We start from the raw sequence: 70579 nt of genomic DNA, 5'->3' as shown, positions 1-70579 counted from the left end.
CACATGTCGATGTGAACTATGGGTGTTAATCACATGGTGATGTGAACTATTGCTGTTAAATCACATGGCGATGTGAACTAGATTATTGACTCTAGTGCAAGTGGGAGACTGAAGGAAATATGCCCTAGAGGCAATAATAAAGTTATTATTTATTTCCTTATAATCATGATAAATGTTTATTATTCATGCTAGAATTGTATTAACCGGAAACATAATACATGTGTGAATACATAGACAAACAAAGTGTCACTAGTATGCCTCTACTTGACTAGCTCGTTAATCAAAGATGGTTATGTTTCCTAACCATGAACAAAGAGTTGTTATTTGATTAACGGGATCACATCATTAGTTGAATGATCTGATTGACATGACCCATTCCATTAGCTTAGCACCCGATCGTTTAGTATGTTGCTATTGCTTTCTTCATGACTTATACATGTTCCTATAACTATGAGATTAGGCAACTCCCGTTTGCCGGAGGAACACTTTGGGTGCTACCAAACGTCACAATGTAACTGGGTGATTATAAAGCAGCATTACAGGTGTCTCCAAAGGTAGATGTTGGGTTGGCGTATTTCGAGATTAGGTTTTGTCACTCCGATTGTCGGAGAGGTATCTCTGGGCCCTCTAGGTAATGCACATCACTTAAGCCTTGCAAGCATTACAACTAAATGGGTTAGTTGCGGGATGATGTATTACAGAACGAGTAAAGAGACTTGTCGGTAACGAGATTGAACTAGGTATTGGATACCGACGGTCGAATCTAGGGCAAGTAACATACCGATGACAAAGGGAACAACGTATGTTGTTATGCGGTCTGACCGATAAAGATCTTCGTAGAATATGTAGGAGCCAATATGGGCATCCAGGTCCCGCTATTGGTTATTGACCGGAGACGTGTCTCGGTCATGTCTACATTGTTCTCGAACCCGTAGGGTCCGCACGCTTAAGGTTACGATGATAGTTATATTATGAGTTTATGCATTTTTGATGCACCGAAGATTGCTCGGAGTCCCGGATGTGATCATGGACATGACGAGGAGTCTTGAAATGGTCGAGACGTAAAGATTGATATATTGGAAGCCTATGTTTGGATATCGGAAGTGTTCCGGGTGAAATCGGGATTTTACCGGAGTACCGGGAGGTTACCGGAACCCCCCGGGAGCCATATGGGCCTTAATGGGCTTTAGTGGAAAGGAGAAAGGGACAGCCCAAGGTGGCTGCGCACCTCCCCCCTCCCCTAGTCCTATTAGGACTAGGAGAAGGTGGCCGGCCCCCCTCTCGCTCTTTCCCCCTCGGGGAATCCTAGTCCAACTAGGATTGGGGGGGATTCCTACTCCCGGAAGGAGTAGGACTCCTCCTGCGCCCTCCTCCTAGCCGGCGCCCCCCTCCCCCTTGGCTCCTTTATATACTGAGGCAGAGGCACCCCATAGAGACAAGTTGATCCACGTGATCTATTCCTTAGTCGTGTGCGGTGCCCCCAGCCACCATATTCCTCGATAATACTGTAGCGGAGTTTAGGCGAAGCCCTGCTGCTGTAGTACATCAAGATCGTCACCACGCCGTCGTGCTGACGGAACTCTTCCCCGACACTTTGCTGGATTGGAGTCCGGGGATTGTCATCGAGCTGAACGTGTGCTCGAACTCGGAGGTGCCGTAGTTTCGGTGCTTGATCGGTTGGATCGTGAAGACGTACGACTACTTCCTCTACGTTGTGTCAGCGCTTCCGCAGTCGGTCTGCGTTGAGTACGTAGACAACACTCTCCCCTCTCGTTGCTATGCATCACATGATCTTGCGCGTGCGTAGGAAATTTTTTGAAATTACTACGTTCCCCAACAGGAGCGACAGGGTAGGTTGAGACCACCTAGGAGAGAGGTGGGCCTGGCCCTGGTCGGTGTTCGCGGATACTTAACACGTTTAACGAGATCTTGGTATTTGATCTGAGTCTGGCTATTGGCCTATACGCACTAACCATCTACGCGGGGACAGTTATGGGCACTCGACGTCGTGGTATCAGCCGAAGCCTTCGTGACGTCAGCGACTGAGTGGCGCGCGCCGGATTGGACCGTAAGCCTGCTCTTGTATTAAGGGGGCTAGTTCTGCTTCCGGCTGCGTACGCAACGTGCAGGTGTGCAATGGGCGATGGGCCCAGACCCCTGCGCCATAGGATTTAGACCGGCGTGCTGACCTCTCTGTTGTGCCTAGGTAGGGTTGCGACGTGTTGATCTTCCGAGGCCGGGCATGACCCAGGAAAGTGTGTCCGGCCAAATGGGATCGAGTGTGTTGGGTTATGTGGTTCACCCCTGTAGGGAAGTTAATCTATTCGAATAGCCGTGATCTTCGGTAACAGGACAACTTGGAGTTGTACCTTGACCTTATGACAACTAGAACCGGATACTTAATAAAACACACCCTTCCAAGTGCTAGATACAACCGGTGATTGCTCTCTCACAGGGCGACGAGGGGAGGATCATCGGTTAGGATTATGCTACACGATGCTACTTAGAGGACTTCAGTCTACTCTCTTCTACATGCTGCAAGATGGAGGCTGCCAGAAGCGTAGTCTTCGACGGGATTAGTTATCCCCCTCTTATTCTGGCATTCTGCAGTTCAGTCCACATATGATACCCTTACTCCATTTGATACCCATGCATATGTAGTGTAGCTCCTTGCTTGCGAGTACTTTGGATGAGTACTCACGGTTGCTTTCTCCCCCTTTTCCCCTTTTTCCTTTCTTTCTGGTTGTCGCAACCAGATGCTGCAGTCCAGGAGCCAGACGCCACCGTCGACGACGACTCCTACTACACCGGAGGTGCCTACTACTACGTGCAGGCCGCTGACGACGACCAGGAGTAGTTTAGGAGGATCCCAGGCAGGAGGCCTGCGCCTCTTTCGATCTGTATCCCAGTTTGTGTTAGCCTTCTTAAGGCAAACTTGTTTAACTTATGTCTGTACTCAGATATTGTTGCTTCCGCTGACTCATCTATGATCGAGCTCTTGTATTCGAGCCTTCGAGGCCCCTGGCTTGTAATATGATGCTTGTATGACTTATTTTATTTGTAGAGTTGTGTTGTGATATCTTCCCCTGAGTCCCTGATCTTGATCGTACACATTTGCGTGTATGATTAGTGTACGGTCAAATCGGGGGCGTCACAAGTTGGTATCAGAGCCGACTGCCTGTAGGAATTCCCCTTCCACACTCCTTGGCCGAAGTCGAGTCTAGACATTACAAAAACTTTTACTAACATGGATGTGTGCCTTACGGGCCCACGTCGCCATCTGGGTGGTATTAGAATCTTTTACTCCTCGATCTATACTCTGGGACTCTGATCTCTCTTCTATTCGGGTTAAATGGTTTTACTAAATCTGACTCTAGGTTCTCGTAACTACTCCTTCCGGAGAGCCCCTTATTACAGATGATCGCATGCTGCATCAGAAGATTCCGAAGATACTCTTAGATGTTCTCTCAAGACCCTTGTGCCCATCGCTTTTGCAATTCACTTTCATTGATAAACCCGTATGGATAATCACGTACATTTTCCATTTATAATCATTCCTTGTTGATCTTGTTATTATAAGATACCCCCGAAGTTTTCTCTATGGTTTCAAGAATACTTTGTGCCTACTGCCTTGCAGTTCTTTGCCACCTGAATACCCTTACGGATAATTTTCTCGCACTTAGTGAGTATCCGCTCATCCCAGTTGATTTATGTATTTCACAAAGGTCTTTGAAATGCTATTCGATCTTTCAAAAATCCTCAACAGCTTATTGCTCTTGAAATTCTTGCTTGCTTGTGTTATGGTTAATCCCATATGTATAGTAATCTTATTGGCATCCTTTGCCACTATCATTTTGAGCCCGTTGATTCAATAAGTGTGAATTCTCGCAATCCTCAACTAGATCCTAGAATTCATTCTTCCGGCTCAGACGCCATTTTAAGCATGAGCTGGATCTCGAGCAATCAAATTGCCATCGAATGTACCCTAAGGCTATTAAACTTATCCATCCCTAATCAGAGCATTGCTTCTTATCCTTTGTCTTGGAATTCATAATTCCTTTGCATTTGAGCTTTGAGTTAGTCGGTTGTTTCTGTATTCCAATGTCTTTGCATTGATTCTTCCTCTGGTTGTGTGCCGATACTCACATCAGATCCTTTGTGGACCACCAGATCCCTTATTGGATTTTGTCCGACAACGTCCTTCATATTCAATAAACTTGTGGGGCTTTCCTCGGATACATAATGCCTTTGGTAAAATTGTATCCCCTGCTTTTGTCAACCATGCCCTGCTCCCGAGCTTGAGTTATTCGCTCCTGAAGCTTGTGGAATATGTTTCTATGATGCCCCGATGGGTTGAACCTATGCCTTCCTTAATCTATGTGATCTTGAAAAATTTCACATGTCATACTTATCTGGTATTGCACCAGGTAAAACTGTCAACAACTAATGTCATTTTCGAAAGGCGAGAGGTGAATGGAAGGTTATGCATTGAGGAAATGGGAGTCGACCTTGAACCTTTGTGTTCATGCCCATGGACACGATGTAGATCCTATCATGGAAGCCTCTTGTAATAATAACTATTTCCTTGATTTAATATCATTTGATATCTGTGAATTGGTCCTTTGCAATCGTGCTTCCGATCATATTTTCTCCTTGATTCCATTTCTCGGACTAGTTAAAGCACTTGTCTTCTGCAGATCAATGCACCCCTGCAACCTCTATTATGTTCTACCTTCGAGTATTACCCCGTGGTATCTTGATAAAATCACAGAACCATATTACTTCTTGTGAGTTCTTCTTCAAGTATTATTTCTCACTGATTTCAATTTTTCCCTGGGTTCTGAGTTGTTAGGCACTCAGGGACACCGATACTAAATCGAGTCTGAAATCCGATTCATTAACTCTAAGTAATTTTCGTTGCTTATGAGTTTAATAATCCTTCAAGTCATTCCTAGCCCGATCGGCTATATCATTATCATGTTAAATTTTAATTGTGCTACCTGGTCCTTTTTCATGGAGCACAATTATCGATGATGAGCTAAGCTTACATCGATTTTCCTCATCATATCATTTCGGATTGAACCGCAAGCTTGATTTCGAGTTTGTGTCGTAACCATGGTTCCAATAACCTTCCGCTTATCATTCGTTTGACTTGAAGTCATCATCGATCGATTACACCTTCATGAAATCTCTCGACAATTGTGTCGCGATCATCATTAACCTTCTGAACTCTTCCAGGATATCAATCGAATTCATGATGGGAAATACCATCCTTGCCCCTCGATGATTTGTGTTATCATCGACCACCTTATTGCCTTCCGTTCAACACAAACTTGTTCGTGTTTCGTGTTGTCCCTTGAGATCCATGCTATCCAGCAATTGTCCTTCTTTACCTTGAATTATTAACATCTGTTATGTTAAGAATGTCGTGAGAATTTGTCCACCTCTTGAGAATTCTTGATATATTATTACTTCTCGCCATCTCCGTTCATTCCTTAGTCCCTCCCTGTTGTTTCTAATCGGAATACCGACAACTGGACTATGATGTGTGAATTCAAAACTTCTAGCAACCCTATTGTTTGAAGTTAATGGTCGATATTTCATTCTTAGACCATTGATTATCGAATCACCATTCTAACATTGGTCATGCTACCTAAGTCCATACTTCGGGTGCACCTTTCAACCAATGTTTAACTTGGTATGTTTTTCTCGAGCATACCTCATTATATCATTTGATCTGACAAGTGTTATCTCTTTGTTCACATGATTGTGGAAATCCATCTTTTTGGAATTCTTGATGAATGGTCGCTGAGTCTATCAGCCACCCCCCCCTCATCCTCTCCTTGGTTTAATGATGATGAACCCTTGTCTCGGAACTCACTTCCATAGTCATTTCCCGAGAATCTTACATTGTCATCTCGTCAGTTGGTGTTGCACCTTTTCTTCTCAAGCATCCTGACGCCAATCGAATCTGAATCTCGGTCAGATATGATGGTTGGAACATTTTCCCAAGAGTTATAGCACTGGTCTTTTATGACCCGGTAAGGTGATGGCATGCCCAGCACACCTGGCCGGATGACCTGCTGTTATAGTTTCCATTTTAGTAAGGTTATCCATTCTTCCATGAGGAAATTGTAAGACTTATTCTATAAGTTGTTCCTGATGGATCCTTTGTGTATCCATAGCCTGATCTTTACCTGATGACCATGTCAAGGCTATCTCGAAGCATGTTTGTGGTACTCCGATTTTCAACAAGAACATTTGAAGCCCAATGCTAAATGTTTCCTGCTCAATTACCCAAACACCATTGTATGGGTAATGTCATGAAATCCCCCCCCCCCTTACCTAAAGGGTTTTCTACATTATATCCTGTCAAGGAAATCATGCTTTGCTTGTCCTTGGGAAGAATATACCCTTGAAATATGTGTTTAAACACATTTTCCTTTCCATTGTTCTGTTTAAACCTGATAATCACTTTTCCTTTCCATTGGTTTGTTTAAACCTTCTTGTGATCTATATTGTATAAGCAGTAATATATCCCTGCTTATGTAAACACCTCGTTGTACCACTCTGTTAGAAAGACCCTGTTACTTTTGTTGATGACATTTCGGTAACACCGATGAACGAGGACTTTGCCTATTGGTCCGCCTCGTTTAATGAGCAGGAAAATGGTTCTCTTCATCCCTCGCCCTTGGTATCGACGTCGTTGCCGACATAATCGACAGGCTACCCTCTGACATGCCTTGCTATCATGACCATGCAAGATGTCACCGCTCCTCCTACTTTTATCCCACATGGTGGGCCCATAACCCACAGTTCCACAGGATCGAAACCTGACTCTCTTGTACACCCCCGGTTTCCAAAGTTATTCCTCGCGCTTGACTTCGTATGTGTTTCACGGGTTCACTATCCTAGTAATCTATTCTGGTATCAGACACAATACTTATTCCCGTTGCTCTGGACCCCTTTCACACTTTGTTTCAGGCATTGAACGATTGCCTGCCTGCTCAAAATTTATCATGATACCTCCTTACTTTGCTCTCGATATTTTCTCAAGTTTCAATTCGAGAGATACTTATGCTTCTTCCCCTGAGTTAACCGTCCGATGCTCAATTTTGTTAGAATCCATCTTTATAGAGTTTTCTCCCTCTTATCCTTTTGCAAGTCCGGTGAAGATCCTGAACGAAAGACGACAACTTCATCATGATCCATTGATGCATGGGAATGAAGACATCAATGCTATGGATCGACCTCTTCGAGAAGAGCAACCAAGACCGAGAAGATTCGTTAGAATATCGTAACAAGAACTTCCCCCCTTACTCCCCTCTTAAGTCTCGGGACGAGATTTCTTGTAGTGGAGGAGAATTGTGACTCCCGGGTAATTAAGCTACAGTGATCCTTTGCTAATGATGCCATGTCACCACTATTACTGTTACTAATCTCATGTTGATCCAAATCCGGTTCAAATTCAAATTCAAATAATAAGTGAAATTCTAAACTTCTCAAACATGAAAACTAAAATGATCATCATGTGGCAAATAATCCCTAACTTATTTTGGGTGTTGGAACCAACCTTTTTCAAAATGTTTAAGTGCCTAAACTAAATAAAAACAGGGGCTAAAACAATTATTAAATACTTTTAAATAATAAACAAATGTAAAACTAATTTATTTAGTGCCAAATTAATTATGGCAGTAGCCTAACTAATAATGCTAATTTAGGGACTGAGTTGATATATTATAAAACTACATATAAAGTAAAACTAAAAGAAACAGAAAATAGATAAACAGAAATAAACAGAAAACAAAAGGAAAAGGAGAAAACCCTCCCCCCCCCCGCTGGGCCTTTTTGGCCCAGCTGGCCATCCACACGGACCCCGGCCGCCTGAATGGGCCGGCCCACCCCGCCGCCTTAACCCCCCCACTCCCCCAGTCCAACACCACCGACACCCACTCCCCCCCCCACAAAAATATCTCCTCTCTCCCCGATTGGATCGAGATCGGGAGAGGAGGTCGCTGCCCTACGCCAGGACGCCGCCGCCGCCCGAATCGACCTTCGACGCCCGGATCGCTCCCCCCGCCGGCCTCCTACTCTCCTCCCCGCCTCGCGCGCACGCGCACACACGCACGCGCACCGCCTCACCGCGCCGACCCGCCTCGCTCGCGTCACCACGCACCGCCGGCCTCGCCCATGTTTCGTTGCTGCTGCTGCCTGTGCCGTGACCTGCGCCGGCCACACCCCCCTGCATCCATGGCAGGCCTCGTCGATGCGCGCCTGCGCGCCGGCCATGGCCTTGGTCGCCCGTCGTGGCCAGCTCCTACTGCTACCGCGTGCTGGCCTCGCCCACCCCGGCCCCTCATGCTCCTCGCGCCGCCCCGCCTCCACCGCTTGCAGCCGCTCACGCGCCCACGGTCGTGCTCCCTACCGGCTCCTGCCCGACTGCAGCTCGCCGCTCCCATGCACGCACGCCGGCGCGCGAAACCGCGCCCTACGTCGCCCCCAGGGCCGCCACTGCCGGGGATGCGCCCTACTTCCCCGGCGAGCTGGTCGCCGGCACCCAGCGTCCGTCCCTCCTGCGTCGACCTGGGCGGGTGCCCGGCGCCCGTTCCAGGCGCCCGTTACCCCGCACCCGCGCGCCCGCTCCAGTGGCCTCTGTGCCACTGGGCAAGGGGCCCCACGCCCCCTGAGAACGTTAAAAAAAGGAATTGAAAATAATTAATTATTAATTAATTAATTAATTAACTAAAGAGTTAATTAACTAATTAATTAACTTAATTAATCATGTTCACTTAACCTAATCACTTAATTAAATTAACTAATCATGTTTAATTAACCTAAGTCAATGACAACTGGGACCCACGTGTCAGTTTGACCAAGTCAACTAACTGTTGACTGCTGACATCACCCTGATGTCATGCTGGCATCATAATGGCATTTTCTAATTAAATTAATTCTGATAATTCTAAAAATGATTTAAATCTTCTAAAAATAATATAAAATAAAACGTAACTCGGATGAAAATACTTTGTACATGAAAGTTGCTCAGAACGACGAGACAAACCCGATTTCGCAGCCCGTTCGTCCGCCATGCATACTTAGCATAGCGAACACGCAACTTTCCTCCTCCAGTTCATCTGTTCGAAAATGCGAAACCCCGGGGATATTTTCCCGGAGGTTTCCCCCCTTCGCCGGTACCACCTCATACCGCGTTAGGGCACCCCTAGCACCGCGTATTGTCATGTTATGCCTTGTGAGGCTTTGATTGCACTGTTATTTATTGTGTTCCCCCTCCGTTACTTCTTTCCGGTAGACCCTGAGGCTGCCCGCGAACCCCCCAGTTCGACTACGGTGTTGACGGCCCCTCTCTCTTGCCAAAGCAACCAGGCAAGCCCCCCTTTGATCACCAGATATCGCATACTCTTCTCTATACTGCTTGCATTAGAGTAGTGTAGCATGTTACTGCTTTCCGTTATTCCTATCCTGATGCATAGCCTGTCCTTGCTACTACTGTTGTTACCATTACCTGCTATCCTACTGCTTAGTATAGGATGCTAGTGTTCCATCAGTGGCCCTACACTCTTGTCCGTCTGCCATGCTATACTACTGGGCCGTGATCACTTCGGGAGGTGATCACGGGCATATACTATATACTTTACACAGTTACATTACCTGTGGTACTGTTCGGAGTTGGGGGCTGAAGGGGCAGGTGGCTCCATCCCGGTAGAGGTGGGCCTGGGTTCCCGACGGCCCTCGACTGTTACTTTGTGGCGGAGCGACAGGGCAGGTTGAGACCACCTAGGAGAGAGGTGGGCCTGGCCCTGGTCGGTGTTCGCGGATACTTAACACGTTTAACGAGATCTTGGTATTTGATCTGAGTCTGGCCACTGGCCTATACTCACTAACCATCTACGCGGGGACAGTTATGGGCACTCGACGTCGTGGTATCAGCCGAAGCCTTCGTGACGTCAGCGACTGAGTGGCGCGCGCCGGATTGGACCGTAAACCTGCTCTTGTATTAAGGGGGCTAGTTCTGCTTCCGACCGCGTACGCAACGTGCAGGTGTGCAATGGGCGATGGGCCCAGACCCTTGCGCCATAGGATTTAGACCGGCGTGCTGACCTCTCTGTTGTGCCTAGGTAGGGTTGCGACGTGTTGATCTTCCGAGGCCGGGCATGACCCAGGAAAGTGTGTCCGGCCAAATGGGATCGAGCGTGTTGGGTTATGTGGTGCACCCCTGCAGGGAAGTTAATCTATTCGAATAGCCGTGATCTTCGGTAACAGGATGACTTGGAGTTGTACCTTGACCTTATGACAACTAGAACCAGATACTTAATAAAACACACCCTTCCAAGTGCCAGATACAACCGATGATCGCTCTCTCACAGGGCGACAAGGGGAGGATCATCGGTTAGGATTATGCTACACGATGCTACTTGGAGGACTTCAGTCTACTCTCTTCTACATGCTGCAAGATGGAGGCTGCCAGAAGCGTAGTCTTCGACAGGATTAGTTATCCCCCTCTTATTCTGGCATTCTGCAGTTCAGTCCACATATGATACCCTTACTCCATTTGATACCCATGCATATGTAGTGTAGCTCCTTGCTTGCGAGTACTTTGGATGAGTACTCACGGTTGCTTTCTCCCCCTTTTCCCCTTTTTCCTTTCTTTCTGGTTGTCGCAACCAGATGCTGGAGTCCAGGAGCCAGACGCCACCGTCGATGACGACTCCTACTACACCGGAGGTGCCTACTACTACGTGCAGGCCGCTGATGACGACCACGAGTAGTTTAGGAGGATCCCAGGCAGGAGGCCTGCGCCTCTTTCGATCTGTATCCCAGTTTGTGTTAGCCTTCTTAAGGCAAACTTGTTTAACTTATGTCTGTACTCAGATATTGTTGCTTCCGCTGACTCGTCTATGATCGAGCTCTTGTATTCGAGCCTTCGAGGCCCCTGGCTTGTAATATGATGCTTGTATGACTTATTTTATTTGTAGAGTTGTGTTGTGATATCTTCCCGTGAGTCCCTGATCTTGATCGTACACGTTTGTGTGTATGATTAGTGTACGGTCAAATCGGGGGCGTCACAATACTCCAATGTCACCTCAAGTTTCCGTGGGTATGATTATACGATATGCATCACACAATCTCAGATTCATCTATTCAACCAACACATAGAACCTCAAAGAGTGCCCCAAAGTTTCTACCGGAGAATCGCGATAAAAACGTGTGCCAAAGCCTATGCATAGGTTCATGGGCGGAACCTGCAAGTTGATCACCAAAACATACATCAAGTGAATCACGTGATATCCCATTGTCACCACAGATATGCACGGCAAGACATACGTCAAGTGTTCTCAAATCTTTAAAGACTCGATCCGATAAGATAACTTCAAAGGGGAAACTCAATCCATTACAAGAGAGTAGAGGGGGAGGAGAAACATAAGATCCAACTATAATAGCAAAGCTCGCGATACATCAAGATCGTGCCAAATCAAGAACACAAGAGAGAGAGAGATCAAACACATAGCTACTGGTACATACCCTCAGCCCCGAGGGAGAACTACTCCCTCCTTGTCATGGAGAGCACCGGGATGGTGAAGATGGCCACCGGAGAGGGATTCCCCCCTCTGGCAGGGTGCCAGAACGGGTCTAGATTGATTTTCGGTGGCTATAGAGGCTTCTGGCGGCGGAACTCCGGATCTATTGTGCTCCCAGGTGTTTTTAGGGTATATGGAGATATATGGGCAGAAGAAGTACGTCAAGGGAGCCACGAGGGGCCCATGAGGGAGGAGGGCGCGCCCGGGGGGTGTCCCCTACCTCGTGGCCTCCTCGAAGCTTCCCTTACGTGCACTTCAAGTCTTCTGGGATTCTTTCCTTCCAAAAATGGGTTCCGTGAAGTTTCAGGTCAATTGGACTCCGTTTGGTTTTCCTTTTCTTCGAAACCCTAAAACAAGGTAAAAACAGAAACTGGCATTGGGCTCTGGGTTAATAGGTTAGTCCCAAAAATGATATAAAAGTGTATAATGAAGCCCATAAACATCCAAAACAGTAGATAATATAGCATGGAGCAATCAAAAATTATAGATACGTTGGAGATGTATCAGCTTCCATGCAAAGATGTCCCGGTTCTCACGGATGAACTCGATGAGCGCGCTTTCCTATTTGGGATCCAAGTTAGCACTGATAATGAATTGTTTGGATGAGTCGCCAGACACAAAATCAATCATCTTGGTATCGTCGGCTGACTTGAACTTCAGCGCCGGCTCATGCTCCCTGGTCAGCTTTTTCAAAGACGTCATGTCTGCCGGGTCAACATTATCCTTGTAAAACTTCAACTCCTTTGTCGCACAAACAGATTCGGCGTAAGAAGCATCACCTTCTTCACATTCCAAAGCTATCTTCCGACTTCCATGCACTGTGATCGTGCCCTTATAACCCGACATCTTGAGTTGCAATAAACATAACACGGTCGTGCCATGAATTTTGCATAAGCCGGCCGTCCAAACAGGGCGTGATATGGGCTTTTGATATTGACCACTTCAAAGTTTAACTTCTCCGCCCTAGAATCATGCTCATCTCCAAAGGCTACTTCCAGCTCAATCTTACCAACTGGATATGCCGACTTGCCACGCACTACTCCATGGAAAACGGTGTTAGATGTCTTAAGACTTTTGTTGGTCAACCCCATGCGACGGAACGTCTCATAATAGAGGATGTTGATGCTACTGCCTCCGTCCATGAGTACTTTAGTGAATTTATACCCACCAACCTGAGGGGCCACCACCAAGGCCAGGTGACCCGGATTATCAACCCGGGGAGGGTGATCTTCCCTACTCCACAAAATAGGCTGCTCAGACCACCTCAAGTAATGTGGAACCGCCGGCTCAACAGCGTTCACAGCTCTCTTATGAAGTTTCTGGTCCCTTTTGCATAAACTGGTGGTGAATACATGATACTACACACTGCTCAACTGCTTTGGGTTACTCTGATACCCGGATTGCTGCTGTTGCTGACTACCTTGGCCAGATTGCTGATTATAGCCGCCTTGATTGCCTTGAGGGCCCTGGCCATGAAAACGCCACCGCCTGAGCCGCCGCTCGGGCCCTGAAAACCGCCACCGCCTGAACCGTTGCCAGGTCCATGATTACCATCGAGCATGTTAGAATTCTTGAACGCCTTCATGATCGTACAATCTTTCCATAGATGGGTGGCCGGCTTCTCCCAGGTGTCGTGTCTTGGACATCGTTCATTTAGCAACTGCTCAAGGGTGGGACCTGACCCGCCTGACCGAGGAGGCGGCCTCCCCTTACGTCGTTGATTGTTGCCTTGTGCGTTGGTGTTAGCCACAAACTCCAGACTACCGTCAGCCTTACATTTATTATTACCTCCTTGATTTGCCAGGTTATGCTGATGACCTTTGCCGTTGCCGCTCTTCTTTTCCTTCCCTGTCTTCTCTTCGTCAGACGCGGGATCCTTGGTACTGTCAGAATCGGCGTCTTTGACCAGAGCCGCCATCAGCTAGCTGATATGTCTCCAACGTATCTATATTTTTTTATTGTTCCATGCTATATTATATCCTGTTTTGAACATTATTGGGCTTTATTATACACTTTTATATTATTTTTGGGACTAACCTATTAACCGGAGGCCCAGCCCAGAATTGGTGCTTTTGCCTATTTCAGAGTTTCGCAGAAAAAGAATATCAAACGGAGTCCAAACGGAATGAAACCTTCGGGAACGTGATTTTCAGAACAAACATGATCCAGAGGACTTGGACCCTACGTCAAGAAAGCAACAAGGAGGGCACGAGGTAGGGGGCGCGCCTACCCCCCCCCCCCAGACGCGCCCTCCACCCTCATGGGGCCTACGTTGCTCCACCGACGTACTTCTTCCTCCTATATATACCTACGTACCCCCAAACTATCAGATACGGAGCCAAAACCCTAATTCCACCGCTGTAACTTTTTGTACCCATGAGATCCCATCTTGGACCTTTTCCGGAGCTCCGCTGGAGGGGGTATCGATCACGGAGGGCTTCTATATCAACACCATAGCATCTCCGATGAAGTGTGAGTAGTTTACTTCAGACCTTCGGGTCCATAGTTATTAGCTAGATGGCTTCTTCTCTCTTTTTGGATCTCAATACAAAGTCCCCCCTCTCTTGTGGAGATCTATTCGATGTAATCTTCTTTTGCAGTGTGTTTGTTGAGACCGATGAATTGTGGGTTTATGATCAAGTTTATCTATGAACAATATTTGAATCTTCTCTGAATTCTTTTATGTATGATTGGTTGTCTTTGCAAGTCTCTTCGAATTATCAATTTGGTTTGGCCTACTAGATTGATCTTTCTTGCAATGGGAGAAGTGCTTAGTTTTGGGTTCAATCTTGCGGTGTCCTTTCCCAGTGACAGTAGGGGCAGCAAGGCACGTATTGTATTGTTGCCATCGAGGATAACAAGATGGGGTTTATTTCATATTGCATGAGTTTATCCCTCTACATCATGTCATCTTGCTTAAAGCGTTACTCTGTTTATTTGAACTTAATACTCTAGATGCATGCTGGATAGCGGTCGATGTGTGGAGTAATAGTAGCAGATGCGGGCAGGAGTCGGTCTACTTGTCTCGGACGTGATGCCTATATACATGATCATACCTAGATATTCTCATAACTATGCTCAATTCTGTCAATTGCTCAACAGTAATTTGTTTACCCACCGTAATACTTATGCTCTCGAGAGAAGCCACTAGTGAAACCTATGACCCCCGGGTCTATTTTCCATCATATTAATCTTCCGTCAACAAGCTATTTCCTTTTCCGTTTATTTTGCTTTCTTTACTTTGCATCTTTATCATAAAAATACCAAAAATATTATCTTATCATATCTATCAGATCTCACTTTCGTAAGTGATCGTGAAGGGATTGACAACCCCTTTATTGCGTTGGTTGCGAGGATTTTATTTGTTTGTGTAGGTGTGAGGGACTCGTGCGTGGCCTCCTACTGGATTGATACATTGGTTCTCAAAAACTGAGGGAAATACTTACGCTACTTTGCTGCATCACCCTTTCCTCTTCAAGGGAAAACCAACGCAGTGCTCAGAGGTAGCACTGGCCCATGTCATTGCAATCACGCTTGAGCCACCCCAGCTTCTGTTTTAGAGGTTCAAAATGGCAATTTTTCTTCAACATTAAGACCGCGGAGCCGGCATCCATCTTATCAGATGAATGTATTATCTCCTTTACCTAGTGCACCCAATGGGTTGTGGATTCACCTTCCTCTTGCTTGCAATTAGTCAAGTCCACAATCGACATGGGTTGCTTGCATGTATCTTTGAAGTTCTTAATAAACCGGGCCTTTAACTCTGCCCATGAGCCGATGGAGTTGGGTGGCAACCCCTTCAACCAAGTGCGAGCTGTCTCATCCAACATCATGGTAAAGTACTTGGCCATCTCTGCGTCACTGACCTCCAACAATTCCATGGCCATCTCATAACTTTCGATCCATGCCTCGGGTTGTAAGTCAGTCGTATAATTAGGCACCTTCCGAGGCCCCTTGAAATCCTTTGGTAAACGCTCATTACGTAGAGCCGGCACCAAGCAAGGGACACCTCTGTCCTTGTGGCCACACCTGCTTCAACAAAGGTCGTCGGATAAACCGGAAAATCTTGGTGAGCCGCCTGCTCAGCTGCCTATTGAACCGCCCGCTCAGCCTATTGGCGAATCCTCTCCTGGTCAGCCAAGTTAAGAGCTCCATCACACGCCGGGTCATGCTTGCGCGGCTGGTTATAGCGCTGGGCGTTGCTTGACACGGCCGCTGAATTCATATGCCTGCTATAGCTTGGGCTCCGGCTTGAGCAAGGGGTTGAATAAATTCTGTCTCGACTATAAGAGTATGATTCCTGCTATGCCAGAGCCGTCTGAAGAAGTTGTCTAACCCTTCGCGTTTCGATCACCGTCGAGAGTCGCCTTCCATGGGGAGAGCCGCCAAACGCGCCGATGCAGCGATCAGATTATCCAGAGGGCTAGGGAAGTGACCCGGTGGTATCGGTGTATAACGAGGCAGAGCAGTATTCACACCAGGGGGTTCCATAGCCCGCGGCTGACCCGGCGCCCCAGCCCCGGGTGTTGCAATCCGATTTGCCTCCGGCGGGTTACTAGGACCGGCTTCGGGTGTGTGGAAGAGGTTCCTAGGATCGTAAGTCAGGGGCAGACGTGATTGAGTCTTCCGGTGCCTCCTCCTCATGACCTCGTTTGATTCATTCAGATTCATCGAGAGCTGAAAAGCCTCTGATTGAAGCTGCTGAGCCCGAGCGTCCAAAGCCGCCCGCTCTGCAGCCATCCTGACGTCCTCCGCTGCCAAGTTTTTCTTGGCTTGAGCTACCTCCCCACATAACCGTGCCACCTCCGCATCATGCTGAGCCTTATCCGCCGGTTCAACCACGGCAGTTAACAGGGCCGTCATTCTATCCATGAGATCCATCAACACCTGAGCCGGTGGGCGCGCGGGGTCTCCTGACCCGGCCGCTGCCGTCCCGATGGTTATTGTTGTCGTAGCTGTAGAGTTTTGACCAGTCTGCGTACCAGTCATGAAGATCTCCGCTTTGTTCGGCGGCTCAAAGGGGTCCGGAATACTGCTGCCATCGGAACAGCCCCCAAGCCCGCCATCTTGTAGTTGATACAATTAATCCGTCTCATCTGTGGACGACTCACCGTCAGAATAGATGGCCGTCTCACCGCCATCCACAGATCCTTCAGAGAACTCCCCTCCATGGATGCAACCCACGAAGGCATGCTTCACGGCGGGTCTCGCACACTGAGTCGTCTCGATGAGGTCGGTGCAGATGTCCGGCTCAGGGCCCGGCTCGCCGGTCCGGCCGATGAAGACGTGGATTCCGTCAAAGGGGACCCGGTATCCGTACTCAATTGAGCCGACGTCGGGGCCCCAGCCTGCGTCGTCGATGTAGAGTTTGCCGCGACGACTCTTGGTCATCCAGCCCACAGCGTATCCCTTGAGCCCTTCGAAGCTACCCTTCAAGAACTCAAATCCACCATGCGCTGGCCCCACGATGGACGCCAACTGTCGTGGAATTGTCATGGCAGATGTCCTGGTGAAAGGACTTAGTCGTGGAGCCATCGCAACTAGGAAATTTAAAGGGGTTAATTGGGACAAAGGACACGAGAGGTTTTTATACTGGTTTGGCCCCTTGCGGTGAAGGTAAAGCCTAGTCCAGTTGATGTGGTATTGCTAGGTTTCGATGACCAAGGAGTGAAATACGCTAGCTTGGCTCTCGATCTGTTGTTTCTTGCCCTAAACCGCCGCTGGGTCGTCCTCTTATATACACGGGTTAACGTCCTGCGGCCTACAGAGTCCCGGCCGGCTCATACAACGTGTCCGGCTCGGTGACAACTTTTACATGCCTTATCTTACAAGTCTTATTCATACATGGCGGTTTACACTTACGGGCCTTAAGTCGCCTCTGGGCTTTGAGCCTACTACAAGCTTTATCATAAACCGTCACCTTGTATACTCTTCAGGCTTTCTTTGAAGTAACCCGGCATTGAGATTGACCCGACCCCTCCTGGGCGGGTCACACCTAGTAGTCATATCCCAACAGAATGGGAGGCCGTCGTCGACATTTTGGCACACAATGCATTCAGTCTCGACGTTTGGTCTTTGTCGGCTGAAGCCACGATGACAATTTTTTCCGTGAAAAGAAAAGAAAAGATTGTCAATAAACGTCAAAACCGATTTAGGTAGCCCATACATACTTTTAGGCCCAGCCTGCGAAGCCTGTAAGCTCACTCGGCCCATTAATGTGGGCCACCAACTTATTGGTCCAGAAATAACTTGTTTGCCCCGGTCGTCTTCTCCCTCGGCGGTGCCACCAAACCTGGCGAGCGAGCGAGCGGAGGAGGGGGTTCAGATCAGCTCATCGCTCCCTCCCTTTCTTCCCCCGATCCAGCTGCTCCCGATCGAGATCTGCCCGGTGGGCGATGAGAGCATGACCCCCGCGCAGGACCCCTTCTACATCGTCAAGGACGAGATCCAGGATTCCGTGAGTGACCTCCCTCCCCATTTCCCCGCTCCTACACCCACCTGATTTCATATTTAATTTGTTTCTAGTTTCTACATTTCGCTATTCACGAATCTGAGATGTTACGCTCTAGCCATGATCTGCGATTCTTCTGGCTCCTACGAGGTCCGGTAATGTGGGCTACCTGTATTGGGGCTTTGTGTGTTCGGATCCCAGGTGCATGCGTTTATAGCTTGGATCCATTGCAGGACTTAATGAATAATATTGACGGTGTAAATCTGAGATGGGAAACCAAACATTTTGGGTGTGTGCTACCTGCTGCTTAGTTTACGTGCATCTTGTGCATGTTTGGTGTCCTGCAGAGAAGCTTGCCTATGATGTCTGATTGCTGCATATATGCATACATCCAGAGTTGTTTGTCCATTGGGTTTTGAATTTTTGTTGACAATAATGTTTCCGTTCCCTTCATGTAAAATGATTCTCAAGAATTCCTAGAACCAGTCCCTTTCTTTTATTCGATGATGTCTATAACAACTTGTTTCCTTGCCCCATTGTCGTACAGATTGACAAAGTACAAGATACTTTTAATCAATGGAAGCAAGCACCTGAAAATACAGGAGAGTATGTTCATCTTACCAGAGAACTGCTAACCACCTGTGAGAGCGTCCAATGGCAGGTACACTAGCTTACAACCATATCTATGGCAAGATTCTAATCCTCTGTCCGGGATGCACTGAATCCCATGTTAGGAATGTTCTTATTGTATTTGTCGTATTTTGGGCAATGATATCGTATCGATAAGGTTAAGAGTTGGTCGTTATACAAATCATGTGCTCTTCCTTTTGTCGTATTTACCGTGTTCCATTTCTGAGCTGTTTTCTGCTTTTAATGTTGCAATTAAGGTGGATGAGTTAGAGAAGGCAATTTCTGTCGCTGAGAGAGATCCAGCTTACTATGGACTTAACGAGGTTGAAATTGGGAAACGGAGGAACTGGACTAGCACCGCCCGCAACCAGGTATGTTATTACATAATATTTGCTAATGTTACTGCTAACATGAATGATTAAGCTACAACCCGAAGTTCAGTAGCAAATTTAGTATGATATAGTATGTAACAAACTTGAAATTGTTCTAGGTGGTAGCCATACGGAGGAATGTTGAAGCTGGAAAGCACAAGACTGCCTTTGGACGTTCAGTCAATCCTTCCGAACTAGGCAGATCCAAGCAGCACATTGCTCAGGATAACGATGACTTCATTGCTTCAGAATCTGATCAACAGATGCTCCTGATGAAGTAACTTCTATACAAACTTAGCTTGTCTCGTAAGATTTATGTTTGCCCGTATATCTATTGAGAACGAAGAAATTAAGATTTAAAGATAAGAACCTAAGACTTAAAGATGAATTGAATTTCTTCCTCACAGAATCATGATGTTGTAAGTAGAAGCTCTGCATTTTATGTAATGCTACCTTCCAGAGGATAATTCTAGTTTTTTTGTACTTATATGAGCTGCTCTTAAACTACCATTGATAAATGGTTGTACTTCTGCAATAGGCGTCAGGATGATGAGTTGGATGCGCTTAGTGCTAGTGTCCAGCGAATTGGAGGTGTAGGTCTCACAATACACGAAGAGCTTGTTGGACAGGTATTCACTAACATTAAGAAATATGGGATGATTTAGATTTCCTTTGTTGGTTGCTTTCTTTTCCTATATTCATGAAGAGCCCGGTTAACTATATTGTGCCATAAGATGTCATGTCTTTCTCGCTTCGGTACTTATCTCCTTTTTCTACATTCATCAGGAAAAACTTCTAGGTGAACTAAGCCTCGACATGGAAACTACCTCCAACCGGCTCGATTTTGTGCAGGTATGCCTTATATCTTTTAGTGTAGCCCAGGACACGTTGTTTGGAACTCCGTGCATGTTTTTGCAACATATTACTGCAGCAAGCACAAATAATATATATCACCTAGTTTCTTTCTTCTGGATTCCAACGGACTGAAACTTCTCCACCGTTTTTGATTCGCAGAAAAGAGTGGCTATGGTTCTGAAGAAGGCCAGCTTGAAAGGGCAGATCATGATGATAGCTTTCTTGGTGGTTCTTTTCATCATCCTTTTCGTTTTGGTATTCTTGACTTGAGAGATGGAGTTTAAGTTGCATGAGTGTTTGCCATCAGGTGTAGAGTGCATAGCACATAAGTATAATTGATTCATGTAATTGTGTCTGGCCGTTATAGTTTTGTTCTTTGGGGATCTGCCTCTGCCAAGTAATATCAAAGTCATTTTTCGTGTAATATGGCGAATTTCAGTTGCATCTATAACAATCTCTACTCCTAATGGAGCAGTTGGTAGCCTCGTACGGTTTATTTTCGTCCCACCTTCCATGGTTTTTTTGTACCTCCTCTCACCTTCGCTGGTTTTTTTTGTCCCCTCTCTCCACCTCATTGGTTTATTTTCGCGTCACTCTCTAACACAACGAAAAAATCTGAGCAGATCAGAACTTTCCATACTGGCGCAAGTTATTTAGTAATATAGAATCAATCATGAACAATCTTTAAAAATAAAATCTAAATTAATTAACCTTACCTTAAATCACTCAATCACATTAATTAGAAAGCAAATATTTGATTTTCAGAAAAATCGTTCAATCACATTAACCTTATCTTAACTCACAGATGATGATCAATCTCCAAACAAAGGAAACAATACATAGAGGGAGCAGTAAATAAACTTCCTTTTTTATGACATGTATATGATCTTTTCTTTCCTTTTCGTTGTCGAGTGTTCTTGATTCTTGAGACCGATACTTGGGCTGCGTCACTGGGTCGCGACGGTGCCGGAGGACGAGGACGGCGAGGCCAGGTGCCGCGGTACCGCGTTGGTCTGGCCGGTGAAGGGGGCGAAGAAGGGCGGCTTCCCACCTTTCATGGTTTTTTTGGTACCTTCTCCCACCTTCGTTGATTTTTTTCGTAGATTTTTTTTTGTCCCCTCCCTCCATCTCATTGGTTTATTTTCGCGTCACCCTCTCACACAACAAAAGAAATCTGAACAGATTAAAACTTTCCATACTGTCGCAAGTTATTTAGTAATGTAGAATCAATCACGAACAATCTCTAAAAATAAAATCTAAATTAATTAACCTTACCTTAAATCACTCAATCACGTTAATTAGAAAGCAAATATTTGATTTTTAGAAAAATCGCTCAATCACATTAACCTTAACTCACGGATGGTAATCAATCTCCAAACAAAGGAAACAATACATAGAGGGGGCAGTAAATAAACTCTCTTTCTTATGACATGTATATGATCTTCCTTCCCTCTCCATTGTCGAGCGTTCTTGATTCTCGAGACCGATGCTTGGGCTGCGTGACTGGGTCGCGACGGTGCCGGAGGACGAGGACGGCGAGGCCGGGTGCCGCGGCACCGCGTTGGCCGCGGCCGGTGAAGGGGCGAAGAAGGGCGACTTTCCTGGCCGTGGCCCTCGGAGTTGGTGCGGTGAAAGCGGCACTTGAAGGACCCGGCGTGAGTGGCCGGCGTGCAGACGCACTTGGAAGCAGGCCCGTGGCCCGCGCTGGACGGCGCCGATGCCGACCCGGTCCACCTCCTTCGCGTATTCTTGGAGCTGTGGCTAGCCGATTTACATGAAATTAATTCCCTCAGTTGTGGTGGCAAATATATTACATATAATCCATATTGTTATGCACTAGTGTGTGTGTGAAATAGATGGATTATGGTCCCGTATCCAATAAGCTGGATATGTGTGTGTGTTAGAGAAAGAGAGAGGGAGAGGGGGAGAGAGTGAGGAAGAGTGTGTGTGTGAGGATTTGATGGTAAAAAAGGTCTCCAATGTAACTTGATATGTATGAGAATATTAATATTGAACTTTTTAAGTTAATTGGCCCGTTGCAATGCACGGATGTTTTATGTGTTGTTTTCCATTATATTCAATATAGAAACTCGCCGAAACAGAACAGATAGATAAAGGAATGGAAGTACCGCCCATCCGACACTTCATGTTCGATCCTGATACAATTGAAAATCCGACGGATGTGCTGCACTATATGCTATGCATGGATGGCTGGACGTATAGCGTCATACGAAAATCACACACATACAAAGGCTTTTTCGTGTTGGGTTTGTGCTAATCTTTCCCACATCTGTTAATTCCTTCCTCTTCCTCCCCTTGCCGTGTCATCATATTTGGCATATCTTCTCTCGTGGACCTCGTTAACCCCTCATCCATCGTTATTGATTGTGCCATCCCCACCTTTGTCGTCGTCAACTTCACCTCCTTGATATTCACCTCTCCTTTATCATCCTCCTTCACGCCTTCTCCTTCCCTGGTTGACCTACTTTCGTCCCATCTGCTATCCGTAGCAATTGGGGAGCATGTTCTAATGCCCTCGAACATGATTTTTTGAAGAGAAAAATGAAATCACCACGGATGCCCATAGGAGACACACAGTTTAAGAGTAGCTGTAGAGCCGTAACCAAGAATGAAAACTCTCATTTGAGAATAGAATACATTGCTTTTTCATCTTGTGTTAGTACTGCATATAACTTACAGACGTGAAGAAGTTCTCAACATAAAGGAAGGGAAGATGATTTTGGAAGCTATTACTCTGTTAGTGCTTTACAACTGCAAAATATTGAAAGGTATAATGAAGATGTTCGGTGACTAAAGCAGCCAAATGTGATGCTTAACCATAACATGGGATTCTATGTTGCACTTCATTTTTTTAAGGTAGACTCATGCTTGATCTCCCATAAGAACCGTGTTATACCCATATCGAATGCCCTCTAAATGTATTTGACTCTGGCTAACAGGTTGACATGGTAACCAACTTGCGACCATTGATCTCCTATGCTAGGGATAAAGGTTACGAGATCAATCATACTACTGGTGACGGTCATCGAAGCATCATTGTGATACGCCTCACATGTTTGACAAACCCCTCAAAAATTCCTCGGTAGCTTTCTTAACGCTTCATCTACATGGAACTTCAAGAAGGACACTCATGGAGCGCTCTAGTGTGGGGTGGGGTGGGGGGATTGAGAATTTAAAACTATAAGGTGTACTGACGTAGTCTTCTTCTTGCACACCTCTTGCAACTTACGCGGATAAAGAAGAACAAAACAACAAAATGTCGATGAACTTTGGAATATACATTCATAGACCCCCTCCCTTCTTTTCACCAAGAAGGCATTTTACGGGAAGTGACTCTTCAAAGCCCCCATATTCAGAGGTTTTTTCATAATAAAAGAAAAACTTCAATGATATATCTGATATTTTTAAAGGCAAATTCAGACTATCTGACGCGGCTTGGGTCGACATACGCCATCCACCCTCCCAGCTTGAGCCAGGCCTTAAAAAATTTTTTGGGAGAGAAAGCAGAGTAACCTTTTTTTTTCTAGGGAACGCACATTGGGCCGGAACCCACACGTAGAGCAGAGAAACGGGCCAGGCCTCATTAGCCCTAGCAAGATCCGCAAGGGGCATTTCCGTCCGACCGAACAAAACCCTCACCCCGGGGTCCCTCTTTATATAAGCTCTCCTAGGGTTTACGTGCCCTCCTCCTCCACACACACCACCCTCCCCCATCCGCCGCCGCCTCCACCTCTACAGGTAAACTGCGCCGCCTCCTCCCTTTCCCTCGTCTCTGCTCCCTTCTCACCGTCGACGGCGGCGGGCATTTCGTTGCCGCCAGGCTCTGCCGCCGCCGTTTCCAAGTCGTGAACTCGTGGTCGTTTCGTTGCGCTCTTGCGCTGCCTGGATCTGATGGGTTCCTGATTTGTTATCCACAGGGGAAGGAAGGGAAGATGTCGCACCGTAAGTTCGAGCACCCGAGGCACGGATCCCTCGGTTTCCTCCCCAGGAAGCGGTGCTCGCGCCACCGCGGAAAGGGTATGCCTGCTTGCTCTAGTTACTCTCCACCTGCAGATGATAGCCGTGATATGCTCTGTTTGTATGTTTAGTCGATCAAGTGAGGCGAGCCGGCTTGTGAGTATATACTGTTTGGGTGCGTCGCTTTTTATTGAAACCTGCTTGGGTTAGTGACCTTTTCGTGTGCAGTAGTAGACTCGTAACTAGGAATCCACGCCATAATTTGGCTTCCTTAGATTGCCTCCTGACCTAGTCCTCAGTTGGAGTTTTCAATTAGTTCCTGTGCAACCTGTAATCCTTGATTTGCACGTCTCAATGGTTGTTTTGTTGTTACTGTGATGCTGTTTTTCATGTCTATGTAAGGAACACAGCCAGTAAACTATTGTTGATAACATTTATAATAGATTACACTTGCATGTGTGCACCAGTTTTCAGTCAATTTTTGCTAGTCTTGAAAGATGCCAAACACTTGATGCACTTTCAGCAAATGTATACTTTAGTAAATTGCTTACTTTCAAATTCGTAGTGTTTTTAGCTTTTCCTGTGATTACATCAGTGGCATGTGGAACACTGCCTGTTTGATATTTCAATGCTGCTTCCAGTCATTGCGAAAATTTGACATTCCATTGATCTTGGTATGTCAATCTAATATTTGCCTGTCTTAATTGCAGTGAAGGCCTTCCCCAGAGATGACCAATCCAAGAAATGCCACCTCACTGCCTTCCTTGGCTACAAGGCTGGGATGACTCACATTGTGCGTGAGGTCGAGAAGCCTGGTTCCAGTATGTTTACTAACTCTCTGTCTATGTTCATATTCTTGTTTTACTCAATTGATTCCTTCCCACCATTATTGCTGTTGCAATGCCCTCTATCGTTACAGAAGTTGAATCATGAATCTGTTGACTCTATTTGAATTTGTAAATGGCTGTTGCATATGTGTGATAACACTCCATTTGATATTCCACAGAGCTGCACAAGAAGGAGACATGTGAGGCTGTCACCATTGTTGAGACACCCCCGATTGTTATTGTTGGACTTGTTGCCTATGTGAAGACTCCTCGTGGCCTTCGTACTCTCAACTCAGTCTGGGCACAGCATCTCAGCGAAGATGTCAGGAGGAGGTTCTACAAGAACTGGTGCAAGAGCAAGAAGAAGGCCTTCACCAAGTATGCTCTGAAGTATGACAGTGATGCTGGCAAAAAAGAAATCCATATGCAGCTTGAGAAGATGAAGAAGTATGCTACTGTTGTCCGTGTTATCGCCCATACCCAGGTCAGAAATTGTCTTGGTACTTCCTATCTTTTGCCCTTGTTGTTCACAGTAATGTTACTCATGTTGCTTTTCATGTGATTCAGATCAGGAAGATGAAGGGATTGAAGCAGAAGAAGGCTCACCTCATGGAGATCCAGATCAATGGTGGCACCATCGCCGATAAGGTTGACTATGGTTACAGCTTCTTTGAGAAGGAAGTCCCTATTGATGCTGTGTTTCAAAAGGATGAGATGATTGACATCATCGGAGTTACCAAGGGTAAGGGTTACGAAGGTGTTGTGACACGTTGGGGTGTCACCCGTCTTCCCCGCAAGACCCACAGAGGTCTTCGCAAGGTTGCCTGTATTGGTGCCTGGCATCCTGCTAGGGTGTCCTACACTGTTGCTCGTGCTGGTCAGAATGGTTACCACCACCGAACTGAGATGAACAAGAAGGTATACAAAATTGGCAAGGTTGGACAGGAAACTCATGATGCCTCTACCGAGTTCGACAGGTGTGTTTTTGTTTTGTTAGTGTTAGTTTGTCATCTATGTACTTTCTGGTCTGAATTGTATCTGGTGATGATCCATTTGCACTGGTTTGATCTTACAGGACTGAGAAGGACATCACTCCCATGGGTGGCTTCCCTCACTATGGTGTGGTGAAGGCTGACTACCTGATGATCAAGGGATGCTGTGTCGGCCCCAAGAAGCGGGTGGTGACCCTCCGCCAGTCCCTGCTGAAGCAGACCTCTCGTCTGGCCCTGGAGGAGATCAAGCTCAAGTTCGTCGACACCTCTTCCAAGTTTGGGCACGGTCGCTTCCAGACCACGGACGAGAAGCAGAGGTTCTACGGCAAGCTCAAGGCTTGAGCTGCTGCCCCGCATCATCAGTTATATCATTTTGTCAAAACGAACATGTGATACTTGGTTACTTCCCCTGCCTAAGTTTTGTACTAGCTGATGTTTTCAGAATCTGGCTCATCTATGAATTCTTCGTGTCATGTGCTACTGTTATTGTGATTTAGCTGTTGAAACCTATTTAGAGTCGTACCTGGTTGCAAATTTTCTGAAATGAGTCTGCTTGCCTAGAAGGTTGTTATCTTGTTTTCTGCGAGCTTTGAAGGAATGTGTACAAGCCATTTTCATTGTTACCGTACCGACTGTTAAAATTAGGTCAGCTTGTTCGAGTGACCACATAAAGGAAAACGATTCACATCGGTCGATTGTAGGGCCGGTCGCTTGCTCGTCCTCATCTCTGGTCGCACGCTCGTCGCCATCCTCACTCAGCTCCTCTGCTTGGATGCTTGTTTCTTGGCGAGCTCCCTACTGGCCACCTCCAACCCATCCTCTCTTGGCTTGTCTCGTTTCTTGGCGAGCTCCTCCCCTGTCCCCCTTTGCTAACTCACGCTTGCTTCGCCATCCTCTCTGGCTCGTCTCGTTTCTTGGCGAGCCCTGCCCCTATTTTTGAACTCACGTTTGTCGCCATTCTCTCTCGGCTCCTCACCGTTGATCTCTGCCACGAGCGCCTCCATGCCTGCTGAAGTGTGCATACTCACCGTTGATCTCCGCCATGAGTGCCTCCATGCCGGCCGGGGGTGTGCACTTGCACCATGCTAAGCTACGGTCCACCATTGCTAGAACCAGCAAGTGGCGGAGCTTGTCACCAAGAGATGGGCAGGCCAAAGAGAAGATAGCAGCCTACAGACTAGCCAGTGGAACCAGCGATGGCGAAAGTTGCAACCGGCGCCTGGATAAGCTATGATAGTGCCTGGTGAGAAGGAAGGGAAAACTGCAATCAACTCTCGTGGTAGCTACAATGTGCATCCTCACTGCTGATCTCCGCCACGAGTGCCTCCATGCCCGCCGGGGTGTGCAGCTGCACCATCCTAAGCTACTGTCCACCACTGCTGAAACCAGCGATGAAGAAAGCTGCAACCGGCGCCTGCATAAGCTACGATAGTGCCCAGTGAGGAGGAAGGGAAAGCTGCAATTAACTCCCGTGGAAGCTACAATGGGCATCTCACCGTTGATCTCCGCCGCGAGTGCCTCCATGCCCGCCGGGGTGTGCAGCCGCACCATACTAAGCTACTGTCCACCACCGTTGAAACCAACGATGGCGAAAGCTGCAACCGGCGCTTGCATAAGCTACGTCAGTGCCCAGTGAGGAGGAAGGGAAAGTTGCAATCGGCTCCCATGGAAGCTACAATCATTTTGCTTCGATTTTTTTGCTAGGACCGATGAGATGGCAGGCTGCGATGAGGGAGTCGAAGTTACGACTAGCGTCCGTGGATGCCACGATGTTGATGTCGAGATGCTGCAATGGGCCACCGCGATGCTACGATGGGAATCACTAGGAGCTGCAACTAAACGGTGACACCCGAATGTTGAACTAGAGAGCATCGATGTTGTAACCAGCGATGGTGAACATGGGTGTTGCGATAGGGGGATGGGGGGCGAGCTAGAACCACAAACAACCAGAGATGCGTTGGTGCTCCGACGACAACTATGGCCGAGCAACATCAATACCACCCGCAGGAAAGGGGCAACAAAGTTGCAATCGAGCTGCGGCCAGGCACGTCGTGGTGCTACCGACCAACGCGCAACCGTCCATCCTCCAACTCGCACAAGGGTAGAGAGTTGACCACACGCGTCTCTCGTTTTGCAAGAGGGCCGCGACTAAGAGGAACACATCAAGCGGTTTGGATGTGGCTGGTCCGGAGCTCGCGTGAGTTGACCAGCGCGGAGCATCGCCCTATGAAGTACTTCATCCATTTTCATAATGTAGTGCGTACAGATTTTTTGCAAAGTCAAATATTGCAAACTTTGATCAAGTTGTAAAGAGAACTATTTTTCCTATAATATCAAATATATATAGAATACGAAGCTACAACTCATTATGAATCTAAAGGTATATATTTGGCATTCTAGATGTAAATATTATTTTCCAGAAACAAACTTGATCAATTTGTGAAGTTTGACTTAAAAAAAATCTAGTGCACCGCTTGAGGGAGTATCGTTATCACAGGTGACGCACGTGTCAGCAGGCAGGCCCTGTAGTGACGCGGAGCCCCTCCCGCAGTCCCACTTGTCGGCTGGCCTCAACTGACAGTGGCACGCAGTCCCTCCTTATCCTCGAACCGGTCCATCGAGGCCACACGCCCACGCAATCGCCCGAACGAACGTCTGGAGCGCCTCCACGTCACCCGTAGGGACGACCGTAATGCGTCCATGAACCCCAACACGCCACGGTAGGTTCCCCCTCCACCCCCGTCGACCTCGAGGACCCCTCCTCACTCTCTCCGCAGGCAGAGCGGAGCAGCGAGCCCGAAGGTGCGATCGATTCCTTCCCCCTCTCCTCGTCCCCCGTCGATTCTTCATTCGATTCGTGCGGCGGCGGCGGCGGCGGCGGCCAGGAGCCGATTCGACCCCTCGCCTCCGCCGGGGAGCGCGCGTAGGCGGCAGAGGCGACGTTGCCGGCGGGCCCCCTGTTCGCGCCATTCCGCGACGCGGAGCGGAATCGGTGTCACCGCCGTCACTCCGGCAGCTTCCTGGGGTATGCGCCGCGGGCTGCTTTCCTGGATCAGGAATTCAGGGTATCGCGGGGCCATCTGCTCCTTCGTGTTCCCTTCTCTTCCTTTCGAAGAAACTCGCACCCTGCCGTCATGGCGTGTCTTCCTAGGCTTCTCATTCCGTTTCGCGTGGGTTTAGCTTCTCATCTCGTGCACCGTTTGCTGCAACCGACTGCTGGGGTTAGGGTTCTTGGGGGGTGTATGAGTCGCGGCCGGCGGTTATCCGATTTATCATGTCGCCTCTTACGTTTTTATCCTTGCGTCTCATCTCCTTTCATGTCTACTACCTTATTTCCGTGCACTTTATTCATGCTGCTGCTCTTGCCATGCTAAAACCTATCTTATTCATAGCCATGGATAGATACCAAAGGGTGGAGAAGCCTCGGAATGAGACACCGATTCGCGAGAATGAGATCAGAATCACTGCGCTCGGGAGGATGAGGAACTATATCGGCTATGGGATGTCGTTGCTTGAGGTGACCCCCCTTGCTATGCTTTGTCATTTCGTTTTGTCCTTATCTGGTGTTCAATAAGCAACAATTTCTTTGTATGCTATTTTTAACAATCTGGTAAATGCCTCGATAGTGGAGATATGTTCAGGAATACTGCTCAACATCCTATGCCTGCGCTCACATGTATTTAATTTATCATTAAGTGTTTCTATTTGCCACCGAGTATGATGTTAGATTTTTTATTTATAATTCTACTAGGTATGTGTCTCTGTGGTGCCACGGGGGAACACAGTAAGAGAATCATATGGGACAAATCTTGATGCAAAGCAAATAGACAAAATAACATTACATTTTGGTTACAAAGTATAGATTTCCAGCTATTTCTTAAACTGATAAAATAGATATGTGCCCATGATTAATCTGCTTTATTGGGTTACCAAATACTATATGAGTTCGATTGATATTTATTTACCTCTGGGCCGTGAATTTTATTGTTATTTATTGGATTACCAAAGATGACTGATCAGTACCAGGTTTTACCAGAAAAAACAATTTATTTATGGACCGTGGATTTATTGCTAATTTCATATACATAGATTGATCTGGTTTATTGGGTTACCAAAGATTGGTTTGATGAAACCAGAAGAGGTGAAAAACCAAAAAAATCGGTGGAGGGTGGGAGGTTGGACGAAGGATGGACAAAACTGAGTGAGAGATGGAACATTAGGTTCTTTTTAAGTAAAAAATAAATAAAGTAGAGACACCTGCCCGACTTTGGGTTTTCTTGGTTAATATTTTGTAGTGCTTCTTTGTCCACTACTTCTTGTTCGACCCTGACAACGGAACTTTGTGAAGCCTTTCAATTTGTCTTTGTTTCACTTACTTACCATTCGATCTTGATGCCTGAAGTATCTGCAGGTTATCAGCTTATAATAAAATGATATGAACTCGTGTGCAGTTCACATGAATGTCGAAAAGCTACCTTCATATTTGCATATACCGCTTCAGTCATTATTTTATGAAAACCTGTTGGTGGTCAGTGGTCAACAGAATTTTTCAGAATCCCTAAATGGTGTTAATCTTGACTTCATTTTGGTTGAATTCATAACTGAACCACTTTTTTTTTCTTCCTCCTACTGTATATTTATTTGTATGCATTTTTTCAGGAAAATGGGCATGATGAGATCACTATCAAAGCCATGGGACGAGCCATAAATAAGACGGTCATGGTTGCTGAATTGATCAAGGTTAATAGTAACTTCTTCTGCCTTAAAATATCTGTTATTAATGTGGTTATTTGTTATTTGTTTTGCTAATTTGACACATAATGTTCCTCAGAGAAGGGTTGCTGGTCTCCATCAGAATACGTCTATTGAATCTGTTGGCATCACCGACACATGGGAGCCTCTGGAAGAAGGCCTTGTCCCGTATGGATGTACATATATTCTTTTCTTCAGAAAAAGAAGAAAGATTTATTGCCACACTAATGCACTTTTACCACAGGCTAGAGACAACTCGTCAGGTATCAATGATTACCCTAACATTGTCCAAGGAACCATTGGATACGTCATCTCCAGGGTAAGGCAAACCCTGTCCTTCCACTCATTTTTGTACAACCAGATATTGAATCAGTTCAGATTCAGCCGCTTTGAGTTCCCTTAGCTGTCTATTGTTGTTCAATATTGGAAACTGGCCGTAATTTGTCTGCGTATTGTGGGTATATACCCTTAGGTACCAGCCACCCATACCAGCTGAAGAGGTGAAACCTGCTTTTGATTATGAACATGAAGGTGTTGCTCTGAGTTGATCCGCTCCACCGATTTTTATTTTTCACATGTATCACCATTTGATCACAACGTCCTTCATGGTAATTTAGGATCCTTTCCCTCTGCTCGTGGGAGAGGTCGTGGTGGACCTGGTGGCGGCCGAAGGGGCAGGGGCAGAGGTATCTTCTTTTCTCATGTCTTTCTGAGCACACAACTTTCAGACAGTAACTCATATGGCCCTCAGATACGACCGTATCTTTATAACATTAACATTCCATGTTGCCAAGTTACAGTATCTTATTACGTACTCCCTCCGTCCGGAAAAGCTTGTCCCTCAAATGGATGTATCTAGCACAAAATTTGGTGCTAGATACATCCATTCGAAGGACAAGCTTGGGACAAGCTTTTACGGACGGAGGGAGTAATACATAATACAGTTTACTCCTTTACACATGCATAGTGGATTTTAAATGTCACCACATCTAATTTATGACACGCTCAACCTTTCATACTATTTCTTGCCTTTTTGTTTCTACATTGAATAGTTTAAATCTTGAGGGTGAATTCATTGGGCACCATCTAGTTTTCTTGCATTCTAAGTTCGCAGTGCTTCAATCGGCTCCATTTTCTGGACTTGTTTTTCAGTCTACATTTATAAGTTTGTCCAGAGTACATGCGTTAGTTTCTTGCAACAAATCATATGGACAAGAAACTATGTTAATTCTGTGATGATAAACAAGTACAGCTATTAGCAATGGACCCCCTCCTTATGACTGGGGTGAAGAATGGGAGGAGGATGGAGACTATTACTACAATGGTAGAGGCAGAGGGAGAGGCCGGCTAAGAGGAAGGGGAAGAGCCCGTGGCTACCACGGAGGTGGTCGACGTGGTGGCTATGGCTATGATTACGGTTATGGTGGCAGGGGTGGCTACTATGAAGAGCGGGGTGGATACTTTGATGGCGAAGCAGATGAGTATCAACCCCCTCCAGGCCGTGGTAAGCTCAGTCTGATGTATCATTGTTTCTGTTTTTCATTTTTTGCATGCCCCTATCTCACATGGCTTATGTTCCTCATGGTTTCTCAGGGCGTGGCAGGGGAAGAAGAATGGAGCAGAGTGAGTACTACAATGGCGAACCAGATGAGTATCGCCCTCCTCCAGGCCGTGGTAAGCTCGGTCTCACATACCATCTTCCTGTGGCTTTTGCATGCCCTTTCCTCTCATGGCTCCTATTCTCCATGGCTTCGCAGGGCGTGGCAGGGGAAGATGGATGGAGCAGAATGAATACTTCGACGAACCTTATGAATACCCTCCTCCAGGCCGTGGTAAGCTCGGTGTGACCTATAATGTCGCCGTGCTTCTTGCAAGCCCCTACCTCTCATCACTAACATTCGTCGCTTTGCAGGTCGTGGCATGGGAAGAAGGGGAGGGCCATGGCGCGCCCGAGGCCGCGGGCGTGGCCCGATGCTAGATTGAACTGGGACATGCCAAGTGCAGCAAACCATGAAGCTAGCACTGCTGTGCTTAATTACCCGATGGTTTTTGCTTACCCTGTTGCTCCATGTGGGGCTCTCTGACGTGAATCTTTATGCGGTCTGATGCTGTACGACTTGCCGCCGGGCAAATTTTGTGTGGCTTACCTGTGGTTTGTTTAGCTAGGCCAGCCAGCAAAGTACCTCAACACCTAGTAGAACGTGTGAAATATGTTTCGGCCTCCCGTTTAGTTATCTCGGGTTTTACCTCTCTGTGGATGTGAATGCCAAGCAGGCTTGTTTGCTTCGAAGTCTGCCGTATCTCTTTCGCTTGTTGGAGCTAGACAGAGAGATTAGAGAAGGGAGATTAAGGTGAGAGTTTGGTAATGCGGGGGATCACACAATAATCTCATCTCGTGAACCTGTTTTACTGTTTGGTTAGGCGCTCTCCGTGAAAAATATGTCCTGATCTCTTACAAAGTTTAGGATCAAGAAGCAGTAAGTTCAACAGATTGCAGCCGTCGCAAACTAAGCACAAAATAGACGCATGTTCGCCTTGAATCTGAGGCGGAAGCCCGTCGAACACAAAGTATAATGTGACATCATATCAGGTTCTCCTTCAGTACTGAGTGTATTTTTTACTATCAAGTGCATCAAATGTACTCCAGAATATACCTGTGCGGACGCTAAAAAAAAAGAATATACCTGTGCGTAAATATACACGGCCTGCAGAAGAGAGCGAGGAGACTGGCTAGTCAGCAGTCAAAGTCTTCCTCGCAGGAGAAATAGTCAACCGCAATCCGCCGAACGTTCTTGACCCCACGGGCGACTCTTCCTCTTCCTCCCACTCTCACGAATCAATAGGCCACATCTTCCTCCCCACTTCCGTGGTTACCCGGCCCTGCAGCCATGGACGGCGTGTACCAAGCGCTGGTCGTGACCGTGGCTGCCTCCGTAGGCATCTCCTTCCCCTGCCTCCTCGTCGCCTTCCTCTGCCGCCACCGCAAGAACCGCCTCCTCGAGCCGGACCACCGCTGCCCGTCGTCGTCGTCCCTCCCAGTCTCCGCCCCGGTCGGGATATCGTCGGAGCTCTCCTCGTCGTGGTCTCTGTACGGATCGGCCGTCGACTCCTCGCTCAAGAAGCTCGCGCTGGACGACCTCGCCAGGGCCACCGGCGAATTCTCCCCGGACAACATCATCGGCGACGGCAGCTTCGGGTTCGTGTACCGCGCCGTGCTCCCGGACGGCGGGCCCGCGGTGGCCGTGAAGCGCCTCTCCGCGGACCACGCCGCCGGCGCCGGCAACCGCGAGTTCCGCGCCGAGCTGGAGGTGCTCGGCAGCCTCAGCCACCGCAACCTCGCGCGCCTGCTCGGCTACTGCGCCGCCGGGCGCGACCGCCTCCTCGTCTACGAGCTCCTCGAGCGAGGCAGCCTCGACGCCTGGCTGCACGGCGACGCCGCCTCGGCCGGTGGCCTGCTCCCGTGGCCCGCGCGCCTCCGCGTCACCCGCGGCGCAGCGGCCGCGCTCGCCTTCCTGCACCACGACCGCCACCCGCCCGTGCTCCACCGCGACGTCAAGTCCAGCAACGTGCTACTCGACGAGGGGTTCGAGGCCAAGCTCGCCGATTTCGGCCATGCGAGGGTCGTCACCGGCGGCCCTGCCGCGTCGCAGCTCAGCACGCAGGCCGCCGGCACAGCGGGGTAATGCACTGGCCTTCTTGCAAATCACTTCACTTCAGAGTTCACATTTTGCGCATGTTTTCAGTGTTGAAAGTAAATACCAAATCAAGTTTCAAACAGACCCGTAAACCTTTTAGAGCACGAATGCATCAGACGACATGAAATTCGACTGAATATAGTGAAAAGTTGGATGAGGCATAGTTTAAACTGACTTTTCAGTAGACCCACCTCGTCCTGCCGTCCTTTTATATGGAAAACAAATATAAAAATACGAGACTATCTAGGACTAGCCCTTGTAGGTATATTTCTATTGAAGAAACTCTAAGCACAACAAGTCGCCCCGTGACTCCGTGAAGCGTATACGGTGACTGTTGCTGCGCACCGATGTGATCTCAGTATCATATGATAAATCGGTATTCTTGATTATGACCAACAAGTGAATTTTTAGAACAAGTTCAATGACCACTAATGAGTTTTACTCAGATTTAAGTAGCCCAACATCGTTTCTATGGAAGCAGGAGTGGTACCACCTGCCAAGCTATGTTTTTCTAGGACGACCAAAATTATTATCTAACTACTTTGTGGTTGCATGTTTTGCATTTTTGTTTACATATGAATACAAGGAGTGGTTTAAAGTTATGCATAGAAGACAAGCTCAGTGCAGCGAAGTTGAGTATGTTGTAGTTACGGTAGTACGGTTTACGATTTTTAGGCAACAAAATACTAGTTAGATTAAAACATAAATGGACACATAGTTCGGTATTACAATGCCTTTCTTTGCAATAGCAAACACCACATTTCTCATATTTTAGACCATCGATAGGATTACTGTGCTTCAAAAAGGATATATGTGATCTTATGTTTATGCAACTGTCACAAAGGTACATGGCACCAGAGATACGTGAAGGCGTGGGAGCAAGCGTGAAAGCAGATGTGTACAGTTTTGGCATGCTAATGATGGAGACAGTGACCGGTCGACGACCAAGCTGGCCAATGAAGAACATTAGAGGTAAGGAAGTAGAACTATTGAAATGGGCAAGGGAAAAGGTTGAGGCCGGCATATCCTCGGAGATTGCGGATCATCGAATGGGTTTAGAAGGGGAAAAGGAAACAAAGGAGGTGAAAGCTTTCTTGGACATCGCACAAAGTTGCACAGAGGAGTCTCCTAAGTATCGACCGACAATGAAAGAGGTGGTAGAGAGGCTCAATAGGCTGTGAAAGTTTCAAATCAAATGTTCTCTCTAATTAAGATTGAATGACAACAAGAAAAGCTCAGTGGATTGACTATGCCATGATCAATTTGAGTTCCCCTACTGTAACATATAGGTCTTATGCTAGTACTTAGTTTGTTTTACAAATTGTGCGTATTTTGTGTATGAGGAGCTGATGACATGTGTGAAAAACACATATGTATTTCGAGTTGTACAAGGAAAATGGGCGACCAATATGTCTTACACCCTTCTAGGCACCCCCCTCACCCCCGCTGTATACACACCACTACTCGATTCTAGCACCTCCAGTAGGCATCTTTCTTCATTACCAACCAATTCAAGTAGTCAATAATGATAACTTTAAGGTCTAGAGCATCATCCAGATTCCCATATCCATGCTCTAGCTATCAAGCAATAGAGGCGGAACAAGTCACAAGCTAGGTAAAACTGTTGAAACTATGTCGCTCATACACATAATATGAAAGATTTAGCAAGGTGGGAATGTTTTTCGAGCTATCTATTATGCTTGTTTGATTAAAGACGAAACCCATGTATGAAACTATTTACAAAGACTCTCAAACTGAACTATCTCTGTGCAATTCTAGTGTTGAGAGGGCATTTTCTTCAAACACTTGCGCATACAGTACAGAATGCATTCTCAGAAGATGAGGGAGAGCATTACTTGAACGATTACCTAGTTACTCTTCCTATAAGAGCGTTCTTTATAAAGTATTGCATAATTCCATCCAATGGCGACATCAGGCCCTAGGTAGCCTGGGCTGCCACCTTGGGCATGGCCGAGAAATCCTTCATGGACTGTAGCTACAAGGCCGGTTTGGGCTGATCTTGACTCTGCCATTGTTTCCACCCTTTTCCTTCTAAGCATGAAAAATAGAGTTACGGTGTAATTTTATCTTTTGTTATGTATTTTATGCTATTGGTTTGGAAAGCTGTGCAAAATTGCCCCCTCTATCATTAAGAACCCGGATACAACTGTAAGGTTGGTTTCAAAGATGCAACACAACAGGAGTCATGTGGATGCCAAATTATTGCTAGAAAACAACTGAACAATTTCAAGTGAAAATTATAAAACATGAGAGTTATTCCAAACCATATATGAATTAATTTTCAAGTAAAATTATATGCTCAAAATTACAAGTGGATTATGTTGCTCACGCAACAATTTCCCCCGTGGAATGATTTTCTCCATTCTCTTTTGTTAGACTCTTTCCCTTTGTTATGGAATAGATTTCTCCAAATTATTTTTTGGTAGCAGTGTGCTATGAGGTTTTGCTTGATTCTAAGAGGGGGAAAAAATCTACGATAGTAAAATACCCAAGGGGATCCCCTCTTTCCATTGGGACATCTTCTCCACCAGGACATTATCTGGCAGTTAACGAAGGAGGTGAAACCCTAGGCGCAAAGTCCAAGTTTCCGAATAGCTTAGGCCTAACCTCATACTGGGTTAGCATATGACTCGAACTCACTTGTGGCTTTGTCCTCACCTTGGGCAAAAAGGTAATACGAAGTTGCTACCACATGGACTATTGAGTTTATATGTTGGTGTGTACTCACTTTTATAAGTTAGCGAAGCTTATCACAACCATACTCACACACATGGGCCATCATGAGAAATGGCCAGGATGTCACTATGGGCAAAAATAATGATATGTAGAATGCCAATAGCATCTATATAGCCATTGATAGATTAGAAAAAGCAGAAAATAGATCCTAAAAACAATATAGAAATCCATAATAAATCTAGACATTTTAGATAAATCACAACTAGTATAACAAAAACCATAATTTTAACAGAAATAAATACAAATATGTGAATAATACTAGGAAAACATCAAATTTTATTAGTAGGGCAAGTAAGTTTCCAATTCATGTGCATGGGATTATGAAGACATGCGGCACACTAGTCAAACAAAGAACAAAGCAACACAACTCATCTCATCTCAAATAATGGTTTGAACATCATCTCTAGTCCTACTTACCAATTGACCTTTTCCTTTCCCTTTTCATGTAAAAAACTGCTAACTTTATTTTATTTTACCATAGAACAATTTTCCATGGTCTTTGCATCAAAATATGAGACATGCAAAGATCATAGGATTGGAGATGAATCCATCATTTCATAGATGAGAACAATATGAAATAGACAATCTCATTGACACATATACAAACATACCTGGAGACATGGATGAATATAGAAACACAAGGGAAATCATGGCATGTCCCATCCATGGAAAAGAAGGTCAAAAGATATAGGAAATGACCTAGGGGTGTAGGAGGACATCTATCAACGCGTAGGCATGTGTTTCTTTTCATACCGGGAATCATTCAACCACAAATGACTAAATTTAAGATCCACCCTAAAATTGGTTTTAGGCTCGCTCCGATTCCCTCCATGATGTGATACACATAGGCTAGTTTACATGATTTTGATTCTTGTTTGAACTTGCAACAAAAAAGATCTCTAGGTGGACATGGTGCTCCCGATCTCTCTGCCTCTTTGGATAGAAGCACCACACAAATTACCTCTGCTTGCTGAATACATGACCGTGCATTACACACATTGTTCCATCTTTTCCCTTGTGCGTCGTATGGTGTCGCGTGACAATATTCTCACGAATAACTTTACAACTATCCACTTTTGTTTCTCTTTCACGACCCCCATTTCATGACAACATAACCAGACTTAGAAATTTAGTCGGTTCTCACCTCCTCAGATGCTTCGGTTCGAATAGCTGTAAGAAGATAGTGTGCATGTATTACAAAGATAAACCCATGGTGAAAAAATGCATAAGTTAGATTTTTGAGGAGCACAAGGGATCCCCTCGATGGAGAGATCATCTCCATCGGTACCCTGTGTCACACCCTGAAAATTGCATGAATTAACTAAAGCAGACACCGACCATTAATCGAGCCATCATTTTTAAAATGATATTGCCTTGACTGATTTCAAGTGTTTATCTTCATTTTTTATTGGATGTTTCAAAGTTTATCTTAGTTGTTTTATTTGGTGTTTCCATAGGATTATATTTCATAGAAAATCCTATAACTATCCTCTTCCAATCATATGGCCTAAACTATTCCCACTGATCATGGCATGTGGTTAAACCCCCATTTTTGGCCAAAAAGCAATTAAGCCCATCTTCTTTTCCAACACTCCAAAGTAGAGCTTCGAACTATCTATATTTTTTTCCATAACATAAATTTATTAAATTCATTTATGAGGTCTATTATATATAAGATTACCATTCCCTTCAAAAAATATTAGTTCCAAAGATATTAAGTATTTTTTGGATTCTTTTGAAAGGCCAGAAATGGCACCCCCAAATTTTTGTGGAGATACTTGTTTGATCTTTCTGGTCAACATATGTGAGTCTCACCACATGGTCGTGTGTACTCCCTGCGTCCACGAATAAGTGTCTATCTACCTTTTGTCCTAGGTCAAAGTTTTATAATTTTGACCAACTTCATACAAAAGAGCAGTGATATATATGACATCAAGTTGATATATTATGAAAGTACATTTCAAAATGGATCTAGTGATACTAATTTAGTGCCATAAATGCTACCACTTTTTCCGATAAAGTTGGTCAAAATTTTAAAACTTTGACTTAAGACAAAAGTTGGAAGTACACTAATTGGCGGACAGAGGGAGTATTATGTTGCCCAAACATCAATCAAACGTCCTTGTGGTCAAACCTAGGGTTTGATGTTTTTCTCATTCCTCTTGTTGGTAAAATCCCTAGAAAATTACTAGAGACTCTCCTCATTACCCATGGCACGATGGTGTTTAACTAATGATGGGTGAATACTAGTTCCATGCTCGTTTGTGGTTAATTTTCTATGAAAATTGAGAAAAGTACATGAATGTATGAGAAGACCAATAAACTACCCTGGAGAAGATCTTGCTAATTGTACGACAATATGAAATTCACCCTAGAAAATATATTATATCCGAAGAGCTTCCTAGGCGATTCTTGGAGATAAGCTATTTTTCTTGCTCATGGGTTCTTCCCCTTTACCTCCTATTTAGATGATACCACATAAATGATCCAACTCTTTCGCATTGCTTCATCTTTTTCTGTATGCTAGCTCCTAAGTTTGGATATTCCGCACTGAAAAGAAAACATGATATGAGAAGCCATATCGACGCTCGAGGTGTGACGCCCCCGATTCAATCGTACACTAATCATACACGCAAACGTGTACGATCAAGATCAGGGACTCACGGGAAGATATCACAACACAACTCTACCAATAAAATAAGTCATACAAGCATCATATTACAAGTCAGGGGCCTCGAAGGCTCGAATACAAGAGCTCGATCATAGACGAGTCAGCGGAAGCAACAATATCTGAGTACAGACATAAGTTAAACAAGTTTGCCTTAAGAAGGCTAGCAAAAACTGGGATACAGATCGAAAGAGGCGCAGGCCTCCTGCCTGGGATCCTCCTAAACTACTCCTGGTCGTCGTCAGCGGGCTGCACGTAGTAGTAGGCACCTCCCGAGTAGTAGTAGTCATCGTCGACGGTGGCGTCTGGCTCCTGGGCTCCAACGTCTGGTCGCAGCAATCGAGTATAGAAAGGGGGAAAAGAGGGAGCAAAGAAACCGTGAGTACTCATCCAAAGTACTCGCAAGCAAGGAGCTACACTACATATGTATGCATTGGTATCAAATGGATTAATGGTATCATATGTGGACTGAACTGCAGAATGCCGGAATAAGAGGGGGATAGCTAGTCCTTTCGAAGACTACGCTTCTGGTAACCTCCATCTTGCAGCAGGAGAAGAGAGTAGATGGTAAGTTCACCAAGTTGCATCGCATAGCATAATCCTAACCGATGATCCTCCCTTCGTCGCCCTGTGAGAGAGCGATCACCGGTTGTATCTGGCACTTGGAAGGGTATGTTTTATTAAGTATCCGGTTCTAGTTGTCATAAGGTCAAGGCACAACTCCAAGTCGTCCTGTTACCGAAGATCACGGCTATTCGAATAGATTAACTTCCCTGCAGGGGTGCACCACATAACCCAACACGCTCGATCCCATTTGGCCGGACACACTTTCCTGGGTCATGCCCGGCCTCGAAAGATCAACACGTCGCAGCCCTACCTAGGCACAGCAGAGAGGTCTACACACCGGTCTAAATCCTATGGCGCAGGGGTCTGGGCCCATCGCCCATTGCACACCTGCATGTTGCGAGGGCGGCCGGAAGCAGACTTAGCCTAGCAGGCGTTCCAGTCCAATCCGGCGCGCGCTGCTCAGTCGCTGACGTCACGAAGGCTTCGGCTGATACCACGACGTCGAGTGCCCATAACTGTCCCCGCGTAGATGGTTAGTGAGTATAGGCCAGTGGCCAGACTCAGATCAAATACCAAGATCTCGTTAAACGTGTTATCTTGAAATAACCGCGAACGCCGACCAGGGCCAGGCCCACCTCTCTCCCAGGTGGTCTCAACCTACCCTGTCGCTCCGCCACAAAGATCCACTCAGAGGGCCGTCGGGACAAACGTCCTTTTGGACCCAATCCATGAATCACTCGCGGGTACTCCTACGAGCCGACCCGTCTTTAGTCACCACAAGTATCATATATTATGTATATAAGTATATACCCATGACCACCTCCCGAGTGATCACGGCCCGATAGTATAGCATGGCAGACGGACAAGAATGTAAGGCCACTGATGGCAAACTAGCATCCTATACTAAGCATTAGGATTGCAGGTAAGGTATCAACAGTTGTAGCAACAATGACATGCTATGCATCAGAATAGGATTAACGGGAAGCAGTAACATGCTACACTACTCTAATGCAAGCAGTATAGAGAAGAGTAGGCAATATCTGGTGATCAAGGGGGGGGGCTTGCCTGGTTGCTCTGGCAAGAGAGAGGCGTTGTCAACACCGTAGTCGTACTGGGTAGCAGCGGCGTCGGTCTCGGTGTCTAACGAGAGAAGAGGGGGAAGAAACAGTAAATATAATGCAAACAAAAGCATGATGATGCATAACATGACAAAGCGTGATGCTAGGTGTGCCCTAACGCGGTACAAGGTGGTACCAGTGAAGGGGGAAAACATCCGGGAAAGTATTCCCGGTGTTTCGCGTTTTCGGACAGATTAACCGGAGGGGGAAAGTTGCGTGTTTGCTATGCTAGGGATGCGTGGCATACGAACGGGCTACATATTCGGGTTCGTCTCCTCGTTCTGAGCAACTTTCATGTTGAAAATAATTTAATCCGAGTTACGGATTAAAAGGTATGAATTTCTAAAGTTTTTATTAATTTCTGAAATTTAATTAATTATTTAATTTAATTCGAAATTGGGTTTATGGCATCAGCATGACGTCATGCTAACGTCAGCAGTCAACATGAGTTGACTGGGTCAAACTGACGCGTGGGTCCAGTGGGACCCACCTGTCATACACTGTTAGGTTAATTAGGGTTTAGTTAATTGATTAGGTTAATCTAATCAGGATTAATTAGTTTAATTAATTCTTTAATAAATTAATTAAGATTAATTAATATTAATTAATTAATTTTATTTATTATTATTTTTAATCCTTTTTTTAAACCGTTCTAGGGGATGGACCCCACTAGTCAGTGGCACGAAGGCCTTAGCGGGGCGGGCACACGGGTTACAGGCACGGGCGCCCGATGGGGCGAGCCCGGGCGACGGGCGCCAGCCGCCCGACAGGGAAGGCAACCGGGGCAGTGGCGAGGCGCCGCAGCCGCCGACGAGTGGAGGCGGGCAGCAACAGCCACCGACGAGTGGAGGTGGGCAGCAGTGGCAGCTAGCAGCAGGTTGCGGGCGCGCGCGGCGCACGGGCGCAAGCAGCAGCAACAAGGAGCGGGCCGCGGCAGCGCAGCATCAGGCACACGGGGATGCAGGGGCGTGCGGGGAGCGGACGAGGGGCGCAGTGAGCAGCTAGGTTGTGACGCCCCGAGACCGATGCTCGAAAAGACTTTCATATATTCCGGGTTTCGCCGTGTGTTTCATTTGTGCCTGCCCTTTTATTTTTGCATTGCATCATGTCATCATGCCATCATCTCATAAATTTTTTGCAACTCAACTAAATAAATGGCATGGATCTTTAATCCATTTAAACCGAAGGAAGTCACATGGTGATTCTCTTTACAACATATCCTCTCGATATTTAGAGAGCTATAGTAAATATTCCAATTTTTTGGATTTACCGCACGGACTCCAACCTTGTCATATATTCGTTCATCTTATTCCGGTGCTCCATCAAAAATCCGAACATTTTTGGACCTTCCTTACCCTCACTTCCTATTCAAACCATTTGATTTTAAATCAAATGAGTTTGAATTTAAAACTTTCAAAAATGCCCACTCCATTTTTCTTGGAACATGCGCATTTTTACGAGTCCGTGAAAATTATCCCCATGCCCAGATTCCATCCCTAACTTCTCTTTCTTTTCTTTCTCTTTTTCTGTTTTGTTTTTAAATGGAAAAGGATAATTTAAAGAAAGGAGAGACAGGAGAGAGCCCAACAGGCCGGCCTCTAGGGCCCATCCCTATGCCCAGCCGCGCCCCTGCCTATCCCCGCGGCCCATCTGCACCGGCCTTTAGGCCCAGCCTTTTCCCACCTAACCCTAAGCCTAGCCGACACCTCTTCTCTACCCTAGCCTCGCTCGACCCCCCTCTCCCTCGTTTCCCTGCGCGCGCCGCCACCACGTAACACACCAGGAGGATCCCCGAGCCCGATTCCCCAGCTCCTCATGCCCGAGGGCCTCGCGTGGGAGTTCGACCCTGAGCGCCGGAGATGCTCTTCCTCCCGCTGACTTCCTCCCAGCGCCACCCCTGTCCCGCACTATACCTCCTCCCTCTTCTCCACGTCCGCTGCGCCGCCCTGGGTCTCCTTCGGCGTCGGCCTCCTGCGTCGCCGGTCTGCCTCCCCATCCTTGCCGGAGCAAGCTCGCCGTCCGCCACCTCGTGCCCAAGGACGCACCATCCTCGACCTCCTCCTAGCGTCCGCCGACCACCTCTGCTCCATTCCCTCCACTGCCCCGCGACCAGCCCTGCCTCCTTGTCGAGATGCCGGAGCGGTAGTCGCCCGAGCTCTCCCTCGAGCGTGCCTCGCTCCATCGATTCTTCTGCCTGAGCCCCTTTGCTTGCGGTCACGGGATCGTCAAGATGCAGGTCAACCCCGTCCAGATCCTGCTGGCCTCCGCTGCCCTTGCCCGTTCCTGGCCGATTCTGACCCCGATGGCCCATCCCCGTCGGAGTTGACCTCCACCACAGGCCATCCGCCAAGCCGCAGAAGCAGTGCCGCTGCTACCTTGCTTCTGCATCGTCCACCAAGACCCGAGGCCTTTTTGTGTTGTTCTGGATCTCGCCAAGGCCTTCTTGTTTTTGGATTTCGGCAAGCAGCATGAGGACCGAGGACTCGGAGCAACCGGTCCTTCAAGTTTCTCGGAGACCACGCGGATTCGCCAGGTACCACGACATCCGGAGCCCCTTGGAAACGTCAAGTTCGACTACTGTAGCGCCGAAGACCCTGGATGCACCAAGTTCCTCTTCGGACATGTACAACTACCATCCCGTGCAGGACACCAAGTACCACGACGATCATCGACATGTACCCCCTACACCGCACCAAAACGCCGAGTTCCTCGCCGTGACCCCGAACGTCTACAGAAACTTGTGCATCGATAAACATGTACCCCTACCGTCGCCGAGATCGCGAGAATCTCTACCGTCGATCCTAGAGCGTGCGAGAACGACTACTTCCACTATCGCCGTCGTGAGAACATCTACTTCCTCTACTTTGCACCGAACGAGAACTGTCCCGCTTGCACGCTTCGAAGGTATAATCTTGAGACGATGTCCGTGAACGAATGCTTGCGATGTTTGAGATGCTCGTGTTTGCACCATGTCCAAATTGTCACTCGTTTCCTTGTCGTCGACTCATGGGACACCCGATATCCGGGAGTGCCCCACCATCTTTTGCACGCATCCGCACACTTCTCCTTTGCATCGGTATCTCAATCGAGTTAACGAAACCAGAACGTTGCCGTGGCACCCTTTTCGTTATCGTTGCCGTGGCACCCCTTTTCTTTCCACCACGGTTACAAATGCTTCATAATGCTGTTGTCAAACTTTTAATAAAAATTGCATAAACTTGTTCATGTCATCCGCATCATGATAACAACAATTAAAATGTTTAAAATTGTTGTTGCTTTAAACTGCTAAATGCATATGGGGATTTACCGGATTTGTTGTTGGTTATATCCGGCCTCATTTAAACTTGTCTAGATAGGTAGTTTTTGATATGTTTCACCTCTTGCCATGCTAATAACATTTAATATTGTTGAGTACATAAACGAGATTGAACTAAATAAGTCATGTGGTGTTTCGTCAATATGCAACGGAGTTGCATATTGAGCTCCACTTAATTTGTAGGATTGTTTTTGCACTTTGCCATGCCATGCTTCATTAAACCGGACATGCATCATTCTTGATTGTGCATCATGCCAAGTCTATGTGATGGTTGTTTACTATGTTGTTTGCTTCTTTCCGGTGTTGCTTCTTTGAGTTGCTCGCTCTTTTGCTTGATAGTTGCTCGCTCTTTTGCTATGCCTATGCTACGATACCTACCACTTGCTTATCATGCCTCCCATGTCAAGCCTCTAACCCACCTTGTCCTAGCAAACCGTTGTTTGGCTATGTTACCGCTTTGCTCGGCCCCTCTTATAGCGTTGTTAGTTGCAGGTGAAGATGAAGTTTGTTCCATGTTGGAACATGGATTATTGTTGGGATATCACAATATCTTTTAATTAATTAATGCATCTATATACTTGGTAAAGGGTGGAAGGCTTGACCTTATGCCTGGTGTTTTGTTCCACTCTTGCCGCCCTAGTTTCCGTCATGTCGGTGTTATGTTCCCGGATTTTGCGTTCCTTACACGGTTGGGTTATAATGGGAACCCCTTGACAGTTCGATTTGAATAAAACTCCTCCAGCAAGGCCCAACCTTGGTTTTACCATTTGCCTCACCACCACCTACATTTCCCTTGGGAGTCGCGCTCCCGAGGGTCATCTTATTTTAATCCCCCCGGGCCAGTGCTCCTCTGAGTGTTGGTCCGAACCGAGTAGACTACGGGGCCACCTCGGGGCAACTTGAGGGTTGGTTTTACTCGTAGGATGTCTCATCTGAGTGTGCCCTGAGAACGAGATATGTGCAGCTCCTATCAGGATTTGTCGGCACATTCGGGCGGCTTTGCTGGACTTATTTTACCATTGTCGAGGATGTCTTGTAACCGGGATGCCGAGTCTGATCGGATTGTCTTGAGAGAAGGAATATCCTTCGTTGACCGTGAGAGCTTGTGATGGGCTAAGTTGGGACACCCCTGCAGGGATTGAACTTTCGGAAGCCGTGCCCGCGGTTATGGGCAGATGGGAATTTGTTAATGTCCGGTTGTAGAAAACCTGAAGTTTATCTTAATTAAAATACATCAACCGCGTGTGTAGCCGTGATGGTCTCTTCTCGGCGGGGTCCGGGAAGTGGACACGGTGTTGGAGTAATGTTTGACGTAGGTTGTTCTAGGATCACTTATTGATCATAGTTCATCGATCGTGTTTTGCCTTCTCTTCTCGCTCTCTTTTGCATAAGTTAGCCACCATATATGCTAGTCGCTTGCTGCAGCTCCACCTCATACCTTTTACCCTTCCTATAAGCTTAAATAGTCTTGATCGCGAGGGTGTGAGATTGCTGAGTCCCCATGACTCACAGATACTTCCAAAACCAGTTTGCAGGTACCGATGAAATCGTGCAGGTGACGCAACCGAGCTCAAGGAGGAGCTAGTTGAAGAACTTATTCGTTTTGATGTTTCGCTTCCTTTTGATCAGTAGTGGAGCCCAGTTGGGACGATCGGGGATCTGTGTAGCTTTTGGGGTAGTCTTCTTTTATTTTGGTTCCGTAGTCGGACCTTAATTGTATCTATACGATGTAATGCTTTATTCATGTATTGTGTGAAGTGGCGATTGTAAGCCATCTATGTATCTCTTTCCCTTATGTACTACATGGGTTGTGTGAAGATTACCTCACTTGCGACATTGCTTTCAATGCGGTTATGCCTCTAAGTGATGCTTCGACACTGTGACGCCCCCGATTCAATCGTACACTAATCATACATGCAAACATGTACGATCAAGATTAGGGACTCACGGGAAGATATCACAACACAACCCTACAAATAAAATAAGTCATACAAGCATCATATTACAAGCCAGGGGCCTTGTAGGATCGAAAGTATGTCTAGAGGGGGTGATTAGACTACTTGACCAAATAAAAACTTAACCTTTTCCCAATTTTAGTTCTTGGCAGATTTTAGCTATTGTAGGACAAGTCAAGCAATCATCACACAATTCAAGCAAGCATGCAAAGAGTATATTGGCAGCGGAAAGTAAAGCATGCAACTTGCAAGAATGTAAAGGGAAGGGTTTGGAGAATTCAAACGCAATTGGAGACACGGATGTTTTTCCCGTGGTTCGGATAGATGGTGCTATCCTACATCCACGTTGATGGAGACTTCAACCCACGAAGGGTAACGGTTGCGCGAGTCCACGGAGGGCTCCACCCATGAAGGGTAACGGTTGCGGGAGTCCACGGAGGGCTCCACCCACGAAGGGTCCACGAAGAAGCAACCACCCACGAAGGGTCCACGAAGAAGCAACCTTGTCTATCCCACCATGGCCATCGCCCACGAAGGACTTGCCTCACTAGCGGTAGATCTTCACGAAGTAGGCGATCTCCTTGCCCTTATAAACTCCTTGGTTCAACTCCACAATCTTGTCGAAGGCTCCCAAGTGACACCTAGCCAATCTAGGAGACACCACTCTCCAAGAAGTAACAAATGGTGTGTTGATGATGAACTCCTTGCTCTTGTGCTTCAAATGATAGTCTCCCCAACACTCAACTCTCTCTCATAGGATTTGGATTTTGTGGAAAGAAGATTTGAGTGGAAAGCAACTTGGGGAAGGCTAGAGATCAAGATTCATATGGTAGGAATGGAATATCTTGGTCTCAACACATGAGTAGGTGGTTCTCTCTCAGAACATATGAGTTGGAATTGTGTATGTTTCTGATGGCTCTCTCCACGAATGAAGAGGAGGTGGAGGGGTATATATAGCCTCCACACAAAATCCAACCGTTACACACAGTTTTCCAATCTCGGTGGGACCGAATCAACAAACTCGGTCGGACCGAAAAGGTAAACCTAGTGACCGTTAGAGATTTTCGGTGGGACTGACATGCAACTCGGTAGGACCGATATGGTTAGGGTTTGGGCATAACGTAATCTCGGTGAGACCGATTACACAAACTCGGTGAGACCGAGTTTGGTAATAAGCTAACCAGAGAGTTGGTCAGGTAAACTCGGTGGGACCAAAAAGTTACAAAAAGGAAAGAGAGAGTTTATACTGCAATCTCGGTGGGACTGATTCGCTCTTTCGGTGAGACTGAAAAGTTACGAAAGGAAAACAGAGAGTTTGCAATCCCATCTCGGTGAGACCGAGATCCCTATCGGTAGAACCGAATTGCTAGGGTTTGGCAGTGGCTTATGACAAGTGAAACTCGGTGGCGCCGGATAGAAAGAATCGATAGGACCGAGTTTGGCTTAGGGTTTAGGTCATATGTGGATATGGGAAAGTAGTTGAGGGTTTTGGAGCATATCACTAAGCACATGAAGCAAGAGGCTCATTAAGCAACACCTCATCCCTCTTTGATAGTATTGGCTTTTCCTAAAGACTCAATGTGATCTTGGATCACTAAAATATAAAATGAATAGTCTTGAGCTTTTGAGCTTGATCCAATCCTTTGTCCTTAGCATTTTGAGGGTTCCACTTTCACATCCATGCCATGCCAATCATTGAGCTTTCCTGAAATAGTCATCTTGGAATAGCATTAGCTCAATGGGCTATATGTTGTTATGAATTACCAAAACCACCTAGGGATAGTTGCACTTTCAATCTCCCCTTTTTTGGTAATTGATGACAACATATAGATCAAAGCTTCGACAAATGATAATAAGCATGAAATATATCGTCGCTTTGAGAAGTATGTGACAAGTAAGAGCTCCCCCTAAATTTGTGCATATTTAAAATTTGCTTTGGACTGCAAATGCACAAAGAGTTAGAGTCATGGGTTACTCTTCCATGTCACATACATCTTGGTGGAGCGCTTAAAATGATAAGAATGAAATACATGCACTCATCACCAAGAATAGTGAATGATCACATAAGATAGATAAGATGATAATATTAAACAAACATTAAGTGTAGCTTATGATCAAACACATGATCATCAATGTCTCACGAGCAATGACATAGTATCTCACACAAAAGCAAACAAAGTTCGAAAAACCACCAAATAAAACAAGAGAGAATAAAAGCAACACTCTCTCTCGAAGCCTATGATCTATACATTTTTCTCCCCCTTTGGCAACAAGTTACCAAAAAGTTCCTAGAAAATGCATAGTGCTAGATCGACTCTCAGGCTTGATCTTCTGGTGGTGGTGGAGTCCGGATCACTCCAAGGACGAAGCCTTCTGTAGACGTGGTTGGAGTTGAGGCTGAAGTAGATGCTGGAGCTGGTGGAACTGAAGCTGTAGCTGGTGCAGAAGTGGTGGCTCTGGTGTCAGCAACTGGCACTGCATGTGATCTCTGAGCTCTTGGCACTCTGGCAAATGCATCAGTTGTAGTCTTGCCTCTCCTCTCCTGCATGTCATCCTGAAGTTGTTCCACTGCAGACTGAATCTCTGTTACTTTGACATCCAAGTCATAGAACTTTTGTTCCATGATCCTCTCTAAGCTTTGTTGATTCTGAGTGAGGGTGGCCAGTCCTTGCTCAATCCTCAATGTGGATGCAATCAAGTAACCAAGCTGCTCTTGTTTGGTTTTCAAGAAATACTCAGATGCCTCCTCTTGAGTTGGCATCTTGTCAGCTTTCTCCTTCCTCGCCTGCTCCTTCTTTGCTTGTGCTTGAACTGATGATGGTTCATTCTCATTCATCACAACTTGGTTGTCCTCAAAGTCTGAATGAATAGGCAAGTGTTCCTTTTCCAACAAGTATATGCCTGTGCCCATCTTCGAGTTGATTAACTCCTGAATCTGAGGGGCATAACCACAGCTCCTCTTCTGATCTGCTGCAGTCCTCTTGATAGTTTCAATCATAAGGCTCATGACTTTGAATTTCTGTGGTACGTCAAAGATATGAAGCAAGTTGATCGCGTGGCCCCTGATCATCTTGTGATCTCCAGACTTCGGCAATAGGGTGTGCCTAAGAATCCAGTTGATGGTTGGCAGCGCTGACAGAAGATAGTGTACTGAGCCAAACTTGAACGTATCAAGTGCTTCATTTGGAATCTCCTTGTACATGTTTGACATTGAGTTGTGGTCCATCTTCTTCTTGGCATAAATGTCCAAGTCATCGTCATGCTCTTCTGGGGCATTAATCAGCTGAGCCCATTCTGTAACTGTAGACTGGTACCTCGTACCCTCTGACATCCATACAATCCTGTCATATGGATAGAAATGGGCTGTGGAGTAGAACTGCATGATGAGTTCCTCGTTCCACTTTGTGAGCTTCTGCCCAACAAAGTCCTCTACTCCACATGCCTTGAAGCTGTCCTGCACTCCAGGGTAGTACTCTTCGTTGTCCTTGATGTATTGCCAATCAACCCATCTCATATCACAGACAATTGGCTTCTTGTCTAGCAGCACTGTCTCATAAAAGTCTTGCTGCTCCTTGGTGTGAAACCTGTAGTCAACTGCAGTCCTTCTCCTTGAAGCATACGGATCTGCTTCTCTCCACTTCCTCAGCCCTGAGTCTCTTCTGAGCTTCATGTCCTCAGCCACAGGATGAGCATCATTGTGGTCTGGGATCTTGGGCTTGAGCTTTCTCAGAACGTGCTCTTCATCATCTTCTTCAGCAGCTTCAGGCACTGGGGCCTTGTTCTTCTCAGTTGCAGGTATGCTCCTCGTATTTCTCTTTGGGGCAGACTTGGGCTTGGATGCAGCAGCCCCTGTCCTGATAGCATCACCCATAAGCTTAGGTGCCTTAGGTGCTGGTGCAGCAACCTCTTCTTCTTTCTCTTCTTCCATGATGGAAGCCTTTCCAAGCACTCTGGCTACGGTCTTCTTAACCCTTTCCTTCCTTTTCTTTTCTTCAGCAGCAACTGGCTCTATGGTTGCAGGCTTTTCAGGAATCTGAGTTGAAGCTCTGGCCTTTGGCATAGGCTGCCTACCTGCTGGCCTTTTGATTTTTAAGTCTGGCTTTGTGCCTTGAGCTGGCTCAATTCTCTTGGAAGTTGCTTCCTCTTCTGCCACATAATCCTCATCTTCTGAGTCTGAGGTTCTCTTCTTTCTCTGTCTTGTGGCAGCTTTAGGCAGATTGCTAGGGGTGCTCCTGCTGCCATCATCTGAGGAACTTGAGGGACTAGTGCCCTCACTCATCTGCACTTGTTGCTCTGATAAGTTCTGGCAATCACTTTGGTCTGACATGATGCAAACTCTGACTGCTGATCCTGTGAATAGGTTATAGATGAGATAGAGTGGATAAGCATCACAAAATGCAGAGATTTTTGTAAAAGAATAATTCAAAAACTTTGTTTTAGTTTCCCACTGAAAGCATCTCGGATCTACCGATTTCTAAACTCGGTGATACCGAAGCAGTTTTGGCACCTAAACTAGTGAACTCGGTCAGACCGAGTCACAGTTCAGTGGCACGAGACTGCTAGGGTTTCACAGAGTTCCAAAATCGGTCACACCGATAAGTAATTCTCGGTCAGACCGAGTCTCACTTGTGCAATGGCATAAGCCAAATCGGTGGGACCGAGTTTTTTAACTCGGTGGGTCCGAGATGGTTTCGGCGGAAACCTAACCCTAAAATTTTTGAATTAAACCTAATCTACGAGTTCATTGACTGGATAGAAGTTTAACAAACGTGGCAAGAATCATGATGATCACAATGTGCTAAGAATCGGATTGGGGAATAGCACAAAGATCGAGTCCATACCCTAGTTCGGCGGAGACTCGCTACGGCGGCAACGGCGGGGTTGAATTTCCGTTGACGGTGACGGAGACCAGCGACTGGAGGCGGCTGGCGGCGAGGAGACGATCCGGAGACCAAGTTGGCAGAGCAGGCTATCGCGCGGGCGAAGGGGTTCGGAGAAATTTCCAAATTTTTGCCCGTGACTATATATAGCCCGACCCTGTCGGTGTGACCGAGTGGAACAACTCGGTGGCACCGAGATGCAAAACTGTATACAGTTGTTGCAACTCGGTGTGACCGAATGGTTCAAATCGGTTGCACCGAGATCGAAAACCTAGATCAACTTAATGATCTCGGTAGGACCGAAAGTAGGGTATCGGTCAGACCGAGAATCATAAAGAGGTTTTGAAAGTTTAAGTCTATGACGAATCGGGGACTCCGAGCGCTCCTCACACAGAGTGGTTCGAATCTGACTTGATCAAATTTTGTGATGTAGCATGAATAGAGTTTGAGACGAGAAAAGTATAGATAGCTAGAGGAGGTTCTTATGCATTCTTGTCCATCCACTTGGCAAAAGGAAATAAAACCAAACAATCAAAACAAGTGGATGTCCTCGAATGAGTAAAATATGCAACCAGCATGCTCACACAATAAGATGGCAAATGAAATATGTGACAAGGCATGCACAACCAATTCTAGCATCTATCAAGCAATTTGCGATGACAAGGTCATCTATATATAAGTATATTGACTTAGGAGTCAAGTGAGAACACTTGATCATAGGTCATACTCATCGTTTAAGCTCAAGTGGGGTTACCACTTTTACATAAAGCATTGTTGTGTTCACATCTTTAGAGTTGCTTTAGCTCAAGTCTTAGAGTAAAGCTCTCCCTAGATGTGATATCCCCCCTTAGAGGGATGAACTAACCTCGGGTTTTGTCGATGATGACTTCATGTAGATGTTGAAGATGTGGATGCTCAATGTTGATGTAGATCACTTGGAGCTATCCATTTGAGTGAATTGCACTTTCAATACCTACATGGGTTAGTCCCACAAGGAACAAACAAGGATATCCATAGACATAGAGTGATGCACACACAAGATGATGTCCATGAAAACTTTTAGGTTACCTTGTCCCTTGTCTTACCAACAAGAGGGTTTGTGACTCCTTGAACTAGTGCAAGATGTGGAAGTTGATTGCACTTGTTCTTGCCAAAATGATAAGAGTGAAGTATGTTGGCGGAGTCACCCTCAAGAACTCTCTAGTTCTTCTTCTTTTGGATCCACACCATCTTGATGGGAATCCTTGGAGTTGTAGTCGTACTTGATGAAGTGGAACTTGAAGTAGTCTTGGGAATCCACTTGACTAAGGTCTTAGGAGCTTCTTCAAATGCATCAATTTCCTCTTGAAGCTTGTCCTTGCCTTTTTTGCTTGTAGTCTTGTGGTGGAAGATCATCTTGAGCTTGTGTCCCCTTGAAAGAAGTATCATACTTCTCTTGTTGAGGAACAAACTTTGTCTTGGGGTATTGATCTTCTTCCCACTCAACTCCATTGGCATTAAACTTTCGTTCAAAACCAACACCTTGATTCTTCCGGTGCATTCCTTGCTTGCGCACAATTTCCTCGAATTGCTTACTCCCGGCAAGGCTTTTGTACACTCCTTTCTCTATAATTCCCTTCAATAAGCTATTTTCTTGCTCAAGTGTAACTTGGCTAAGAGAATCATTAGTGGAATCAAGAGAACTACTAGAAGCAACAATATTGGATTTAGCATGATCATTGTTACTGCTAGAGGAAGAATCTTTCTTATTCTTGTTACTAGACTTGACTTGAGGCATGTAAGTGGATAAGAGTAAACGCTTGACAATGTAAGAAGAACTTTTCTTGCAGAGATCATCATTGATTGCTTTTAAGAACTTATGCTCTTGCTCAAGATTGAGCTTTTCAAAGCGTAATTTATCATGAGCTCTTAAAAGTTCTCGATGATCTTCGAAGATAGTTTCATGAGCTAACTTAAGAGTGTTTAGTTCTTTAGTTAGAGCCTCAATCTTCTCCTTATCATTGTCATTCGTTTTATCTTGATTAGCATGATTAATTGACGTTTCATCATAGTATTCATCACTAGAGTTGTCAACAAGCAAATCATCACCTAACAAGTCATCTTCATCACTATTGAAATCAACATACTCGGGGTATGTTACCTTAGGACCTTTGGCCATGAAGCATCTTCCAATTCCTTCATTTGGTGAGTCAAATATGTCGTAAGAGTTGGTTGACACAAGTGCTAGACCGGCAACACCTTCATCTTGAGTATCTTCGGAGTCGGAGTGATAACTTCTCTCGGAGTGGCTGTCGGAGTCGGAGCCGGATACCCATTCACCAACATGAGCTTGATGTCTTCGTTTTGTGTAGCTCCTTGATGATTTTTCCTTCCTTTCCGAATCCTTGCTTATCCGTGAGTATCTTCGTTCATAACGATCATCTCTACTCCTTCTCTCTCTTGGTGGTGATTCTTTACTTCTTCTTTTTGGAGAATCTTCTCTTTTTTTGTAGGGAGCCGTACATTCATTGGAATAGTGTCCGGGTCTTCCATAATTGTAGCAGTTTCGCTCTCGACTAGAAGATCTTTTGTCATTGTAGGACCTTGACTTGAAGCTTCTATCTTCGCTTCTACTCTTGTAGAACTTGTTGAAGTTCTTCACCATTAAGCTCAATTATTCATTGAAGTTTTGTTTCTCACTTGATGATGTAGAGGCTTCACATGAGACTTTGTAGGCACCACTTGATTTGTTGTGAAGTTCCTCTTTATCCTTAAGTGACATCTCATGAGCAACAATTCTTCCAATCACCTCCGTTGGCTTGAGATCTTTGTAATTGGGCATCATTTGGATCAATGTGCACACGGTATCATATTTTCCATCCAAGGCTCTTAGAATCTTCTTGATGATGAATCTATTGGTCATCTCTTCACTTCCTAAGCCGGCAATCTCATTTGTGATGAGAGCAAGCCTAGAGTACATTTCAGCGACACCTTCACCATCCTTCATTTTGAACTTGTCAAGTTGACTTTGAAGCACATCCAACTTGGATTCCTTGACGGAGTCAGTACCTTCGTGCATATCAATCAAAGTGTCCCAAATTTCCTTTGCATTCTCAAGACGGCTGATTTTGTTGAATTTTTCGAGGCACAATCCGTTGAAGAGAATATCACAAGCTTGAGCATTGTATTGCAACATCTTCAACTCATCCGCGGTAGCTTCACGGTTTGGTTCTTTCCCATCAAAGAAGTCACCTTGCAAACCAACACACACAATAGCCCAAACGGCGGGGTTATGTTCAAGAATATGCATTTTCATTTTATACTTCCAACTAGCAAAATTACTACCATCAAAGTAAGGACCTCTACGGTGATAATTTCCCTCGCTAGACGCCATACTCTCCTAGGTTGTGAAACCAAGAATATGACCACCAAAAGCTATGGAGATCAAAGCAAATGGAGACCAAAGCTCTGATACCACTTGTAGGATCGAAAGTATGTCTAGAGGGGGGGGGGTGATTAGACTACTTGACCAAATAAAAACTTAACCTTTTCCCAATTTTAGTTCTTGGCAGATTTTAGCTATTGTAGGACAAGTCAAGCAATCATCACACAATTCAAGCAAGCATGCAAAGAGTATATTGGCAGCGGAAAGTAAAGCATGCAACTTGCAAGAATGTAAAGGGAAGGGTTTGGAGAATTCAAACGCAATTGGAGACACAGATGTTTTTCCCGTGGTTCAGATAGGTGGTGCTATCCTACATCCACGTTGATGGAGACTTCAACCCACGAAGGGTAACGGTTGCCCAAGTCCACGGAGGGCTCCACCCATGAAGGGTAATGGTTGCGCGAGTCCACGGAGGGCTCCACCCACGAAGGGTCCACGAAGAAGCAACCACCCACGAAGGGTCCACGAAAAAGCAACCTTGTCTATCCCACCATGTCCATCGCTCACGAAGGACTTGCCTCACTAGCGGTAGATCTTCACGAAGTAGGCGATCTCATTGCCCTTACAAACTCCTTGGTTCAACTCCACAATCTTGTCGGAGGCTCCCAAGTGACACCTAGCCAATCTAGGAGACACCACTCTCCAAGAAGTAACAAATGGTGTGTTGATGATGAACTCCTTGCTCTTGTGCTTCAAATGATAGTCTCCCCAACACTCAACTCTCTCTCATAGGATTTGGATTTTGTGGAAAGAAGATTTGAGTGGAAAGCAACTTGGGGAAGGCTAGAGATCAAGATTCATATGATAGGAATGGAATATCTTGGTCTCAACACATGAGTAGGTGGTTCTCTCTCAGAACATATGAGTTGGAATTGTGTATGTGTTCTGATGGCTCTCTCCACGAATGAAGAGGAGGTGGAGGGGTATATATAGCCTCCACACAAAATCCAACCGTTACACACAGTTTTCCAATCTCGGTGGGACCGAATCAACAAACTCGATCGGACCGAAAAGGTAAACCTAGTGACCGTTAGAGATTTTCGGTGGGACTGACATGCAACTCGGTAGGACCGATATGGTTAGGGTTTGGGCATAACGTAATCTCGGTGAGACCGATTACACAAACTCGGTGAGACCGAGTTTGGTAATAAGCTAACCAGAGAGTTGGTCAGGTAAACTCGGTGGGACCGATTTGCTCTTTCGGTGAGACCGAAAAGTTACAAAAAGGAAAGAGAGAGTTTACACTGCAATCTCGGTGGGACCGATTCGCTCTTTCGGTGAGACTAAAAAGTTACAAAAGGGAAACAGAGAGTTTGCAATCCCATCTCGGTGAGACCGAGATCCCTATCGGTAGAACCGAATTGCTAGGGTTTGGCAGTGGCTTATGACAAGTGAAACTCGATGGCGCCGGATAGAAAGAATCGGTAGGACCGAGTTTGGATTAGGGTTTAGGTCATATGTGGATATGAGAAAGTAGTTGAGGGTTTTGGAGCATATCACTAAGCACATGAAGCAAGAGGCTCATTAAGCAACACCTCATCCCTTCTTAATAGTATTGGCTTTTCCTAAAGACTCAATGTGATCTTGGATCACTAAAATATAAAATGAAGAGTCTTGAGCTTTTGAGTTTAAGCCAATCCTTTGTCTTTAGCATTTTGAGGGTTCCACTTTCACATCCATGCCATGCCAATCATTGAGCTTTCCTGAAATAGTCATCTTGGAATAGCATTAGCTCAATGAGCTATATGTTGTTATGAATTACCAAAACCACCTAGGGATAGTTGCACTTTCAGGCCTCGAAGGCTCGAATACAAGAGCTCGATCATAGACGAGTCAGCGGAAGCAACAATATATGAGTACAGACATAAGTTAAACAAGTTTGCCTTAAGAAGGCTAGCACAAACTGGGATACAGATCGAAAGAGACGCAGGCCTCCTGCCTGGGATCCTCCTAAACTACTCTTGGTCGTCGTCAATGGCCTGCACGTAGTAGTAGGCACCTCCAGTGTAGTAGGAGTCGTCGTCGACGATGGCGTATGCCTCCTGGACTCTATCTTCTGGTCGCAACAATCGGGTATAGAAAGGGAAAAAAAGGGGGAGCCAAGAAACCGTAAGTACTCATTCAAAGTACTCGCAAGCAAGGAGCTACACTACATATGTATGCATTGGTATCAAATGAAAAAGGGTAGCATATGTGGACAGAACTGCAGAATGCCGGAATAAGAGGGGGATAGCTAGTCCTATCGAAGTCTACGCTTCTGGCCACCTCCATCTTGCAGCATGTAGAAGAGAGTAGATGGTAAGTTCACCAAGTAGCATCGCATAGCATAATCCTACCCGGCGATCCTCTCCTCGTCACCCTGTTAGAGAGCGACCACCGGGTTGTATCTGGCACTTGGAAGGGTATGTTTTATTAAGTATCCGGTTCTAGTTGTCATAAGATCAAGGTACAACTCGAAGTCGTCCTGTTACCGAAGATCACATCTATTCGAATAGATTAACTTCCCTGCAGGGGTGCACCACATTTCCCAACACGCTCGATCCCTTTTGTCCGGACACACTTTCCTGGGTCATGCCCGGCCTCGGAAGATCAACACGTCGTAGCCCTACCTAGGCACAACAGAGAGGTCAGCACGCCGGTCTAAATCCTATGACGCAGGGGTCTGGGCCCATCGCCCATTGCACACCTGCATGTTGCGAACGCGGCCGGCGAGCAGACCTAGCCTCCCTTATACAAGAGCAGGCGTTCCAGTCCAACCCGGCGCGCGCCGCTCAGTCGCTGACGTCAAGAAGGCTTTGGCTGATACCATGACGTCGAGTGCCCATAACTGTTCCCGCGTAGTTGGTTAGTGCGTATAGGCCAGTAGCCAGACTCAGATCAAATACCAAAATCTCGTTAAGCGTGTTATTTTGAAATAACCACGGACGCCGACCAGGGCCAAGCCCACCTCTCTCCTAGGTGGTCTCAACCTACCCTGTCGCTCCTCCACAAAGATCCACTCAGAGGGCCATCGGCACAAACGTCCTTTCGGACCCAATCCGTGAATCACTCGCGGGTACTCCTACGAGCCGACCCGTCTTTAGTCACCACAAGTATTATATAATATGCATATAAGTATATACCCGTGATCATCTCCCGCATGATCATGGCCCGATAGTATAGCATGGCAGACGGACAAGAATGTAGGGCCATTGATGATAAACTAGCATCCTATACTAAATGAGGGAGTCCTGAATTAGGGGGTCTCTGGACAGCCGGACTATCTCCATTGGCCGGACCGTTAGACTATGAAGATACAAGATTGAAGACTTCGTCTCGTGTCCGGATGAGACTCTACTTGGCGTGGAAGGCAAGCTAGGCAATACGGATATAGATATCTCCTCTTTTGTAACCGACCTTGTAGGGATAGGTAATATCGGCGAAGTGGGAAAACATCCGGGAAAGTATCACCGGTATTTCGCATTTTCGGACAAATGAACCAAAGGAGGAAAGTTGTGTGTTCGTATGCTAAGAATATGTGGCGGACGAACGGGCTACGTATCCGGATTCGTCTCGTCGTTCTGAGCAACTTTCATGTATAAAATATTTTCATTCGAGTTACGAATTATTTTATATGATTTTCAAAGTTTAAAGGAGTTTTCTAGATTTACCATAATTCAAAATAATAGCAAAAATGCTAAGTGTACTGAGAGAAGTGTACTCAGCAGTGCAACAGAGATGCTGACTCATAGGGTCCAGGGGATGAGTCATCTGGTACAGTCAACGGTTGAGCAGTCAATGTTGACTAGTCAACATGGTCAAAGGGGTCCACATGTCGTTGTCACATGTGTCAATAAACCATCTAACTAATTTAATGGAGGGGTCCCACCTGCCATAGACTACAAGCTAAACTAACACTAAGTACCCCTAACTATCTTTTAATTAGGCCTTACTTAATTAGGCCGCATGTACAGAAAGCCAACCAGCCTCACACACGACCGTGCACATAGCATTGACTAGCCACGCCCATGGCTCGGGGGTGCACATGTGCAACCGGAGATGTGCGTGGGCTGGGCGTCTACGACGCGAGCAGCAGCAGTGAGCATCCTTGACAAGCAGCAGGGCCACAATGCACGGGCGGTTGCGGGCGCGCGCGGCCAGGCGAAGGCGGACGCAGCCGCGGGTGGGGCAACCGCAAAGGCGGACGCCGGCGGCAGCGACGCAACAAGATGCAGCGGCAGCAAGCAAGGCAAGCGGGGACAGGGGCAGCCGTGGCAAGAGTAGCAGAAGCAGGCAAGCAATAGCATTAACAGCAGGAGGTAAGCAGCAGCAGCCAAGCAAGCAGCGCCGTACAGGAAGCAGCAGCGCAGCAGCGGTAGTAGCAGGGGAGCGGCGGCGCGGGGCACGAGCCGCGGCAAGCACGGGACGGCCATGGGGCAGCAGCGGCGCATAGAGGTAGTTGGGGCGCGGCCAGGGACGCCTAGCGAGCGAGGCAGGGCATGGCCCGAGGCTAGGTGGGGCGCGGTCAGGGGCACGACGGGCGGAGCTCCGGCCACGGCGGTGGAACGACGGCCTACGGCGACGAATCGAGGGGCAATTAGGGGGAACGGGGAGAGGAGTTCACCACGGTTTCGGGGACGAGCTCGAGGAGGCCGGGGGTGCAGTGAAGATGACGAACCCGTCGATGGCGTCGCGGTGGCCGGAGGTAGAGGACGAGGTGGTCGATGGTGACGTTGCGGAGGCTCCTCAGCCTTGACCCAGGGACGATGACGATGAAGAGGACCACGCCGGAGCTGCTGGACACATTGGCGGGGCGCGGGGACGGCGGTGGCCGCGGGACCGAGCGGTGCATGGCAACGCCGGCGGCGGGCGGAATACAGAGCGAGAGAACGAGCGAGGGAGAGGGAGTGAGTGGGCACTAGGGTTCGCTAGGGGGTCAACGAGGCTCTTATCCCCTCGGGGCACCAGTGGATGGCCGACGCGTGGAGGATCCGCGGCGTGGACGATGTGCGTGCGGCCACACATCTCTCTGTGAGCAGTAGGAAGAAGAGGGAAGGTGGGATGGGCTGTGCCTGGTCAATTTGCTAGATGGGCCATGTGCCCGGTAGATTAGGTCTTTGTTTTTCTCTTTCTTTCCTTTTTCTTTTTTTCTTTTTTCTTTTTTTTTCTTTTTTTTCTACTGTTTTGTATTTAGTTTGGGTACTAAATGATTTTAGTTAACATTGAAGCTCCTCACATAATTGCCTACTGATATTTTGGATGTTGTCCAAAAAGTTCGGGTTATTTGGAAATGTTTGAATATAAGTTCATATTTTAATGGGCATAATAGGTGATGCTTGACCACTTTAGTTATTTCTAGAGAAAATTTAGAAATCCATTTAATGTTCGTTCCTACATGTTAATTACCTAGTGAATATTTGCAACCCAACGGACATTTTTATTTGACAGTTTGAAGAAATAAGAATTTGACTTGTTATTTGAAATTTGAATTGAAACGTTTTTGAACCATCTCAAGATCGACAACAGTAATCGTGATGACGTGGCATCGTTAGCATGGTATTACTGTAGCATAACTATCTGGGTGTTACAGACACGTGGGAGATATAGCCACATCGAGGGCGTTACAAGTTGGTAATCAAAGCCTTCCCCGACTTTAGGAGCCCCCTGCTTGATCGAATCGTTGGCGTTGTTGAGTCTAGAAAAATGTTTTGAGTCTTATAGGATTATATATATCGGAGAGTAGGATTCTTTTTACTCCTCAGTCCCTTCGTCGCTCTGGTGAGGCATCCTGGCGTAGAGTTTTGACTCTTCTCTCCTCAAATTTCACTAATTTTTTTAGGATCACGCGGGTATCTTGGAATCATTCCGATGGTTTTGTGACGAGAACATTGTTCTTGGTGCCTCCTGACATTTAGGGGTTGTGGCAGTGTCCCGGGGAGTTGAGCTCCGAGGTGTTGTCGTCACAATTTTATCGTTGCAGTTCTGGAATACCTGAGTTTCGCCGACATCGAAAATCTCTTTTATGCAGTTGTTGGTGAGATAACCTCGACGCCACCCAGTACTGGGGCGGGAGTTTGAGAGTATTGCCATAACTCGTATAACGGATGCTTTTCGAAGGTTGAGGTAAACGATTTCCGAAGGTTTCTTTGTTATGTGTTGAAGGATGGATACAGGTGGATGTAGGATTTGCTAGTTTTGGGTGAGATATTATGCTTCCCCTGTATCCCCAACACCTGATTGCATAACCGGAAAGTTTCGGAAGTTTATAAGTGGGAATTCAAGTAGCTCTTAGGAAATCTTTCCGACAGATGTATGACATGAAATTGGGGTTCGACGTCTAGTGGTCCGCCTATCCACGGTTGGTTTTACAGTGGTCTCGTTGTGTCTTAAAAAGTCCTTGGCTATGCTGACTCGGGGACGTTTCGTATGTCATGTGCACTGCCTTGTACATGATGGTGCTGTACGATCGAGCCCGTGTAGGCCCCACCACGAAAACTTCGGACTAAATCTCTATCATATGTTTGTTCTGGCTTATTCTACAAGCCAATCCTTTTTTTTGTTTTGAGTTGTGGTATTCGAGTTGCTTCGAAGTCAAATGTTGATTCCATACCTTTATTTTTAAGTGGTGTTCTCATACTCCTATGTGAATACCAATCCTTCATGATAATCGAGATTGTCATGTCAATCCTTTTCAACCGGCGTGTCTCCCTTCAAGTGGATCCGTTCATTTTCAACATTCCGCAAGATCAACTCAAGTCTTCCCAGCGTTGTTTGTTTCATCAGTCCCAAGTTGCCTTTGTTTTACCCACCCTCCCAACCCTTTTTCCTTCAAGGATTCAGATTTCTTATTCAACTATCATGTTATTGATGCGAAGCCTCTCCATTCTTTTTCGTCAATATTCTTATCCGGTGATTATCAGGAAGATAGTAGCGGAGTTTCAAGTTCATCATTATTCGTTCTCTTTCTTCTCCGGTGGATTCAAGTCAAGCCTTGTCGATCATATCTTTTCCTCGTTCCAAATGTTTTCTCTTGCCGTTGCACCTCTTTATTATTTACTTCTCACTATTCATTTGTCTCGGAGTGTTGAAGATATCTCAAAAGATTCAAGTTTCCATTCTCAATTCGTCCAAGCTTATGCGAGGATGTTACCTCATTCAAAGCCATTTAATTCAATCGGTGCAATCTCTCTTTTCAAGTAATCATTTCAACGGTGTATCTTTTGAGTGGGCCCTAACCCACATGTCTTTTCCAGGATCTTACCTGACTCTTCTTATTTTCCCGGAGTTATTCTCAATTCTTTTTCGAAGTTTGACATAAGAATGAATTATCATCAGTCAAATGCCTTTCTCCAAGATCTTTCAAATTCTTTTCATCGTTGGCTCAACCTTTCCATTCTTCATTCCGGAGTGCCTCAACAATTCATGGTGGTGTTTCTCATCGTCTTTTTCAACATTTGAAGACCGAAGAAGATTTTTCCTCTAAATCTTGCCCCTTTCTCTTCAAGATTCATGGTTCTAGCTTATTGCCATTCACTCATCATTGTATTCGATTGTGACAATTCTTTTCACCCATCCGGAGCAATTCAGGAGTCTTTTCAGTTTGATCATCCGGAGCCCATCATCTCAGGTTTACTCATTCCAGCTTTCAGCTCTCGTTCTCCAAATCTTACCAGTGCATCGATCAAATATCCTCTAATCAGTTCTTGATCTCTTCGTTTCGCTTGTATCTAAAAAATTCTCTCAAGTATCTTCATTCATTTTCAAATTCTTCCCGGTGAATTGTGCTTTTGCTGCTTTTCTTGTTCAATTCTTATGGTGGTCGTTCAAGAATTCTCTTTCGTTGCTATTCTATTTATTTATTCGTTGTTTCAATCCTACCGGTGGTTCATTGAAGACCTTCTCAAGTTTGCGCTATATCTATCTTAATCCTTTTTACTAGAATAAGTAGTATGCCAAATCCGTTGCTTGTCATCAATTTAATTGGTGAAGGATAAGCATAATATAATTCTTATTCTTGTTTCATCGAGTAAATTCAATTCTTTATTCCGGAGGCTCATCAAATTCTCGGTTTCACTTGATTCATCTTTCCTTTTCCCGGAATTCCAAGCTCTCTCAATTTTTTTCTCGTCACGAAGATTCATCTAAATCATTGCAAGTCTTCACCTTGTGTTTTCAACTTCTCTTTCATTTCGATTGATCATTTCTTTTATTACCGGAGTTCTCATGAAGTTTCTACATGATGTTTCATCAAGGATTCAATTCCTTCTCGAAGTGTTCATCAACATTTCTTTTCAGAGGAGCTCAAGCATTTTTCATCTTGCAATCCGGAGTGCAATTCTTTCTTCCGTATCATTGGAGGTGGTATTACGTCATTCTTGATAACTTGAGTTCATGCTTCATGATTCACATGTTGTAAGAATGAGGTATTTTAAATCCATCAACCTCTTCGTTGGAGTTATCTTGTGACATGTTACACCTAAAGCCTTCCCTAAGGGTTGTTGCTATTTATGGTGCTCGTAAATGACCCAAGTTCTTCATTTATCCTCCTGGTGAGATAAGTTTTCTCGTCTCCTTGTTGATATCAATCCAATCTATTGGTTCCGTTAGTGGCAGAATTTCACCTCATAGTTTTGAGATATTTTCCATAAGCCCACTACAAACTTATTCATTTCGTTGTTGGTTTCCAACAACTCCATTTTAACCTTCTTGGAAGGGTGCTTTCCAAACTCATTTAGGGTAGAAGTTTTCATTTTCTTCTCCATTTTGTTATTCCAATGGTTTATCTTCTATTCTTCCTTCCGGAGGCTTTGTGATGTTGTTCTATTCAACTCATCATCTCGTTTTTGTCAAGATCATGTTCTTTCCTTTTCTTTATCCATTCAACTGGAGTGTCGTGCCCTCTTTTCAAGTTCTTCCATCTTATCAAGTTTTACCTCCATTCTCAACCGGAGTGCTGTCTGAAATCGTTCTTACCCCTTGTGCCATTTTTTTTCAATAGTTCCGGAGGCAGTGTGTTGTTGATCTCTTCATGTATCCTCTCATCTTGTCAAGTTCTTGTTCAATTCCTTCCATTTTCAGTCGGGGTGCTGCCCAAATTGTATCAATTTTATTCCTTCTTCATCTCATTTTTACCGGAGTGCTTGCATGTGCTTCCCGTCCATTGCAACCCTTTTCTTATGTCTTTCAACGTACAAGGTTCTAGTAATGTTCCTTGTTCCTCTTTCCTAACGGAGTGTTTTCAACTTCGCTCATCTCCGTTGTATTCTTTTCTCGAAATGGTTTAACCTTTCAAGGTTCTTTGGTTTCACTCGTTTGTCAAAGAAGCAACTTAGTTTAACCTCTTCTCTTTCTCTTCCATTTTCCCTCCGGTGCCATCCTAGATCTCGGGACGAGATCCTCTCGTAGTGGTGGAGTGTTGTGACGCCCCGAGACCGATACTCGAGAAGACTTCCATATGTTCCGGGTTTCGCCGTGTGTTTCATTTGTGCCTGCCCTTTTATTTTTGCATTGCATCATGTCATCATCTCATAAATCTTTTGCAACTCAACTAAATAAATGGCATGGATCTTTGATCCATTTAAACCGAGGGAATTCACATGGTGATTCTCTTTACAACATATCCTCTCGATATTTAGAGAGCTATAGTAAATATTCCAATTTTTTTGATTTACCGCAAACACACTTGCAAAATATCCCAATGCCTTTGTTATCTTAAGTCTTGGACTCCAACCTTATCATATATTCGTTCATCTTATTCCGGTGCTCCACCAAAAGTCCGAACATTTTTGGACCTTCCTAACCCTCACTTCCTATTCAAACCATTTGATTTTAAATCAAATGAGTTTGAATTTAAAACTTTCAAAAATGCCCACTCCATTTTTCTTGGAACATGCGCATTTTTGCGAGTCCGTGAAAATTATCCCCATGCCCAGATTCCATCCCTAACTTCTCTTTCTTTTCTTTCTCTTTTTCTGTTTTGTTTTTAAATGGAAAAAGAGAATTTAAAGAAAGGAAAGAGAGGAGAGAGCCCAGCAGGCCGGCCTCTAGGGCCCATCCCTAGGCCCAGCCGCGCCCCTGCCTATCCCCACGGCCCATCTGCACCGGCCTTTAGGCCCAGCCTTTTCCCACCTAACCCTAAGCCCAGCCGGCACCTCTTCTCTACCCTAGCCTCGCTCGACCCCCCCTCTCCCTCGTTTCCCTGCGCGCGCCGCCACCACGTAACACACCAGGAGGATCCCCGAGCCCGATTCCCCAGCTCCTCGTGCCCGAGGGCCTCGCGTGGGAGTTCGACCCTGAGCGCCGGAGATGCTCTTCCTCCCGCTGACTTCCTCCCAGCGCCACCCCTGTCCCACACTATACCTCCTCCCTCTTCTCCACGTCCGCTGCGCCGCCCTGGGTCTCCTTCGGCGTCGGCCTCCTGCGTCGCCGGTCTGCCTCCCCATCCTTGCCGGAGCAAGCTCGCCGTCCGCCACCTCGCGCCCAAGGACGCACCATCCCCGACCTCCTCCTAGCGTCCGCCGACCACCTCTGCTCCATTTCCTCCACTGCACCGCGACCGGCCCTGCCTCCTTGTCGAGATGCCGGAGCGGTAGTCGCCCGAGCTCTCCCTCGAGCGTGCCTCGCTCCATCGATTCTTCTGCCCGAGCCCCTTTGCCTGCGGTCACGGGATCGTCAAGATACAGGTCAACCCCGTCCAGATCCGGCTGGCCTCCGCTGCCCTTGCCCGTTCCCGGTCGATTCTGACCCCGATGGCCCATCCCCGTCGGAGATGACATCCACCACAGGCCACCCGCCAAGCCGCAGAAGCAGTGCCGCTGCTACCTTGCTTCTGCATCGTCCACCAAGACCCGAGGCCTTTTTGTGTTGTTCTGGATCTCGCCAAGGCCTTCTTGTTTTTGGATTTCGGTAAGCAGCATGAGGACCAAGGACTCGGAGCAACCTGTCCTTCAAGTTTCTCAGAGACCACGCGGATTCGCCAAGTACCACGACATCCGGAGCCCTTTGGAAATGTCAAGTTCGACTACCGTAGCGCCGAAGACCCTGGATGCACCAAGTTCCTCTTCGGACATGTACAACTACCATCCCGTGCAGGACACCAAGTACCACGACGACCATCGACATGTACCCCCTACACCGCACCAAAACACCGAGTTCCTCGCCGTGACCTCGAACGTCTACGGAAACTCATGCACCGATAAACATGTACCCCTACCGTCGCCGAGATCGCGAGAACCTCTACCGTTGATCCTAGAGCGTGCGAGAACGACTACTTCCACTACCGCCGTCGCGAGAACGTCTACTTCCTCTACTTTGCACCGAACGAGAACTGTCCCGCTTGCATGCTTCGAAGGTATAACCTCGAGACGACGTCCGTGAACGAATGCTTGCGATGTTTGAGATGCTCATGTTTGCACCATGTCCAAATTGTCACTCGTTTCCTTGTCGTCGACTCATGGGACACACGGTATCCGGGAGTGCCCCACCATCTTTTGCACGCATCCGCACACTTCTCCTTTGCATCGGTATCTCAATCGAGTTACCGGAACCGAAACGTTGTCGTGGCACTGTTTTCGTTATCATTGCCGTGGCACCCCTTTTCTTTCCACCACGGTGACAAATACTTCATAATGCTCTTGTCAAACTTTTAATAAAAATTTCATAAACTTGTTCATGTCATCCGCATCATGATAACAACAATTAAAATGTTTAAAATTGTTGTTGCTTTAAACTGCTAAATGCATATGGGTATTTACCGGATTTGTTGTTGGTTATATCCGGCCTCATTTAAACTTGTCTAGATAGGTAGTTTTTCATATGTTTCACCTCTTGCCATGCTAATAACATTTAATATTGTTGAGTACATAAACGAGATTGAACTAAATAAGTCATGTGGTGTTTCGTCAATATGCAACGGAGTTGCATATTGAGCTCCACTTAATTTGTAGGATTGTTTGTGCACTTTGCCATGCCATGCTTCATTAAATCGGACATGCATCATTCTTGATTGTGCATCATGCCATGTCTATGTGATGGTTGTTTACTATGTTGTTTGCTTCTTTCCGGTGTTGCTTCTTCGGGTTAGTTCCGATAACGTTGCGTTTGTGAGGATTCGTTCGACTACGTCCGTTTGTCTTCTTCATGGACTCATTATTCTTCCTTGCGGGGTCTCAGGCAAGATGACCATACCCTCGAAATCACTTCTATCTTTGCTTGCTAGTTGCTCGCTCTTTTGCTATGCCTATGCTACGATACCTACCACTTGCTTATCATGCCTCCCATATTGCCATGTCAAGCCTCTAACCCACCTTGTCCTAGCAAACCGTTGTTTGGCTATGTTACCGCTTCGGCCCCTCTTATAGCGTTGTTAGTTGCAGGTGAAGATGAAGTTTGTTCCATGTTGGAACATGGATTATTGTTGGGATATCACAATATCTCTTAATTAATTAATGCATCTATATACTTGGTAAAGGGTGGAAGACTCGGCATTATGCCTGGTGTTTTGTTCCACTCTTGCCACCCTAGTTTCCGTCATATCAATGTTATGTTCCCAAATTTTGCGTTCCTTACACGGTTGGGTTATAATGGGAACCCCTTGATAGTTCGCTTTGAATAAAACTCCTCCAGCAAGGCCCAACCTTGGTTTTACCATTTGCCTCACCACCACCTACATTTCCCTTGGGAGTCGCGCTCCCGAGGGTCATCTTATTTTAACCCCCCCGGGCCAGTGCTCCTCTGAGTGTTGGTCCGAACCGATTAGACTGCGGGGCCACCTCGGGGCAACTTAAGGGTTGGTTTTACTCGTAGGATGTCTCATCTGAGTGTGCCCTGAGAACGAGATATGTGCAGCTCCTATCGGGATTTGTCGGCACATTCGGGCGGCTTTGCTGGACTTGTTTTACCATTGTCGAGGATGTCTTGTAACCGGGATGCCGAGTCTGATCGGATTGTCTTGGGAGAAGGAATATCCTTCGTTGACTGTGAGAGCTTGTGATGGGCTAAGTTGGGACACCCCTGCAGGGATTGAACTTTCGAAAGCCATGCCCACAGTTATGGACAGATGGGAATTTGTTAATGTCCGGTTGTAGAAAACCTGAAGTTTATCTTAATTAAAATACATCAACCGCGTGCGTAGCCGTGATGGTCTCTTCTCGGCGGGGTTCAGGAAGTGAACACGGTGTTGGAGTAATGTTTGACGTAGGTTGTTCTAGGATCACTTATTGATCATAGTTTATCGATCGTGCTTTGCCTTCTTTTCTCGCTCTCTTTTGCGTAAGTTAGCCACCATATATGCTAGTCGCTTGCTGCAGTTCCTCCTCATACCTTTTACCCTTCCTATAAGCTTAAATAGTCTTGATCGCGAGGGTGTGAGATTGCTGAGTCCCCGTGAATCACAGATACTTCCAAAACCAGTTTGCAGGTGCCGATGAAATCGTGCAGGTGACGCAACCGAGCTCAAGGAGGAGCTAGTTGAAGACCTTATTCGTTTTGATGTTTTGCTTCCTTTTGATCAGTAGTGGAGTCCAGTTGGGACGATCGGGGATCTGTGTAGCTTTTGGGGTAGTCTTCTTTTATTTTGGTTCCGTAGTCGGACCTTGATTGTATCTATGTGATGTAATGCTTTATTGATGTATTGTGTGAAGTGGCGATTGTAAGCCAACTATGTATCTCTTTCCCTTATGTATTACATGGATTGTGTGAAGATTATCTCACTTGCGACATTGCTTTGAATGCGGTTATGCCTCTAAGTCGTGCTTCGACAAGTGGGAGATATAGCCACATCGAGGGCGTTACATAGGTGGGGAGCTGCAGAGGCGGGCGCGCGCGGCTGGCCGGGCAGCGGGAAGAGCAGAGGGCCATGGACGGAGCGGGGCAAGGCACGCGCCGGGCGCGTGCGGGCGGGCGCGGTCGCCGCGCGGCGAGCGCGAGCGTGCGCAGAGGGGGAGCGGGGTAAGCGTGTGGGTGGCCGCGGGCGCGTGCGGGACGTGCGCGAGCGGGGCCGCGGTTGTGGCCGCGTGGGCGCGCACGTGCACGCCGGCGAGCCAGAGCGGGAGTGCGGGTGAGCGCGCGAGCGGGCGGCGGCCTCGGCGAGCAGCAGTAGCGGGTCGTGGCGAGCTTCAGGGAGGGAGCGGCGTCGCGCGCGCGGGGGGGGGGGGGGGGGTGGGGATGCGCCAGCGGGCGATGGCCGAGCGCGGTCCAGGCGCAGCCAGCAGGGGCCGCGGCGGGCGCGGCGCGTGCGAGAGCACGGACGGGCGCGGGCACGATGCGGGAGGGAGAGAGGAGAGGGAGGGGCTCATGCTCATGGTGGGCGTAGGGCACGGGCAGTGGGGCGCGAGGTGGTCGATGGGGATGACGGCGTCGGAGGAGGAGAAGCAGGCCGGCGGGGTTGAGGAGGAGGGGCTCCGGCGAGGCGGCGTCGAGCGGCCTCCCGATCCCGATCCAATCCGGAGAGGGGGGAGATATTTCGGGGGGAGTGGGGCGTGTCGGTGGGGGTCTAGGTAGTGGGGGATTAAGGAGAGAGGGAGAGTGTGTGTGTGTGTGTGTGGGGGGGGGGGCCGGCTGGGCCGGTCGGTTGCGGCCTGGTGGGCCGAAGCCCAAGGGGCCGGGGGGGGGGGGCTTTCTCCTTTTTTCTAGTTTTAGTTTTAGTTTTTCTTTTTTTGTATTTTCTTTCTTTTACTTATTTTCTATTCTGTTTTATTTCATTTTAAATCATTTGGGCATTTAAAAAAATATGTTTTCTTTACTATAATTACCCTTGTAATATTCGGCAACCACCGAATATTTTTGTTTCAATTTTTTAAAAACTTTTATTGTTTGTCATTTTTTTGAATTGATTTTTGAATCGGTTTGAACTAACGAAAGTTTAGCAACAGTAATCAAAGATGACATGACATCATTAAGAGAGTTTTACCGTAGCCTAATTATCTGGGCGTTACACGAGGTACCAGAGATGTTTGGTACTCCCTCATTTGTTTGCAAAATCAATGAGAGACAAGGCTAGCAATTTATTTCCTCTCTTACCCGTGACTACTCGCTTGGGTAGTTATTGATTCACACTGATATTCAATGCGGAAGGCACAAGCATGCATGGCCTATTTGATCCGCTGTACTATTAACTTTTAGCAGATGATTATGGTCCTCTAAAAGATTTAGAGTAATTGTACTAAATTTCTTAGGATAGGAAATGAATACATGAGGCTATTTTTGTTAGCCTAACACAAAACTTCCTCCCAGAGGCGCTGTTTCATGCAAATTTGCTAAAGATTTTCAAGTTGTTCTTTAGTGAACAGAGGAGTACGTTTTAGTCATGTCGTAATTTACTTGAGATACTTCTCATATTTTCCATAATGAGTAAAACATACAACACATCTAGAAGAAATAAATATATTGTTGGGAAACGTAGCATGCAATTTCAAAAAATTTCCTACGCCCACACAAGATCTATCTAGGAGATGCATAGCAATGAGAGAGGGAGAGTGTGTCCACGTACCCTCATAGACCGAAAGCGGAAGCGTTTGACAACGCGGTTGTTGTAGTCGAACTTCTTCTCGTTCCGACCGATCAAGCACCGAACGTACGGCACCTCTGAGTTCTGCACACGTTCAGCTCGATGACGTCCCTCGAACTCTTGATCCAACAAAGTGTCAAGGGAGAGTTTCGTCGAAACAATGGCGTGGTGACGGTGATGGTGAAGTGATCCGCGCAGGGCTTCGCCCAAGCACTACGACAATATGACCGGAGGCGTAAACTGTGGAGGGGGGCACCGCACA

The 70579-nt window shown here is 46.5% G+C and overlaps 4 protein-coding genes and 1 long non-coding RNA gene across 6 annotated transcripts; 4 read left to right on the top strand and 1 right to left on the bottom strand.

Annotated features, from left to right (window-relative positions):
- Positions 1-17832: 17832 nt before the first annotated feature.
- LOC125552018 (syntaxin-61) lies at positions 17833-20400 on the top strand. Its single transcript, XM_048715464.2, has 7 exons — positions 17833-18054; positions 18596-18709; positions 18936-19049; positions 19169-19326; positions 19588-19678; positions 19836-19901; positions 20064-20400. Exons 1-7 carry the CDS (start codon positions 18001-18003, stop codon positions 20172-20174), a joined length of 708 nt encoding a protein of 235 aa, XP_048571421.1. The 5' UTR covers positions 17833-18000; the 3' UTR covers positions 20175-20400.
- Positions 20401-23590: 3190 nt separating this feature from the next.
- LOC125552017 (large ribosomal subunit protein uL3) lies at positions 23591-26223 on the top strand. Its single transcript, XM_048715463.2, has 6 exons — positions 23591-23663; positions 23843-23942; positions 24593-24703; positions 24889-25193; positions 25277-25686; positions 25785-26223. Exons 2-6 carry the CDS (start codon positions 23858-23860, stop codon positions 26041-26043), a joined length of 1170 nt encoding a protein of 389 aa, XP_048571420.1. The 5' UTR covers positions 23591-23663; positions 23843-23857; the 3' UTR covers positions 26044-26223.
- A 2126-nt stretch (positions 26224-28349) lies between these two features.
- LOC125552016 (uncharacterized) lies at positions 28350-32743 on the top strand. Of its 2 annotated transcripts, XM_048715460.2 has the most exons (11): positions 28350-28503; positions 29094-29218; positions 30361-30441; positions 30533-30621; positions 30698-30772; positions 30926-30984; positions 31071-31139; positions 31706-31957; positions 32047-32127; positions 32211-32285; positions 32366-32743. In XM_048715460.2, exons 2-11 carry the CDS (start codon positions 29096-29098, stop codon positions 32434-32436), a joined length of 975 nt encoding a protein of 324 aa, XP_048571417.1. In that variant the 5' UTR covers positions 28350-28503; positions 29094-29095; the 3' UTR covers positions 32437-32743. The 2 variants fall into 2 exon arrangements, with proteins under 2 accessions (XP_048571417.1, XP_087374067.1); XM_087517941.1 differs by having other exon boundaries at positions 32047-32285.
- Positions 32744-32894: 151 nt separating this feature from the next.
- LOC125552014 (leucine-rich repeat receptor protein kinase MSL1) lies at positions 32895-35573 on the top strand. Its single transcript, XM_048715459.2, has 2 exons — positions 32895-34132; positions 34993-35573. The coding sequence occupies exons 1-2, from the start codon at positions 33342-33344 to the stop codon at positions 35327-35329; spliced, it is 1128 nt and encodes a 375-aa protein (XP_048571416.2). The 5' UTR covers positions 32895-33341; the 3' UTR covers positions 35330-35573.
- Positions 35574-56642: 21069 nt separating this feature from the next.
- Positions 56643-59843, bottom strand: LOC147975029 (uncharacterized). Its single transcript, XR_015600477.1, has 2 exons — positions 59437-59843; positions 56643-56889 (listed from the first exon to the last, which is right to left on the bottom strand). It is a non-coding gene; the product is annotated as an uncharacterized LOC147975029 (long non-coding RNA).
- Positions 59844-70579: the final 10736 nt, after the last annotated feature.

Source organism: Triticum urartu, chromosome 4A (genome assembly GCF_056163025.1).
Source record: "Triticum urartu cultivar PI428250 chromosome 4A, HENAU_Tu73, whole genome shotgun sequence".
In the NCBI taxonomy this organism is placed as follows: domain Eukaryota; kingdom Viridiplantae; phylum Streptophyta; class Magnoliopsida; order Poales; family Poaceae; genus Triticum; species Triticum urartu.
The sequence above is the reverse complement of the archived record's forward strand: the minus strand, read 5'-3'. Positions and strand labels throughout refer to the sequence as shown.

What these genes read in the sequence shown, in the direction of transcription:
- LOC125552014 (XM_048715459.2), top strand. Translation starts at nt 33,342, where the DNA reads ATGGACGGCGTGTACCAAGCGCTGGTCGTGACCGTGGCTGCCTCCGTA. An exon ending in CAGGCCGCCGGCACAGCGGG is followed by an intron (nt 34,133 to 34,992) that starts GTAATGCACTGG and finishes ACTGTCACAAAG; the next exon opens with GTACATGGCACCAGAGATAC.
- LOC125552017 (XM_048715463.2), top strand. Translation starts at nt 23,858, where the DNA reads ATGTCGCACCGTAAGTTCGAGCACCCGAGGCACGGATCCCTCGGTTTC. An exon ending in GGTCGAGAAGCCTGGTTCCA is followed by an intron (nt 24,704 to 24,888) that starts GTATGTTTACTA and finishes GATATTCCACAG; the next exon opens with AGCTGCACAAGAAGGAGACA. An exon ending in GTGTTATCGCCCATACCCAG is followed by an intron (nt 25,194 to 25,276) that starts GTCAGAAATTGT and finishes CATGTGATTCAG; the next exon opens with ATCAGGAAGATGAAGGGATT.
- LOC125552018 (XM_048715464.2), top strand. Translation starts at nt 18,001, where the DNA reads ATGACCCCCGCGCAGGACCCCTTCTACATCGTCAAGGACGAGATCCAG. An exon ending in GTGAGAGCGTCCAATGGCAG is followed by an intron (nt 18,710 to 18,935) that starts GTACACTAGCTT and finishes GTTGCAATTAAG; the next exon opens with GTGGATGAGTTAGAGAAGGC. An exon ending in CTAGCACCGCCCGCAACCAG is followed by an intron (nt 19,050 to 19,168) that starts GTATGTTATTAC and finishes AAATTGTTCTAG; the next exon opens with GTGGTAGCCATACGGAGGAA.
- LOC125552016 (XM_087517941.1), top strand. Translation starts at nt 29,096, where the DNA reads ATGGATAGATACCAAAGGGTGGAGAAGCCTCGGAATGAGACACCGATT. An exon ending in ATGGGATGTCGTTGCTTGAG is followed by an intron (nt 29,219 to 30,360) that starts GTGACCCCCCTT and finishes GCATTTTTTCAG; the next exon opens with GAAAATGGGCATGATGAGAT. An exon ending in ATACCCTCCTCCAGGCCGTG is followed by an intron (nt 32,286 to 32,365) that starts GTAAGCTCGGTG and finishes GTCGCTTTGCAG; the next exon opens with GTCGTGGCATGGGAAGAAGG.